Source organism: Numenius arquata, chromosome 8 (genome assembly GCF_964106895.1).
Source record: "Numenius arquata chromosome 8, bNumArq3.hap1.1, whole genome shotgun sequence".
NCBI lineage: Eukaryota > Metazoa > Chordata > Aves > Charadriiformes > Scolopacidae > Numenius > Numenius arquata.
Window position 1 is genome coordinate 18,672,787 of NC_133583.1, and position 60,948 is coordinate 18,733,734.

At 45.9% G+C, this 60,948-nt stretch overlaps 1 protein-coding gene across 1 annotated transcript; it reads right to left on the reverse strand.

Moving 5' to 3' along the window:
* Nucleotides 1-45,967: 45,967 nt before the first annotated feature.
* On the reverse strand, nt 45,968-54,739 carry CISH (cytokine inducible SH2 containing protein). The gene is made up of 3 exons (XM_074152160.1): nt 54,443-54,739; nt 49,605-49,831; nt 45,968-49,102 (listed from the first exon to the last, which is right to left on the reverse strand). Exons 1-3 carry the CDS (start codon nt 54,487-54,489, stop codon nt 48,600-48,602), a joined length of 777 nt encoding a protein of 258 aa, XP_074008261.1. The 5' UTR covers nt 54,490-54,739; the 3' UTR covers nt 45,968-48,599.
* Between the last annotated feature and the right edge of the window lie 6,209 nt (nt 54,740-60,948).

Sequence of the window (60,948 nt, forward strand, 5' to 3'; positions counted from 1 at the left end):
ATTGTAGAGTTCTCTGAAAAGTGAATATATTCCCTTCTCTAGTGTTCCCCCCTCTGTTAAACCAAGCATAGGTGAAGGCATTGATATCCCAAGATAACTATATCAGCACAAGGTCATTTTTGTTTTGTCCCACTGTTCCATGTGTATTAATATGAAACAAATCCAGCCTTACTCCTGTGCCTGAAAGATGAGGCTTAGATATAGTTCTCATTTCTTTCTTCAGAAAGGAGAGTGAGACCAACCCTTACAGCCTTTGAAAACTGCAACGTTTGGGGTTTAATGTATGTAAAAAAGAAAAGGTTTTATGTAGATCTGCACAAGAAATGAAAAAATAACCATAGTACTTAAAAATGCTGGGAGAGAAAGTTGTTTTTCACAGAATTGAAAAGAATTTATTTTATTAAAAAGGCCATTCTTTAAAGAAAAGTTCTGATTTTTTTTTAGTTGGATTGATTCCATATTATTGCTAATTTGTGGTTTGAACAGCACATTATGCATTACACTTAACTGTAAGATGGTTATTGCAGTCTAGATCACTCAGAACTCTGCTTATCTGTATGTAATATCTGTACCTCAGCCCGCTTCAGACTTGCAGCGGGCTTTTATGTTTATTTGATAGCTGAGATCAACTCTTTATTCTTTGTGATCTAATAAGAGATACAGGAGAGAAAGGATACTGTGTAAAATAATAATATGCTCGGTACAGCTTTTTAAATAACAAAACTTGTACAAGGTACACCGTGATCCAGTTTACGGTGGAGCAGGAAAATAGGCTGTGCAGAAAGCTGTGGGAAAGGAAAAGTATCTGTAGAGAAAGTAAACGCTTATTGGGGCTGTGTGACAAAGTTACCAACTTCCCTTCTATAGCAGTGGAATGACAGTAAAAACAGCCATTTCTTTTCTTTGAATGGTGTTGCTGGGTTTTAACAGACGATTGTGTATTGTTTAGAAGGGTAGTCCCAGGTTTCAACTAATATCTCAGACATCTGTGATACGGTGAGGACCTTCTGAGCTGCTGATGTCCTGGCTCGGTTCAGATTCAATACTGTGGCCCCATAAATGTGGGCAGCTCAATCTTGTGCTCTGTAAGTGAGCGGTGCTGGGACTTGGCATCACTCACAAAAATGTATATAGTCCTTGTATGGTTTGGTGGTGTTTGAATTTCGTTACTGAAAAGACGCACTGAGATGTAAAACCAGGAGGAAGTCACATCCAGTTTGTTTCCCAAGAAAGGCTGCTGTGTCTTCAGAGCGGTGTTCGTGCCTGAAGCTCAGCGGTGAAACTCTTCCCCAGCAAGTGATCCGACTGGGGCCTGAGCCCCTCCTGTCTTTCCACTTCTGTATGGACCAGCACCTGCTCGCCATGTTATCTGCTCACCAGAGGCATCTGCAGATAAACTGTGGCTCTGTTTGAGCGTGAGTCGTGTCTGCAGGGTGTGGGTTGAACAGGGGAACAAGGAAATGCAGAGCACCTGAGTGATCCTGCACAGGGAGGCTCACTGGACTCTCATAAAAGCGAGGAAAACTTCTTATCTCTTTTTTGAGGCTGATCAGCCTCCACAACAGTAGACAGCAGAGACCCACTGCTGACTCCCAGAAGCTGTGTCGTGCACAACAAAGGCCTTTGTGGTGGCCATAAATGTGCAGCATTTAGCGATGCCACGGTGCAGAAGGCACTAACTGTACCTGGCAGGGAACCGCTCGGCTTGTCTCAGTGTGCCAGGGAGCGGGACCACAGCTCCGAGCGGCTGCTCTCCATTCTTCTGCTTGGGAAGTTGCCAAGTACAGTTTATCCTCTTAGGGTTTCATCAGGCACAGCAGGGACAGAATGAAGGGAAAGTTGGGGGGATGGTTCCAGAAGTATTGCAACTCCTTCTTCATGGCACATCAGCAGGTTCTCGGCTTTGGGGTGGCAACAGTTCCGGGTTCCCACTGAGTTCCTGAAAGGTCAGGAGATGCTGCTTCACCCAGGAACAAGTGTTTCATTCTTTCTACTTCGAGGAAGAAGCAAGAAAAAAGTGTGCTGGATTTCAAAATGGGGCAGTAGCCGTTGTCCATATCATACAGCAAATTGGCAATCTAAGTCCCTCCTCCTGGTCCGGGGGATTTATGAGCTCTAGAAAATGCAGAAGCAGGCAGTGAACAAGGAGCTGCTGAAAATGGGCTCCGCTGCCATGGAAAAAGGAGCAGAAAGAGGGTCAAAAAGATTTTCTGATTAACAAGCCAGGTAGATCAAACCCTTTGCCTTTCATCCTTGAATGGAGAGCAGAATAAATTTGGTAGTCTCATAATAGAAGCCTACAAACCTAAGAAATGCTGGATCCTCCAGCAGAGCAGACTGGGCACTGACAAATGATTCTAAGTGAGATTCAGGTAGAATGTATCTTTCTGTCACCGTTGACCCTTAAAGAAGCTCCTGTTCTAAGAATTTCAGTTAGATGTCTGCGTTTAGCTGAGTCAATACAGGCAGCAAGGGCCTGTATTAGTCTTGTGCTGAATTAGTTTAAAAAAAAAAAAAAGTCTGATGTGTTGTTTAGTGAATCAGTTTTTCCTGGAAGAAGATATTCCCAAAGAGTGACATGACCTATTTCTTGCTTTCTTTAAACCAGTTTCAATGGTGTGAATGGAGCCAAAGTGGTGACAACTCTGGCCAGAGTCCTCTATCAGCTGTGAGTTTCACTTAAGGTAAGTCACTCCCCTCCTTTGAGATTGTTATCCGATCAGTGTCCTGCTTTGTGCCCTGTGGTGACAGTGTAAAACGGGCAGCGCCGGGGAGGGAGAGTGACTCTTTTATGTCTTTTCTATTCTGATGGGCCCAGCAGGCCTAAGATACTTTGCGGTACTAACCAAATGGAACACAGCGCTTGGGGCAAGCTCTGGCCGGTGGAAGTTGCTGAGACTGTTTCTAATGTGATGTGTGGTGGGTACCCAGCTCCTGCCCTGCATGCTGCCCTCTGCTCTGGGGCTTGCTGGAAGGGGACTCTGAGAACTGCCTTAAAAATGAGGGAATGTCATGAAAGGAAAGAGGGCGGGGATGCCCAAGGCTCTCCCGTCCCCTTGTGCTGTGTGCCAGAGGAGTTGTCTTTGGCTGTTGTCTCTTGCTTTGTTCTGTGTCTGTGTTTTTTATAATGGGTTTAGTGAACATGCTTCCCTCAGAGTTTTTTCCTGTCAATACTACAATGCAATAAAGACATGCAGATAAAACACAGACAATTGTTCCAAAGGACTATTTCTGTGCATGGGAGAATTCAAGGCAGCGGCAAAGCCTCACAAAACCCACAAGATACTGGTGCTGTAATATAATATCAGCTGAACAGCAGTTGTTGGTCATGTTCCGTTGGCCGAGGAGCCAGGAGTGGTAAAAGCCAATCCAACCAAAGGCTAATTGTTGTGTTTTTTTTTTTTTAAAAGTAATAATTAAGAGCACTTACATGTGGTTGGCTGGGGGTTTTTTTTGGCCGAAAAAAACATAGTCAATTTACATTTAATAAATCTGTTTCCTCACAGTTTCTCAAAAAGGTCTTAGTTTTTATCATATTCTATGTGTACATGTATAGGTAAAAAAATGGAAGTGTAATGTTCATTTGAGGATGGAGTTTATATATTTAAGTTGTAATATCCTTGGGTATTTGGTAAACAGTGATGTAAATATCTCATGAGCAAAAGTTCAAGAGGAGAACTTTCAGAAGTAGCTGCAGCTCTCAAGACTGCAGAGCTCCACATGAACAGGATGGATCCATGTGTGACAAGCTGAAGAAATGGGCCTTTTGGCTTTAGCCTGACTCCACAAGATTGGCTAGTGAGTGCTGCTTAAAGAATCTTCTCCCTCTTGGAAGTCAGTCAGCATTTCAAGTTAAAACTTATTTCACTTAACATTGAATAATTGTAAATTAAAAAAAGGACTGTAGAGCAGAATTAAATAGTCACCTACTCTAAAGGCTACGTGCTGTGGCTTGATAAGCTCCCACAAAACCCACCTTTTCTCATAAATGGCTTTTTCTTCCCTGACTTCTCTTTTCTGAAAGCTTGGGTAAGTAGGAGACTATACAGCACCTTTCAAAGTTCGTCAGAGCCAGTCACTCAGAAGAGAACAAGACAGGCTCCAGAAAGGAGGACAAAAGCTCTTTGGTTTCCTCAAAGAGGCTTCCCATTACAGCAGGCATTCTCACACCACCACCTCCTTCTCCGAGTTCCCTCAGCCCAGAAGGGAACTTAACAAAACATTGATATCAGCTGCTTTTCTACTGGATGAAGGCTCAGGGTGTTGATCTAGAAAAACTTATCCACAAAGGCTGCTTTTTACTCTGGGCATCAGCACAGAGTCCCCTGATCACTGTTAGTAGTATTTCATTCCTGGAGACGTCTGTGGTCTGTAACTAAGTTGTGGCAGGTGGTGGGAAAGGAAAGATTCCTTGTGATTTTGTGGTGAATTTGACCAGTGGTGGAAAAGCCCTTCACGGCTTATGTAGTGATGGCACTGCACGTAAGGACGTATCGCAGGTAATGTGCCCACCAGCTAACCTGACCTGAGTGGTGGTTGCTTGCCAAACCCAGGCTGTCATCAGAATCTTAGACATGAGGGGCGTTGGGTTTTTTTAAGGCTTTGGGACAGACTTGTCTCAGATAAGAGAGATTAAGTGAAACCCAAATGACATAAACATTCCTCACGGTGGTGTTGTGTAGGTGAGTGTTTCCAACAGACAAAATAGCCCTGCGTACTATTGTTCATATGTAGCTAGAGGAGCATAGAGCTGTCTTCATAGACACTGGTATCACCACGGTTACCCAGCTCAAAGTCACTCCGCCGCAAAGCATTGAATACGGGACCATACGCTGAAATCAGTTTGAAACTGAAGCCAGCACAAAATAAGAGCTGCTTGTTAAGCAGTGCGTCATGGAGAGAACATGTGGCAACAGTTTCTCAGAACTCATATTGGCTTAAGTGGTATCAAAGAGGAATTCAGCCTGTGGTTGTAACCTGTGCCAGGGGTTCCCAGATTTGTGTTGCTCTAATGCACAGGCAGCAGCCATAGGTATTAGCAACAGCCGTCATTATCAGTCCTGGAGTCAAGGGCAGATCATGAGACAGTGGCCACTGGAAATGTGGTGTTTCGTGCACATAGGAAGGTGTGCCTCTATTTTCCCATTTGCACCCTCCCGTCATACACTTTTTTTAAATCCATATTCCTTCCCAGAGGGATCCATCTTCCCTGTCCTGTACTTGGTAGATCCTTGCTTCCGGAGGTAGTGTAATACTCTTCCTCATTTTCTTTTTTTGTCCTTTTAAGGATGCCTTTGATAATGTAGGCAACCAAGCCAGAGAAAAGCAATCTTCTAATAACTTGTGAGGCTAAATGACATCCCAAAAGAACTTCAAGATTTGAACTGAAGCACTGGTAGGATGCTAATGGATAATGACTACATACTCTAGGAGGTACTTAGCATGTGAGTGACTGCCTACGGCATCCACAGAACACACCAGGGTGAATTATGCATAGAGAATACAGGATGCTTTGTGTTCTGAGGTACTTAATACTGTACTTAGTGCAGGGAATTAAAATCCCAAAGGAAAGTCTTACCCCTTGGCATCCATGGTTTTGATAGTTTAGAGTCAGACTACAGTATCACCAAACGTGGGTTTATTTCTCCACTTAGTTCTTTTGTAAAATCCTATTGCAAACCAGACATATCAGGATGGTAGCAGATTTACTCAGAGTTTAGAACAGTTCTCCATTTGTATAGCATAGGATGGAGCTGAAGAGGTCTTAAAAGAAATGTGATTGTTTTGTATGTTAATCTGAGATAATTCTTTAGTGACTTTGTGCTGTTTCTGTAACTCGAATATATGTAGGATTGAAAAGATAAACTTTCAATTTTATTTAATACTATATTATTGCATGGATTGCCTATGAATGCAGTGTACCATTTGGAAGCCACATAAGGAAGCTAGAAGGTCATCAGGGAGCCCTTGGCTACTCTCCCTGCTGGTAGGCTGCTCTCCACATCCAAGAGCAAACACCAGTTCGGCTTTCAAGAATTGTGGTTAAACAGTTGTCCTCATTCATAGCAATACTTTCACTTTACAAATGGGAAAAGCCCATTTGCAAATGCAGCAGTTTATTCCAGTATTTGGTCTATTCGTATATGTCTCCTCTTTTGCAGCCTAATTGCAGACCCAGTGTGTCAGAATTCATAGGGACAAAGACCTGAGCAATCTGGTCTAACTTGGAGGTTATCCCTGCTGTGAGGTAACTTGGTGGACTAAATGAAACCCAGAGATCCCTTCCAACCTCACTTATGTGTATATATGTATATAGGAACTTGGAAGAATCATTTCATGCTCTGACTTAGGAATAGTAGCAAGAGGGTATAGGCAAGTATCTGTTTGGGTTGGAGCCAAAAGTGTCCCCACAGTGAGATTTAGTGAAAACCCCCGTTTCCTGGGCAGAAGGGTTGATGGGCCTGACTTCAGCCTGCTGGAGGTATCTTGCGCAGTTGGGGCTGGCCACTCAGTGGGGGTTTGGCTTTGGCTTTGCACAGGATGGTTCAGTGAAGGTGCCAGGAGGGAGCAATTTGACCAAATGCTTAATCTGTTGCTGAAAGCAACAATTTCTCGTTGGGTGGCAAGAGAGATCTGTGGTCCCAGAAGTTAAAAGCTTTTCCGTAAAAGTGGTTGTTCATCTGACCCTTTTCCATTCTTATTTTTCTTCTCTGGGTTCCACCTGGGAGGGTTCTGCCCCAAAAGAGATGACCAATGAGATATTTCTACTCCTTTCACTGATGATGTCTCCCCTTGCCTTTCCTTTTGTCCTTGCTGGAGTCTCCCAGGGGCAGTGGGGTCTCAGTCCCCAGCTACCAGCCTGCATCATGATCAGCACAGTGCAGAATTCAGGTCTTACTTCATCCCTCTCTATTATATTCCAGCCATGATATTTTTCTTCCCTTTCTTTCACACCCATTTTGGGTATTTTGGGAGCACTTTTTTAAGGTCTAATTCTCAGCCCAGCACCCAGTCAAAGCAGCGGGAGGATGCTCTGCATGCCAAGGAGAGCAGAAGTGTTCCCACTTGGTGGAGGGGGTGGAGGTGCGTGTTAGTCCCTGCTGCCAAATTGACTCCGTGGCTGTTGTGCAACTGGAGTCCAGGAATCTGCATCCAGAGAAGATAAATGCATGTTGGTTACGCAAATCAACAGGTGCAGCTTCTCAGAGTGGAAAGATTTATGTGCTGTGCGGTCTTCAAGAAATCATTGAATAGTGTTTTAACAGACCCAGCACATCTGGGAGCAAAGGGTTTCAGAGCTGGATTGGAAGTTGGTAGTATCTGCATGACTGTGACCTCATTTAAGATAAATCTAAATAAAAAGACGACTTTCCCAACTAGTAATGTAACTTATAATTTACCCAAGGTTAAAAGACTTTTTGAGTTAATCTTGGGGAGATGGCAAACAATATTAGAATTAGGCATTCTTTAGGTACAGTGCATTATATGGCAAAGAACTGCGATTCTGCCCTCAGGAAAGAGGCATCTTCATAAAAGCTGATCATTGTTCAGCGCTGAAGACAGCATTAGGAACAAAAAAATAAAAGCAATGTGGAAGGGGAGGGAGAGTGGAGCACAGTTAATATAAATTAGAAATGAAGTGCAGAAAACTGGAAATGAAAAGGAAAATGTAAAATTATCCTTGGCTGCTATCTTCAAGGACGATAAAGTATTTAAACATTCTGCTTGAAACAGAAAAAGAATTGTGTAAGGCCTCTTTGAAATGGAAATGGTGCAATTGTTAATGATGATGAAAATAAGTAGAAGCATTTAGGAGGTATTTCTGATCTGTGTTTGGATGACAGCAGAATAATACACTAGAATCACAGGAGGATAATGAATTAATTTCTAAATTATTAGGCCTCAAGAAAAAACTCATTATAAAACACTGACTGGTAATAAGCATTTTCGAATGTACATGTTCAGATAACTTGCAGACAAGAGCCCCAGCAGAGGTGCTAAGAAGATAGGTGGCTTGCAGATGGCAGTTTTTAATACTGGGGGAATCCAAGACACTGGATTTTTGGCTGGCGTTTCAATATGCCAAAAGGGAAACTGGATTAGTGAAGCAAAACAATCCCGTGGGGCGTTTCGAATGAGGGACTTCTTCCCCAGCTCCTTTCTCTGTGGGCTTAGGGACAAGCTCTGGGGGAGATGATCCCTTTGTGTACCTGCTGGATTCAAGGCCTCTTGTGACTCTTACAGAACAGAATGACACTTCAGCTTCGTTAGGAATAGGTTGTTCAGAGCCATTGAATCAAAAGAAAAAGGCTCTGGGTCAAAAAAAGGCCACAAAGTGCTGCTGGTTTGAGAGGGAAGTGAGCTGGCTGATTCAAAGCCATTGTCCCCCAAAGCAATATCAATTTTGGATTAACTGTCAGTGGGAGGTGGTAGTGTGCTGGTTATTCTTGGATAATCTGTCCACCGGTGAGTTAAGCTCCTGCTTACTTACGAATTAATTTCCTTTGGGGATGTTCTGAACAACGATGCAGATGCTAAAACGGTAATTCCTCTTTTGATGGGTTCGGAAGGGAGCGTGGAGTCTGTACAGCTTCGAGCCTCCCTGCTAAAGAAAAAAGGTATGCTCACTGTTGAGCTTTTGTGCTTGCCATGACACTGTCCAGCTGCAGGACTCGGATGCTCTGTAGGGAGCGTGCCAGTGAGCTGAGGAAATTTTCCCACCTTTGCAGCCGCTCAAAAAAAGGATTTATAAGATTAACTATAGGAAGGTCTTTCTATGTCCTGGCTGTGACTCCCCTGGGGCAATAACAGGGGCTTGCCCGCTATGGGCCAAAGGCCTGGATGAGATGCTAAAGCCCAGGCAGCTCCTACCTAACAATTTGGAGCATAAAAGCGTGAGATGCTGCCCAAGGAAACTCTTCAAGGGTACAGGGAAGACATACCCGAGTGCCGTTTACCACCAGTGCCTCTGAGCTCCTCGCCACAAAAGCACGCAGCAGTAAGGAAAAGCCTGTTCAAAGGAACAGCATGCCTTTGGGGAGGAGAAGGTGGCAAGGCTAAGGGTGAAGCATTAAACTAGTTCACATGCTGATTCTGCTTTGAATTTTATGTGAAAAGATATTTATTGTCTATATGTCTTCACAGTCCCCCACCTCCCCTTCAGCTTTGCCTCCCAGCTTCTCATTTACCCTCTGTTCCAGCTCTGCTGGCCTCAGCTGGAATGGGTTCCCCACAACAGCAGAGGTGGTAATTCCACTTCTATTTCCTTAATGTTGCATTGATAGAAAGGTAACTTGGCTTTTCTTAAAAGGCTGGAGTGTGTTTCACTGAATTGCATTTGACTTATGTTTTTCAAATGTACTTATGTCTCCAGTCAGTGTTCCCTAGTTTAAGAGTAAATGATTTCTTCTTGGTTTTCTTCTAGGAAATGCTGGTGTCTGTGAATATCAGCGAGGCTTTTGTGTTGCCAGGTTAATTTGGGGGTTAGAGCAGTCAATCTGCACCCTCACACTTTGCAATTTGCACCTGATATTATTCGTCACCATTCATTATGAATAAGATTCCCAGCCTAATCTTTTGTTCCTACTATCAAGCTGGTATCTTTAATGATGATGTCAAAGCAATATTAATTATTAGATGAATGGAAGGAACTGAACTAGAAATAGAATTGCAAATGGAAATATTCATATTTATGGAAGCTTAATTATGCTGCAATCTTCTGTAGACCTGCACTGAAAAAAGATCTGCACCATACAAGAAACGCTTTGTGTGATGCAGCTTTACATAAGCAATTCTTAGGATCCGGAGCTTTTTAGATTTTTTTAGATTCAGCTTTAGAGCCAGCGCTGCTTTTCCACAGCAGGGTGCCAGCAGGGAGGGGAGCTGGGCCCTGCCTTCTCCGCCGTCTTGCCTAAGGGTGAATCAAAGGCACAATGGCTGATTTAAATTTATGCTACTGTTGTCTGGTGCCCATATCCTATTTCTCCACTTACTTTCTCTCTTTCCCTGCTCTGTCCTCCCCCGGCCCTGCCTCCCGCAGGAGCAGGGGGTGGGAATGCAGTATATGAAACCAGCGCAGGGGAACTCTTCATCTTTCTACCTCATCTCTCTTGATCCAATAGAGATCCCACGTTATGCAGGAAAAAATTTGCCAAGAGAAGTCAGCAGCTTCTGCATGTGGGAAGTAAATTCAATCCTAAAACTTCTTTGGCAAAAGCTGTTTGGAGGACGTTTCTAGGGGCACGCTCCGTGCATGACGGGCTGTTCCATCTGTTTGCAGAACACTTGCAGACAGTGTGAGCGGAAGAGATGGGGAGGAACAACTGACCTCTTCAAGGTCAAGGGTATTGCCAGAGCTAGAAAATACAGCCCCAAAGTGTATTTTTAAAAGACCTTCCCCTGACTTAGCTCTGCATCCATGTCTTTGCATGTCCTAGCTGGCACTGTGAGGCTTGTGGTGCTGATATTGTAGAAATACATAAAAATGAAGCTCTCTTTCATTCGCTGTCAGCTGCAAGCTTTGATAGTTTCTGAAGCATTTCAACACTTCTTAAATGTCTGACTATGCTTCTGCTTACAGAACATTTTCTTTGTCTTATTCTTCTGGCAGTTGCAGAAGAATTAGAATGCAAAGAGATTTTCTTAATAATAAGATGAAAGCTGGTGACAGAAAAAAGGTTTTTTTAAAGGTAGTTCAGCCCCCCAGTAAAAAGAGATTAAGAAAAAAGGGGCAGAAAATGGAGTCTTCTAGTTTATCTTGTAAGACCTATTAATAGTGAATTTGAAGGCGCGCGGTGCCGCGGGCTCCTGCCTTCTTTCCTTGCTTTGTTGATACGTGCTGCAGCGTGATGGCTGCCCGTTTGATGCAGGTTGTACATTGGATTTGTCTTTCAGTCACTCCTTTCTATACCTGTTGCTGTTCACAAAAGTTGCTGACAGAAACAGATTAGCTTAATTGCAAAAGTACCTTGGACTTGTCATTTCCTTCATCCGTTAAGGATAGGGGTCCAAGGACCTTATTATACAGTGAATTGCAGACTGTAAGGGTTGTATCTGCTCAGATACTCCTTGTACGCTGTGCACTCTGAAGTGTTCCGTGCAATCCCCGGCCTGGGTCACTGTGAAGCCACATTTAATTTAAACAAGGGTACATTCAGCTGGCCAGAATGTGTGTTTGGAGTTTAAACTCATGGTGGTTTCCTCCTGCCTCCATGGGGCTGATTACCACACATTCCTTTCTTTTAATTTCAGCCCTCTGCAGTTCTAGGAAAAGGTCGTTGATTAAGTACTGAGAAACCAGTCTATTTGTGGGTCTAATTTTGTTGCTTCAATTACATTACTGTATGCTAAATATAGGAAGGCACCAAGCAAATCCCAGTTCCTGGACTGAACAGGGTGTTCAAGAGCACTGTTCGAATTTAAATGGGTGGCTTGGACCTGTGTTTAATTCTAGCTAATGAACCAATTTCTGACAGAGTGTAAATCAGCACATCTATATTGATTTATAGGCAAGTAGCTGGGTCATTGCAGTTTCGCACAGCTAAAAATGAGCCTATGCCCAACTCTTCGCTTCCTGTTTCTAATGGAAGGTAGCAGAGATAAATGGTGCATCATGCTGGTGTCCCGGAGGTACAGCAGAGTGCTTCAGTCTCTTAGCTGCTGTCTGAGAACCTAGAAATCAGCAAGTGGAAAATGTTCAACAACCTGTAAAATGGTCTTGTAGTTTGCTGCTGACTCTGCCTTGCTTTCTGTGCTATTCCCTGGGTGCATTTTTTTAATAGCCCTGAAATCCATGAAAGATAAGGATGGAGTCTGCTTGTCTTCTAAACGTGCCTTGGCATTGCAGGGAACTTCAGTCCTGTGTAACCATGCAGATTTGGGTTTTCCTTTTGTCCAGCAGGTGGAAAAAAAACACCCAACAAACAGAAAACCACAGCATTTTAAGTGCATGGAACACTTGTAATAGGTGAGAGACTGATTGCTCCGGGGACAGACGTCTTATCTGCTGAACAGCTACTGTATATCTCGGGGACCAGCTTCTCCTGCAACGCCTCCGTGGCAGCACGCCATGGCCCTGTCCTGGGGTGACCAGTTGTTAGTCTCAGCTGCTGCGTGGCCCATTCATTCCCAGGCCCGTTGGCCAAGATGCCCAACAAGAGAGCCAGGTTGCTGGGGGCTCAATTGAGGCCTACCAACACAGGTCACTCCGGCTTGCTTTTATTTTTCCGGAGGACCGGACTTGAGCCTGTATAAAAGATGGTGTGAATTCTCATCCAGCTGCGCTGCTGGCTGCTAGCGTTGCAGCAGGGTTTCTCCCACTACTCATGGCTCCGTGCTGCTGCCTTGTATTTCAAGGGCAGCTTGTGGGGAACCATAAAACAAACTCAGCCCAATTCCTGTTTTCCTTTTTTGTGTGCCTTGAGGCTATCCTCACATTCCTCGCAGCTGATGACTGCTCTGTTTCCCTGAATCTCATTCAGAGAACTGTACCTACAAGCCAGATACTTGTCATCTCTAAAAGATGTTTGTTTCCACAGAAGAATAGCAATGAGGTTAGTGTCTGCTCCCTTCACAGTCAGCCAGGCTGGGAGAAGTCCAAATATCCAATCATGCCTTGGAATTTGTATTGCATGAAGATAAAGCAGCCAAAAATAGTTTCCGTGAGCTGGATGGTTCTGTAGCTTTCTGTGTTTATCTAACAGGAAAATGTTAAGAAGTACAGTAGGTCATGCACTAAACTGAGCAAAATCATGGGGCATGTGGGAGCTCACAGAGATGAGCTTTTCACTTATTTATTTGATTAACTTAACCTCTCTCTGCTTGAGAATTGCCTGCAGTTTTCTTGCATTGCTCTTATGTTTGTTTGATAAAAGGGAAAACCAGCCCAGCTGTACTGCAAGGAATTAGAGATGCTGAAAGAGGCTTTTGGGGAGGGGAGGAGGGAGAGAGGAGAGTTTGCACAGTTCTGCCAGAGCCTTATTTTTTCCTGCCTTCCAAGAACAGGGCTGTGTTCCATCCCCTGCCGCCCCCTCAGCTGGTGCTGGGAAGAGCAGCTGAGTTTAGCTCACTGTTCCTGGAAGTCACCGAGACATCGAGCATCGAGAAACCAGCGTTTTTTGTTGCAGGCTCTGTTTGAATGGAAAAGATGAGCTGATCTTCATCCCCCTTGTTCACTAGCCTGGATTAACCCTCACTGCACCAAGAGAAGCTGCAGAGGCTGCAGAATGTTTTATTTTAGAAAGGGACAAAGGCTTTCTTAATTCATTGGGGCCATGTCTCTGGAAGCCACTCTGAAGTACAATGTCACATCATCAGCCAAATGTGTCCCTGATGTAATTCAGGTTCACTAGACTTATGCTAGGACCACCTTTTATTTTTTTTATCTTGCCTATCAGAATTGAAGCACGAGCAGCTGTTGAGCCAGGCAGACTGCTCCAGGGGTCATGTCCTCCCTGGGCTCTGTGCTTCAGTAAGGAAAGTGCCTTTTGGAGTGTGAAGAACTTCTCAGCCACAGACTCCCCAAAAATTGTCCTGGTTAAGGGATACCTTGAGAGGGTAATTGCAGCATGGTGCTGTCTACTGAGGCACAAAAGGTTTGATAATGTGCTTTTAGAGCCATATAAAGACTATGCGTGCCGTAGGGTAAATTCCAGTCAGTTAAATTAAATTACTTTATATGAGGGTCTCCATTTGTGTTACACATAGGGAGGAGGAGTTTGTAGTTTATAATCTTGTAATCTGGGCTCTGTTTCTTGCTGCATGACTGGGGCCAAGCAGTGGTCTCTGGTGCCTCAGTGTCCCCTGTGATAGAGGATGATACTGTGGTTCAGCTGGGGATCATGAGGGTTTATGCCCATGGGGTCCCCAGGCGGAGACATCTCTGGAAACACAAACTATTACAGGATCACTGGAAATGCACTGGCTCATTTGCTTCTTTCTTCAGGCTGACTCAAAGCTTGTTATTCCACAGCTGTGACTGTCACAGCCATAGCCCCAGTGCCAAATTTATCTGAGTCTGATGGCTGTGATGTATCTGATGAGATCCAGAAAACAGCTTAAGGTGACCAGAACATAGCAAATGTAGGCATTTCTGTTGCTATTTCCATGGATGCAATTAGCTGAAGACGAGTAGTCTGAAGGTTTTTCTCTTTCAGTGTTTTTGGCTTTCTTTATTCAGGGGAGAAAAAAAATCCCTTCCTTTCCCTCTGTGCCTAAAATTGGCTTAGAGTTCTTGCTTGACACAGGTCATCAGGTTGATTTTGGTCAACCTGGAGACTTTGCTTTCTCAGTCGAGCTGTGATGAGGACTGGCCCCTGATTTCTGCTCGTCAGTGCATTAGTCTGGGAAAGAAAACAAACTCACCGTGAGCACCAACATAGGCATCTGTCAAAGTACATGCAAAGAAGGAGAGAATGAGAAGGGGTTGGGGTAACCTGGGATGTCAAAGTCACTCTTTCTAAGCTGGAACTGGTAGCTGCATGTAATGAGATGACTTTTTGAGATGATTTTTATGCCTGTGCAGAGGTCATAGAAATGACTGATTTTTTCCTGGCATGGGGGGATGAAGGAAGAAGGGCTGAAGCACTGGGATCTTACAAGTCTCTGCTTTGCCCCATCCTGTCCCCTAAAGGCATTTATTTGCTGCTGTTCAAGGTTCAGGCTTCATAGTCAGCAACCTGTAGTATTGCAAGGCAGAGGAGAGGCTGTGATGTGTGAATCCTGTCCGTGGGTACAGCCTCTTGGGAGGGAACTGGGTGAACAACCCTATCTCCTGCCTTCCCCCTGCCACCGCCATGGAAGCACTGCGGTTTGGTTAGTTGCCTGGATAAACAGCGGTGGGGAGGTTTTTCTACTGGAGCACGTCTTCTGGGGAAGCGTGACGGTGCTGGAGGCTGCCCGCCGCCTCCCATGACTGCAGGGGTGCCGAAGGTGCAGGCGCTGGCAGTTCCCTGCATGCGTTGCTCAGCTCTTCTCTTGCGTGTGGTCTCATTTCGGTTTGTGCAAATTCTTGCTAGGGCGTGGGAAGTTGCCAGAGCAGTGATGTTCGTGCTGCTGCTGAGCCTGTAAAAGTTTCTTTGTTTGACTGCTGCAGTTCTTGGAATTGGTCTCAGCCAAGCAGCATCTTGAAAAACAGTAACTAGAAAAAGGAACTCTTCTTCCACCTGATGCTTTCCTATTAGAACAGATTCAAAGGGAAAAACAGAGCCGCTGCCAAAGAGCGCAGGCATCCTGTGTGGTGAGGAGGTGTCAGCAGCTGAGTCAGGCTCACAAAACATCATTTCAACAAAGATCCCCGAGTACCTGCTCGGCTGGACACAGCTTTGTCTCTGTACTGCGCCCACAAGGTGGATGAGTGTTTACAGGGGCAGAATAACCAACAGACACTTTCAAAACATAATACTAATAGTTTGGGTCCTTGCACTTGTGGCCTTACAGATACCGCCTACAGGAACAAAATATAGTTGTCCTATGTCTGAGTAACACATGGGTCACAGTGAAATAGGGAATTACCATATAGGGTCCCACTGAACCCATGATAACAATCACAAATTTCCAACAAACTGGTTTTCCAGCAGCCTTGAATTTTCATAGGTGAGGAATAAGAATTTCCTTTCATTTGAGTTTTGTGATAAAAATGTTACATTTTTGTTACCAGAAGTTGTGGGTTTGGTTGCCTGCTCCCCTGCGTGTGGTTCCTATACACAGCTCTTCTTCCCAGGCTCGCTGGCCCTGGGACGTTAGGTCACATGAGCTGTGACATTTGTCCTAGAAATACCAGGCTTGAAACTCAAAGTAGTCGTTATTATTTCCATTACAGAAACATTCAGCATTTTGCAGTCTGGGATGCATTTAATGTTACGGGCATATACTTTCCAGCAGGCAACACCCAAGATGCTTGCATTCGATACCAGTGAGGCAAAAAAAGGGAGAAAAGGGACCCGGAGCTCAAGGACGCACTGTGTTTTGTCTGAGGACAGCTGACAGGTTGGGGCAGAAATGGAAATAGGCTTTAGGTCTTTTGAGTCTCCACCAGCATCTTTGCTGCCCCTCAACTGGGGGTAAAAGTCTCTGAAACGGAGGGTTTGATCACTTCTGGCTCCTGACTCAAATATAAATAGTACAGCAGATTTGCAGTTGAAAGCCTGTATGGTATTTTTTAGTGCCATATTTTCCACAGTTAGGACTCTGGAACAGTGCTTCAAATATGGTTTAAATCTGCTTCGGATGGACAGAGCGTCCGTGCAGCTGCAGCCCCAGAGTGTACCTGCGTGTTGGAGCGTGAAGCTCTCCCGGGAAGCACAGAACAGTCCCTTCTGAAAATGATACTTCTTGAGAGTGAATTTTCTGTATGACCCAGCCTGGATTTCCCTAACTCGTGCTGTGTTTGTGATTGTTCAGTGCATTTTGACCCTGGTGAGTTGGGACAGGAGGGGACCTTTTCTGACCCGGTGACAAGTTTTTGTGAAAGCCGGTGTGTAGCAGCAGCGAGTGCTGCGGTGTCTGCGCTGGGACAGTGAGCGCTTCCCTCTCTCTTCCATCATATGCAGTAGTTTGTTTGCAAAAGCAATTCTCTAGGCATGGTTTTGTCCCTGGGGAGCTGAGGGTTGGAGTTTGGAAGTTCAGCTGGCATCAAGCTCCCCGAGGTGCCTGGGAGCTCTACTTGTACAACAGAAATTTCCAGAAGCCTGCTCATGTCCCGAGACACCAGGTGCTGCACTGACACAGGCAAAGGGCTGAGCTGCTGAGTGCTGACGCTGCTTGTGCTGTGTTCCTGGTGAGGAAACAAGGACAATCCTGTAAGGCTGAAAAAAGGTGATTTTTATATCTTGTTCCACCCCCCCTGCTTTTGGGCTCTGGTTGTTTTTCAGGAATGGCCCTTACACAGATGAACAGAGACCCAGAAATGTGAACTCTGGCTCTGGTGTGTGCTGAGAACTCAAAATGGATGGCGGCCTCTTTCCCTCACTGTAACTTTTCTTTTCTCTCTCAGTCTCAGGGGCATTTTCTTTTGTACTTTCCTCATCAATCCTAAGTGACTGTCCCTACGGTCTTTTCTCCATCCTCTCTGCCCTCCTCGCTTCCCTTGCTCGGCTTACACTCTTGGCTTCTTTCCTCCTGGTATCTCATATACCTCTCTCCCTGCCTGTCCCCTCACCAGTCCTGACCACACAGACTGTCTCTTCCCCTCCTATTGCCACCGCATTTGTCCTCTTCTTTTTTTCTCAAATTCTCTTTTTCCCAAATCTTCCCCCTCTGCTTTATGGCTGGTTCCTCTGTGCCTTTCAAGTACTTCTGTCCCTGCACTCTCTGTCTGTGAAAGAAGAACAAATAGACTAAACAAGAGGTTTGCCAGGTCTTTGCTGTGCTCTTGATAAATTCAGTGCTTCAGTAGCTTCTCGTTCTTCTGACAGCGCAGGCAGGGAGCCCAGCATCCCCCCTCCCACGCGATGAGCTCACAGGGAGCTGTCACAGTTTATTCTAAGAAATCAGCTAATGTACAGTACTCAGCAGAGGCACCCCTCCCCTGGGAGGATCAGCAGAATTAGGATGTGCTGCAAGTTATCTTGGGGATTACACAATCTTATCACCTCCTCCAGGGCGCCCAGAGCACCGTGCGCTCTGAGTCACACTTCCCCCCGCGACTCGGTACAGGTTTCCTGACTCACTTCCTCCCAGGACTTCTGTTTCCTTAGGTCTCGGCACCAAGATCACAACAACAACACCAAAAAAACCCATGACAGAGACAGGGAAGTCAAGGCAGCCATGGCCTCCAAGCCACGGTAGCGCTTGCCCCGTGCTCCTTGTCCTGACTTTGGGTGGGAAGCCAGCGCTGCTCAGTCGGCCGTGCACAATAGAACCACTCATTGCTCCTCTGTGCTGGGGAGGTGGTTAGGGTTGTATTTGGCTTGCTGAGACAGCTAGGACCCAGCTCTACGTTTTCAACTATGTGGCTGCTTTGTATTTTTTAACTCAGAAACACCCCATCGTATATCTACAAATGAAACACATGCGAGTGGTCCCCCGCCTGTGACAGGCAGCTTGTTCCTGTATCATCTGAGCCTGGAATGGAGAGAAGGAGTAGGAGCTGGAGTGGGCAGGGCTGCTGTGGCACAAATCCTGTCCTGGGAGCCAGCTGGTTGCTGAAAGCACATCTTCTAGGCACTGGTGCTGGGCTTGCTTTGCTGCTGGCCCTCTGAGAGCTGGCACCAGCCTAAACTACCTCCAGTATCAGGGGGATGCTCCGGTAGCTGTTAGTTCTCTGCATACTAACTGTTCTTCTTCAAGCCTCTGGCTCTGAATTCAGAATTCTCTCTCATGATGACATAGTCTATGACGCCTATGATTTTCTTTCTTTTTTTTTTTTTTTCCTAAAAAAAAAATAAATGAGATGATTTTCAGCCCTTGTTGTGACAGAGCTTGGAAAATATGACTCTCTAAAGGGTCAACAGCGTGAAGGCCAATCATCAGCCACATGCAACCGTTCCACCCCAACACCTCTACTACCAGCATTTCAGTCTATTGATTTCTTGAGACATGACACCTGGGTTCAGAGCGCTTGGAATAAGCCTCGTGTCTCTCACTCACCTACTTTGGTGGAGTGGGAGGGGAGTGCTGGGTTACTGGAATAGCTGTCTCTTCAATACCTGGAAATAGTCCTTCTCTCTGCATCACAGCCTAGTTTTAGAGTGCTCCGTGTGACATAAATTAAGTTGAAGCTGCTAATCATCCCCAGGGCTCCATTTTTTCAAGCCTTTATATTAGAGAAAGGATCTGTATGAGACCTAAAAGATCCTGCTTATCTCCACAGTGACCTGACTGGCAGTGTGCCTTTCCAGGACACGATGATGGAAAGTCAGAGCCGGGTTTGGTGTAGCACTCCCATACACAGCTCTAGATCAGACTGTAGCAGCTGGCGGACTTCCTGACATCTGCCCCCGATACCACCCATGTGTGCTTTTAGGTCGGTAATATAATTATAATGTTGTCTCGCTGACCAGCTAGCTTGTGTCTCCCTGCTGTTAGAGAACAAGCGAAAATGAACAGGCCTTTTCATTTTGTTTAGTATGACTTCTCTGAAAACACCAGAAGGAGCTCGAAACAGAGTAAATGTGACACCCGGTTGCAGTGTTTATTTGTGTGCTTGTAGTTTGGCTGAAAGACAGGAGAGGGAAGTGTGACTGTAGGAGACTCCACTCAGGACTCCTTCCTCCGACCCAGGATGCACGTTGTTGACTGAAGATTTACTCACATTAGTAGTAAATAAGTTGTCCCAGGGAACTGGACGTGGATTAGTTCTCTGGGAAGTTCGGCTTTATGTCCAGGTCAGTAGGATGGCGTGGGACAACCAGGCTCTGTTAAGATGCAGGCAATTTGCATTCTCCCTTGCAAATTAACACTTTACAAGGAGATGAAACACTTTGGCCTGGGTTGAGCATATAGTTTTCTGTTACTCTGACAGCAGACATGATAGAAAGGTCTTTTTTTCTTCTTTCTTTCTTTTCTTTGGGTTTGGTTTTTTTTTTCCCCTAGCAGGAGCAAACACTTCTCATCTCGTTAGCTACGAATAGCCTCGGAATGCTGCATCCCAGCAGTGATGGCCCTGTGCTGTAGCCAGGAGATAACAGTCATGTTTTTTCACTCGCTTACAGGTGTACAAAGCCAGCAACAGTACTTGTGCAAGAATCACAAAACCAAGTACTAGTTTGTGAGTCTTACAAGAAGGAAAGATACCAAAGGTTCCCCAGCTTTAAGCTTTCAGAAGGGGGAAAAAAAGGAGAGCCTGCAGCACACCTACGTTGGGAGAATGGGAGTAAGAGCGTTGGGCTCTGCTTTGGCTGGAGGGAGATGGTTTGGGAGTCTCAGCGGCAGGGGAATAGGAGGACCCTGTTGTGGAATATCGCAGTGAATGTCAGGTTTATTGCTGTCAATAGAAGGGATTACAAATGTGGTCAGATCTTAACTCTGAGCATGTGAGAAGACTGGCATCTCCTCTTGGAAATTCGTAGCGGCTGATGACCATGCCCATTTTTGTGTGTGCTATGTGACTGCTTTTTTCCATTTGTTTTTGCCCCCTGTTTATTGACCTACAATCTTTGGCCTTTAAACAAAAAAGCCATAGGATATAATAGAGTGTCGAATTTGTATAAGGAATGTCATAAGCTTCCTGTGACTGCTATAACTGTATCTTAAAGGGCCTCTTTAGCAGGAGAAGCCTGGCATAACACTGTGCTCCTGCAGGGTAGCGTGTGTTTTGGGGCAGGCAGTCAGGTGGATGTGAAGGGCAAGGAATGGCTTGTGTGTACCCAGGTCATCGTGACCAGCAGAGGAGAGGCTCCTCTGCTAACTTTGGAAAACAACCAGTTTGGTTGTCCCAAGTTCAGAGAGGTGGAAGGATTTCGTAACAGCCTGGTCTCATTCTTCCTTCCCGCCTCTGATATCCCTGAGTACTCTCCTGGAGCACTGGGAGTTTATCCCCGTGTCTCTGCGAGGATTTTCTCTGAATATGTCTGATAGAGAAGTACTTTTACAGTCTTGTCTTATGTTTATGGAAAGAGCCCTTGCTTGGCAGCTCTTGCAATCTAAATAACGCAAGATAAAACCGCAACAGATAAAACACAGGGCACGAATGGAAGGAAAGGTTAGCGAGAGGACAGTTTAGACGTAAACCAATTTAGACGTACTGAACTAATTTTTTTTTTTTTTTTCCGCTGGAAAGATTGAAATTAGTAGCGTGGGGAGAGGACTTTCCCTGGAGGCTTGCGTTGAGTTTGCAGGTCTGGCCAGAGCAGAGCCCTTTCCCTGGCTGCTTCCACGCCTCGGTCTGCTAAACCTGCACAAGGGGAAAGTCTGCGCAGCAAACAAAAGGCAGCTTTGACGTCAAGCCCTGGGACCGTTGCCCTGACACTGGGAGGTGGAGCGCGGAGAGGAATCCACAGCTAATAGGCTCTGGACTGGAGTGCACTTTGGCAGAGGGACAGCTACTACCCCTTCTTTCCAGGAATAATATTGTTTATTTCTATCTCACTCTCTCTGGCTAAAGTTACCCTTGTCAGGTTTCACTTCACCTGTCTCTACCATAAAGTCATCAGAGCCCAGGAAAAATCTAATCTGCAGGCTCCCCATTCTCCATACCCTCTTCCCCGACGAGCGACTCTGCATGTTTGCTTTGTTTCTTTGCTTTGACGATTTCACGGCTGCAACTTTCTCTTCTTGAAGCTTTTGCCGGTACCGTTTAATAAACACATACACATTTGCGTCTGGCTGCATGCGTTATGTGTAGATGTTCAATAAGTATCATTCCCGCCTGCTAAGGAGGAATGGTCTCTGCCGCCCTGTGTGTGTGCGCGTAGAATTCTCTGCGTTAACAGCAGTGGATAGTTCTGTTTTGCGCAAATGGCTCTGTCCTGTGGATGAAAGCTTCCTTCCGGGAAGTTTCAAAATGTTGCAACGCAATCCGGTTACAACCTGAAGTTTAGTGGATTTGTTACACGGTTTTGATTGGCTCTGGATTTGTTAAAAAAGACACTATTTTTACATCAGTTTCAGGTTGCCAGCCTTTCCTGGGCAGACTTTACAAACTGTTGAGTCATTGGGCCAAACCTGTAGTAGACTGTCCCGTATTTTCTCTTTTATTCGTCTTTCCTAGCTCTTGCAGTTGAGGTCAGTGCCTATTTGCCCCCTGTGCACTTGGGAATGCTCTGCAGCCTTTGAAAGTTTCAGAGCTGGGTGCCAGCCTCTGGACAGGATGGCAAAGGCGCTCTCAGGTGTAACTGTATTTGGCTGTGTACGAGGCAGGAGGAGATGAAGGGGAACTTTATGACCAGTTCTGGAAAGCTTTACTGGGTAAATCAAATGCAAGTTTGTCTCAGAATCCTATGAGCTGTGATCCCCGATCGCTTGTTCTTTAGGCTGGCTGCAGGGAGCAGCCTGTAAATAAGCATTCCCAGCACTGCACAAGGCAATACTGCTACTCAGACTGTTATAGTGATGGACTTTTTCAGCAGCTCTTATTTAACCCATCTGAGATTTAAGCTCGTGAAAGCATTGCCACTCTTTTTACAAATGCATGCACTGTGAATGAGAAATATTGAAAATAGGTCTATGAGATATTAATGGCGTGAGAGTTTATGGCTCTTTTTGATTTTGATATTTTTGAGTTAAATTCACGCCTTTAAAGTACATGACTTCATTTTTTTCCATTTGCGGTCAGTTACTCCAGCTTGTCCCTGGAGAGATCTGAGTTGCTTTCCTATGTTGGCGGCCATTTGCTTCCCCCTCCCACCTCAAATTTGGGTGTTAAAATCATGGAGATTATCTGTGTCCAAAAAAAAAAAAGTTGAAGCTGAGCATTCAGCAGCTCCTCAAATAGGAAGATCTAAAAGGGGTTGTTTTTTTCCTCCTAGTTCCTAGTAATAGCCTGTTGCTCTCATCTTACAGCATGCACTTGAGGGTCTGCAAGTTTTCAAGCTTCGTTCAGAGCTGTCTCCGCTCCTCTCTGTACTTCCCTAATCTGAATTCCTCATGTGTATGTGTTGTAAGAGTTTCTTTGTGTGTCATTCTACGCAGAAGCCAGATCCCAAGAAGGAGTAAAAAGCTTCTTTTTAAAAAATGAGTTTCCTCTTACAATCTCTTGCCCCTGGTCTATGATCGGGTGGTTGGCAGATGAGTGATTCTGCTCTGGTCTTGTCTGATTTCCTAGAAGACCCTGGCTGCTGGCTGAAGTGACCACAGGAAAGAGGATGGGAGGGACTATCTTGCAAAAAAGTGGTGGCAGATGAATGTTAACGGAGAAGAAAGAGTTCTTGGATCTAGTTTAATTGCCTCAGCCTTCCTAAGAAAGGGAGGAGAATGACTGCAGGTCTCCAATGCTGCACTGTTCCAGCTGCCTTCTGCCCTTCCAGATAGGCACTAGCTCAGTGTTTCCATGTTGAGCAACAGAGAAGATGCTCTGATATGGACCTAAAAAAATCTTAAGACTTTAGATTATACCATGTTTTCTTGCTCTGTTTTTCACTGCATTTTAATTAGAACTTATTATGTTGTCACTTAGAGCCTTTGTCATCTCTTTAAACTGCACTGTGAGAGGAGAAGGGGACAACCAGATGTTTCGGCAGTGGAGGAAGACAAGGTGGGGCACTTGGAGACACGGGAGAGGACTTGAAAGATGAGCACACTGGCTGGGTGCTTCTGATAAACTGATTGGCAGTGAAGTAATTAGCACGGGCACACTGCCGTCACTGAGTATTGGTGCAATTTGCTTGGATCGAGCTGTCAAGGTTTTTTGCCCAAGTTTTGGTCCCAGCAACCCCACTGGTGAACTGCAGTTTGTCACAGCAGAGGTGAAACTGGTGTGATAAATTGGGTATGGCTGCCCAGCTATGATAGTTGTAGCTGGGAGATGAAAACAGGCAAGTGGAGAATTTCTGAGTATTGATAAAGGCAAATCCTGGCAATCAAAACCCTGTTTGGAAGCCAGCTCTGTGGGAGGAAATGGCTTTGCATTTCATGCGAACTGGGCAGGAATAGTTGCTGGTGATGTGTATAGAATTAACCCCTGGGAGTTGAGCCTGTGACACGAGTGGTTTGCTGGAAAAATGCAGCAGTTACCTTAGTGGTGGCTGAAGAAGTTAATTGAGAAATGGGCTGTGTCCGTTTGGACAGACTTTCAGTTGGTTTCGTGCTCAAACTCTGAAAATGCAAAAGAAATAGGGAGGGGCGTAGAGAATAGCAAGAAAGGGAAAGATGCTTTTTTGTTGCTTTTTTAAAGTTTTTTTTTTTTAACCATGCAGTGGTATGAGGTCAGGCAAATGACTGACTGCCTTTGCAGTGGCTGTTCCTTTTAATTTGGAATTTGTTTTTGTGTTTATGTTGAAGAAAACAGAGGCAAATAATTGGGGGAAATAAAGGATATTGGAAGTCCCCTGTGGAAAATGGGTAAGATGGGGGGAGGGAATGTATGATAAAAGAATTGGGAAGCTGAGGGAACCTGTGAAGTGTAGAAATCCACTGAGGAGCTACTTTGTTTTAAAAGAGTGGGAGCAATGCAGGGAGTGAAGAGGGTGAAAGAAGAGAGTGAGTGGAATATGGCCTGGATAAAACAGGCGGAAAGAGAGCAGCAGAAGTGTGTGAATTGGCTTGGGTTTTACATTTGGTTCTGTATTTTATTGAATTTCCATGTCACCAACTAATGTCAGACTGCTTCCTCCTTTCTGTGCTTTACATGGTGTGTAAGTAAGCGTGCGGGTGCTTTTTTTGAAAGCTGCCAGGCGTACAGTGCAACCGGGGTCGCTCTGACCTCAGTGAATGCTCGCAGCATCTCGCTGTCCTTGGCAGGGCTACGGAGGGCTGGTCGGGGTGCGAGCAGCTCCATCCTCTGTGCTGGGGGCAAATGCTTCTCTGGCTCATCAGGAATCCCCTGGGTAGTTCCTAAAGCCTATTGCAGGCCTGCTCTCCTCTCCTAGATGCTTCCTTTCTTACACCTCCATCACGTGGGACGTGGTGTAAGAGGCAGGTGCCTGATGCTCTAGCAATAACGAACAAGTTTAATCACCATCTTGAGGATTAGGTATTATTTATAGTTTGTGCAGTTTGGCTGCAGAAACAGTACATCCAGAATGAAGAAGTAAGAAAGGAATGTCTTGTTCGGTTAATCAGCCATTCTCTGAGAAAAGGTGGAAGCTCTGTGGTCCTGTCGTAGGCCAGACAAGCAGCGGCACAATTAAAGTTGCGGAGAAGGAAGTAGGGACAACTATTTCCCAGCCTCGAGTACGGCTGCGTGTGCAAATTGGCAGCCGTGACGGTACAGTCTGTATTAATACGTCAATGCACAAAGGAAAGGATTATGTACTCGGTTTGTGCAGTTTTGCATTGCCTGGAGGGTGGAATCACATCTGGTTTGGCTTTCTTACATTTCGTTGCCAGGATTCAAAACTTCACTGTTTTGGCTAGTGAAAATAGCTGGTTTTCTAAAAAGACAGAAAAAAATGTTTTCTTGGAGCGCTTCCTGCCTCTTTCTTCTCTCGTATCAGTAAAATCAGCAAACTTGCTTTGCCTGAGTGAGAATTAATTTAGCTGTATTGTCTGTAACTTAACAGCCATTTGATTTACAACAACTGTAACTTATTTTCTATGTAGCTATATGCTTATTACAAATATTATGATACAATAATACTTACTAGGTAGGTTCATCATAGTAGAGCTGAGAATGCCCAGCTCCCACCTTCTGTAAAGAATTGTCCTTAAAGCTGTTGCCAGTTCATTTGATGCTGTTCTCCTGTCACTTGAAAAGGGATTTCTACTTACATGATGTTGATGCAGTCAGAGGGGGTTAAGAACGTGGTTAACTTTGTCACGTACCTGCCATCTGGGGAGAGTTTAGGATCTGTTGTATTGTAGTCTCAGTTTTTGAGATGATTACTCAAGGAAGCTGCTTGGAATTTAACAGGAGGAGCTAAATTAGGAAGGCGTGAATATAACTCAGTGCGTAGGTAGGAGGAGGAAGAGCATCACCTGTCAGCCCCCACCCAAGGCATTCAAAGACTCAGAGAAACTGTTTGCAACTCATCGCCTAGGGTACTGCTTGTCAACACTTTCGACATGAGTAACTCAAAACTTTCCATCAGAAAGTCCTCCTGACAGTAAGCTTCCTTTAATTAGTCATCTTTCATGGATGTCAGCAGTAATCCATGGAAAAACCCCAAGTTCTGAGGACCGCAGCTTGAAAACCACCAGTGTAAGACAGCTTGATGATGCCTCTGGTGACATCAGTGTGTATTTTATCATGTCTTTTCTTCTTCTCTTTCTGTGTCAGAAAAGGGCTTGGATCTGAGGGAAGTTGGAATCTGCATTTCCATGTGGTCGCTGTAGTCACTGTGCTGCTGCTGGGTCAAAGATGGTGCAGGTTTGTCCAGAGACGGTGTTGGTGGGACTTCAGCATCAACTCATGTCCTTCCCCACCCGGCATGTTCTGACCTCTGGAGGTGTCTCAGGAGTGTGGAATTTTGCCAGTCGTTCTCCCCTTGGGAAGGGAGGGATGGTTTCCTTTGCAGTTGTTCCTTCTGGAAAAGTGAAACCAAGTTGTGGACCGGTGTCAGGCTCCCAATCCTCTTGACTTCTGGTTGTTTCTGTGGCCTCTACAAACAGAAAAAGGACTGTCACCAAATAGACCATGGAGTCTGGGGATGTGGAGAGTGGGACAAACGGCCTTTTGGGTAGTGTGCATGCTTGATGGCCTGTTTTTACAAACCACGGCACAGGGTGTGTAAGTACATGAAGTTCCAGCATGTTGAGGTTTCCAGATAAAGTAAGCTGATAAGCGATGCCAGCGGTTTTTTGGCTCCAGTGGAGAAGGCAGTGTTGCACATGACTTGCTCACTGCAGCTTCTGCCCACCTATTTAAAGTAGTACATGAGCACAGTGGCCCCAGGTATGTGATCCCTGGTACCAGGATTTGTTGCTAGAATTCTTCTGCACAGATCAGTGTGAATAACCCCCTGGATGTGCCTGGCTTCTCTGTGATCTGCAGCTCGGGAAGATCAGCATTGTGTTCGGGGAGCACTGTAGAGTCTAGATCTTGATATTTTCTTCTTTTTCCTCTTGTGTGTAATAAATAATTTTTTAAACGGCTGTTGAGAAGGATGTGGAATGAGACTGAAAGCCTTCTCTCTTCCAAAAACTCCCTCCTTTCCCCCCCCCCCCCCCCCCCCGTAATATATGTAAACAGCAGTAAATATTTTTCATTGCAGCTGTCACACTTGGTTTAAGATTGGGAAGGTGAAAGTCCATAGTAAACTTTCTGTGTTACCCAAATATGCTTCTTTGACCTTATGAAAACCAAATAAACACACTGTATTGTGGCCTTGGGGACAGGCCAGGAAAAACTCTGTAAATGGAGCAATATCATCACCTTTCATTGCAGTGCGGGTGATTGAAGGAGGAACGTGTGCTGTCAGAGCAGGGAAACCCATTTAGTTTATTTACTCTCTTTCAGCTCCTAATTTTCATCCACCGTGTTCTGGCTTTTTCTGGCTGGTACTTTCCAGCCAGGTGCTCAAAGAGCTTCCTTATGAAAACCCCAGCTCTGCCTCCGGCTAAATGCTGTGCTGGCGAGAAGCCGGACTGTGGGCCAAATTCTTTCTCCATCACCTTGGCACAGTTTTCTTGAAGCAAGAGAAATTGCATGTGATTAGCTAAGACAAGAATTTGGTCCCAGACATGCCTGGCTCACACTATAGACATTTATTCCCTAGAAATAAATTTTATAGCTAGATGTGTGATGGGCCATATGCACAGCTGCTTAGAGTGGAGTTAGGAGCCGGGGTGGCTCCATGTGAATGCTTGAGAAAGCCATGACGTAGAAAAGCTGTGTTATAGAATGAGCGTGCTGTCAGCAGCGTGATGAGACGGCTGCCCTAGCACACAGCCCTTGTACACAGCCACCACACAGGGAGCTGGTGACGGAGATCATTCCCAGCAGAGATTGCCCGTATTGGGCTCAACCCGGATCAAACCTCACTGGTGTGTGGCTAATTCCCTTCTTAGCGCTATCTGGTACCTCTGGTGTTTCCTGGTATAACGTGTGCTGTCGCTTGGACAGGAGTTTCGGAGTGATGCGTAGGCCTGGCTGCCACCTCTTGCAGAGTCGTTTCCAAATCCAGGAGCTGGAATTAGTGAAAGCAAACCCGCAGTACGGTGGGAGCAGGGAGGCAGCACCGGGCGGGAGAGGTGGGAGCTGCCTCTGCCAGCCCAGACAGGCTCCAGCTGGGCTCATCCCTGTGCTTTCTAGCACTTTCAAAATAAGGTAAAAAATTATCTTCCCGGGATTCACATGAAAAAGGAGAGGGGAATGTCTGGAGTGCTGAAGGGTCTGCACAACGTGGCCTCTCTCCTGTCATCCTTCCTCCCTCTCCTCGGCCCCTCTTCTCCCTGTCCCCCCCCCAGCCCCGGGGGGTGAGCGAAGGCCCAGTGGTTCTAAGAAGAGCTCGAGCCGAGTCAGCAGCCGCCAGTTCTGGGAACCGCGTCTGCGGGCCTCACGGGACGCTTCAGGGAATTCTCGCTGCCATTCCAAGGATGGCAAAAGAGCTTCTCCGGTGACCTGGGGCTCCCCAGCGGCAGGGGGCAAAAGTTTGGAGTCACACCATAAGACTGGGAAGATTACCAGAGACTCAAGGGCCTGGAGATTTATGCCCCGCTCGGAACTGTACTACAGTAATTTGTTTGGCTTCTTGGGGGAGAGGGAGAAATAATTTGCTACACAGGAGATACCAATAGTGACCACAGGAATTTAGAAAAGGGATATGGGATTAAAAGGTCAAAATTTCCCGCCATCAGTCATCATCTCCTTGGTGGGAGTCAGAGAGGGTGCCAGAAGCTCAGACAGAGATTTCAAGACCCTGGAACCTCCCACAGCCACATGACCTCGAATAAATAAAACAAGAAGCAGCAAATTGAGGTTGAGCCTGGCATGTGCTGCTCTCCCGCACTTTCTGCTCCCTGTGGCTCCCACCAGCCGTTTGCCTGTTCTGGGTTCAGGGCTGCTGTATGCTCCCTCCTTCCAAAACAGGGAACTTTTCTCCCAAGCCCTGCAGAGCTTCTAAGGAAAATGCTCAGCATGACACTGACAAATTAATGTTATTCTTACTGCTCATTTACAAGATAAAATTATTTCACATGCTGCTGGCAGCCTGGGAGGAGTGGATTTCTCACAGCCGTGGACTTTAAATACATCTTCTACATGTGGTTACTGAGTTGGTCTGGATCGGCTTCAAATTAGCAGAGATTTGAGGAGAGGAAATGTTGAAGTTGGATATTGGCTTCCAAGATATTTTTCTAAGTCACTGCAGCAACGCTGCAGGCTGCAGATAGTGCCTGCTTTTTCTGGTTTTGTGTAGGGTGCACATGGAAGGGTCGCTTTCCTGGAAGAGGTGATCTAACCCTGTTTGAATTGTTCAAAGAGAGGAGGCAAGGAGTCACATTTTCTGGCCTTCCTCTAGGCCAGACCAGATGGGTCCCTTAGGCCTTAACACCACCAGTGCCATGAATTTTACTGGGATATTCTCATTCTGCACAATATTTCGAGTCTAGCCCTGCTAATTGAAAAGTCCTGTGAACTCAGTTCCAACTCTGACCCTGAGTTTTGCTGCTCTTTTTTGACTGGAGCTGATAACCACAGCTCTGGCACATTGTGCTCCAGCCAGCAAGTGTGTTGTCTTCTGGGGTTGTTCATTTAATGCTGTCAGCTTTCCCGTAGACTTCGTAGCAGATTGGTTCTTTGCTTTTATGTTTAATGCCTCTCTAAGGTATCAGTCAGCCCCCAGACCTCTTTCTTCCCATGTATTTATTGTGATCCTGCTTCTAGTGTTTGATTGGACTTTCTGGTGCTGCTTTTGAGCCTTTCCTCTTCTCCATTTTTTGGTTTTGTTTTTTTTTTTTTTCCTGTGTATTTTTCCACTGTGGAGAAACTTTCATAAAATGAGAGCTAGCAAAGTCTTTTTCGCTTGCATATGCCCTTGGTTTGGGAAGAAGGATATGCTCATGTTTGGGCAGGGGGGAAAAGGCAGCTGTTCTTGCTCTTCATGTAAAAGACCTTAATGGATTCACAGGATTATGCTGCTGGAGAAGCTGTTCCATCAAAGCCATAGCAACTTCCTTGTTGCTTTTCATTTTCTTAGACTGTTAGACGTATTTGGTTTCTATGAACAACTAATTAAAATGCAGAAGAGTAGCTCTTTATTAAGGTTTTATTAGCATTTAATTTGCTTTTTAGTTTTTGGTAGGAGATCAAAAGGCTTCGCTATTTCCTAGAAAGATAACAAAAGAGTTGCAATGCTGCACTAGGATAATCTCCCTCTAATGACTTCATGTGCTCTGTGAAGTTGGGGGCAGAGACCCCTGCCATTGGGGGTACGAAGGGAAGGCGTGGTGGGGATGTGCACCTGGTAGCCAAACCAGAACCTGGGAATCTCCCAATGCCACGGGCAGGAGTAGCTCTGCTGGCCGCACAGAGAGTGTCCTTCCTGCCCCTGGCATGGAGGGGGTCCTGCGCCCATCTTGCTCACTTGGAAGCATCTGAAATCCTTAATTCAGGCCCTCCAGAGTTCACCCTCCCTCAACGCATCTCCTGTACGTGCTGCTTCCTCCCTGTTGTACTTTTATATCCCAAGGTTAAGTGCTCAGTAGAGGGTGACTCCCTGTCACAGCTTCTTCACGGGCTCCTGAGATTTTGCTGGTGTGTAGTTGGTGCAGGCTCTGACGAATGACAGTGCACACACTTAGCAGCTGTCTTTCAAAGATTGCCTTCAGCTGGAATCTTTCTTTTTCTCCTACCAGGTTCAGTTTCTTTTTAGTTACCTTTCTATGCTAAATCTTTGGGGGACTGGGAGAGCAATGTATTTGGGTTGTTTGTAGATTGTAGGTTGTCTGCCCTGCTGTAACTGAGTTGTTCCCAGGCCACTTAGGGTGCTGTCACTGTGCCTGAATGTAGTTGGAACAGCATAAGTAGCTTTTTCTTTCGTGTCTCCATTTTTCTCTCCTTCACCAAATATTCTCCTTTTGGATGCAGGCACATGTTTAAAATATACAGGACGACTCCTTGGTTTTGTGGCCTGTTGCTTTGCTGCAGCCAAGAGGCAGGATGGATCTGAGGGAAGCCAAGAAATTCTATACCAAATTTAAAAAAAAAAAAAAAAGAAATCTTTATTGCTTTTCTCTCTTTCTGTTGCTACCACTGGCATAAATAGGTGCAGGTGCCTCAGGTCAGTATTTGCTCAGTTATATGCGATGTCAGGAGCTGCTGCTTATGTGGATAGAACCTGCATTTCAGATGTTACTGACAGTACAGAGGGGTTTTTTGATGACAGAAACTTCATGCTGCCATTGCAGATGAGCAGTAGAGTAGTAGAGCAATTATCATTTTTGTTTGTGAAGTCTTGAGTGGTTTTTGATCCATCCATTGTTGTGGTTCCTATCTGTTTTCCTTCTAGGAAAGGTTTGGTTTGAAGTTTGCACATAACTTGTTTTATGTGCGTCTCCAAAAGGTGAAACAAGTCTCAGCTTTTCCATCTGTTAGCTTTCAAACAAGTTGTGCAAAGATTCCTCAAAGTAGCTGTTAATTAGTTAACTTTTTATGAATTTGTTACCTAATCTGAAGGATAAGGAAGATGATCAGCTTGCTTTTCCTATGGGAAACTGGTATCCTAAAGCAAGCAGATCCTACCCCTCCCTAAACAGACAGATATACTGCTTTAATACTTCCTTTGTCCTGTCAAAAAAATCCCCTCTCTTCCAGGCAGTAACGCATAGTTATGTGCTGCCTGGGCAGGTTTCCTTGCAAGTGATGAGCAATGCCTGGGGTTGAGAGTCTGAGCATGGCTGCGTCCTCGGCAACTTGGGCTGGCTCTCCGTGGCACTTCGGCTAGCTGAATTGTGCCACATGCTATTTTGGATCCTAGATTGCCCTCTTGGGTGTCGTCTGTGCCACGTTGTCATGCCAAGAGTTGCAGTGGAAAATCCTGCTTGCTGGACTCCATGGAACCCGCAGGCTGACAGCAGGGGCTGGCACAGCAGGGAGTTTGGAGCAGCTGGAAAAGGAGTGGGAATAGTTGCAGCTTAATGTTTAAAAACTGCCCCTGTCTTTTTATGGTGACCTAAGAAAGGTACTGAAGGCACGAGACTCCCTTTTTCATTAACCATAGGAGACATCTGTCCAATCTGAAATGAGCACTATCACTGGAAGAGGCTTTTCCCTGCAAACTGGCTCTCGGGTGGCATTTGGGGAAAACGTGTGCAGATTTCTTGCTCAGCAGTGGATGGGAAGCTTCCAAAGGTATTCACAGCACCGTATGGTTGCAATGTGATCTACTGCCAATGTATTAATTCACTCCTGACACTGCATATCTCTCCCTATTTGTTTACCTTCTTGTTTGTTAGTTCATTCTCCTGTTGCATGAGACTGTCTGGGAGAAGGTTGGAAGGAACAGAGGCAGTCGAAAGGTTTAGGAACATCACAATATCCTGGAGTAATGCATTAGCAGTTGTCTCTATTGGTGCTTCTCAGTCCAAAGGGGATGTTTAAGCAGCTCGAAGGCTGTGAGACCATCTGTGACAACACTAAATCACAATGCAGAGGCCAAACTCTAATTGGTACAAGCCTCACTGACTCCACAGCTGGAAATGTGGAGCTTCTAAAACTGCCTGGATGCAAATGGGGTGCATTTGCATGATTTGCACCCCACCAGCAATGACTCACTTTGGCAAGAGGACCTACTGCTGCTCAAGCGACAGCTGTGCTGCAGACCAGAGCAGGAGAGCCTACAGAGTGCAGTGTGGTCTGGTGCCTCTGCAGCTGGATAATCTGCTACAGTGAGAACATCTGCACTGAGCTCTCCTTCCCTGCTCCTAGGTCTTCCTGAGGAGAGCAGCCACATCTGCAGTGACTTTGTGGTGTTTCCTGCTCAGAAATATTAGGAATTTGATAACACTGTTTTATAGCTGTAACTGCTCAAGAAATTTAAATAGAATTCATGAATCTGGCAGCTACACAAGCCTTTGTGTGAATTTACTCCCATAAACAGAAGGTATCAGGGAGACAATGAAGAAGATGTCTCAACCCCATTCATCCGTTGGCTTGATGATTTTCTGCCTTTCAGACGTGCCTGAGACCTTCACCTTGCACAGGATTGGAGATCCTCTGTTGAGGTGGGAGAGATGTGCACTTACAGTCAAAGAGCCCAAGACAATATAATATAAAGAAGGGAGCAATAATGCTTGCATCCTGTCCAGCCAACATTTATGGACAGTGTATTTTCACCTAAGTTCCTTGTGAACCCTTCCTGACTACCAGTTCCTAATGTAGTTTGGAGGTGCTGCCTGGTAATGAATTGCTGTCTTTGATTTGTGGGATAGAGATGTATGGAGTAATTCCTATATATATTCTTTAGTGACTTGGGCATCAATATGTGGATTAAGCAGAAGTCTAGCCATGATAAAATTAAACCTGTGCTGAATTGGGCACATAAAGCCTTTAGAAAACCTCAGATGAAAAATCTGTAGAAAACCAATTGCTATAAATAACTATGGTATGTTGCTGTTGCTATATTTCTATTTATCTTGCCATTGCAGTGAGAGCTATGGTGTCTATGAGGTTTCAAAGCTTGCTTCCTATCTGCCCCATCTTTACGTCCATACCTGTGACGTACAGCAGTGAGCCACCTATTCTCTTTTTAAAGTCCAGAGAAATGTTCACACACTGGAACAAGTCGTGTTGCAGAGATGCTCAAACCAGAGCTATTCTGAGCTTCTTTCAGTACATGGCCATGGTGATACCAGCTTGGGTCCCGAGAGCAGCAGGACCTTGTTGTCCCCAAGCTCGTAAGACCGTGGCTGATGCCTGATGAGTGCCTTCCTAATCACCCCCATGTGTGCTCTGGTCCCTTCTGAGACAGCCTTCCACTTGTGGGTGGGATTGTAAAGAGTACAGCTGGGATTGAGTGGGGTCATCATGTGTATCCCAGTGGTATATCCCCTCGTGCTTTTTAGGTAATCAAAGTATGACTCTCCCAACCTTGCAGTGCTCTGTGTCCTTGTAATGTAGGGATTAATTTCTGAACCTCGGTGCAGCAGGAAGATAGGTTGCTTTATGAGTTAACACAGTACAGAGAGGGCAGCTGGAGCTCTACAAATAAAGAGGGTGTGCTCGGTGTCCTTGGCCTTGCTTCCACCACCTTGGTGTGCTAATAATCACTGCTAATGGGTTTGCATAGTGAATAGCAATTCCTGTCACATGGTGAATTCTGAGTCATTTTTTGCCCCACAGCTCACACTGAAAAGTGTGCATAAAACTGCCGCCTTACCCCTCTTCCAGACATTGATCCCCAACCCAAGACACCCCTTTGACAAGGTGTGAGGTGGAGGCCGGGTATGGGTCTTGATGGCCTTTCCATACCCCAGGGAAAGTTCATCAGCAGCTTTGTCTGGTTCCCTAAACAATATTCCCAGCTGATCCTGTGCCTAGCATCTTGCCCTCTGGGGTTTCTGTGTTTCATAGAATTTGCCCGTAGAGCAAAGTGGTGGGTGTTAGTTGTTTGGTTTTTTTTTTTTTTTCTTTTTAATAAACCGTGTTCAATTAGCTTCCTTAGAAAAACCTCCCTCGGTGCTCTGATTGGGTGTTTGGCAGAGGAGGGACTGCTGTCAGCATGTCTGAGTTCCTGGAAGAGCTGAAGTGCAATGAAAATGACCCCAGGGAGCAATGGGCTTTCCACAGAAACCCGACAGTCTGGGGGAGGGCTGACTGCGTGGTTTTAAGAGCTCATTTAGTTTCCTTTCTGCAGCCTGATAGCGAAATGGAGGGAGTGACTGCTGCACGCAGCTTCCATCGTGGCCTTCATCAGTAGGGTCTTAATGCTTCCTGCAGCATCATGCATGCTAAAGGCACGGGGCCATCCTTCCGTGGTTTTTCTGTGTACCTTGCAGGTACTGACGGCATCATTTTTATTTCTGGAGCCCCAAAAGCTCAGCAGATAACTTATCCATTCCTTATTTACACTATAGATCTTTAATTCTAGGTAGCATTTCCATTTGCATGATGTTTTCCTTCCCCTTTCACTATTTTACTTGTCCTGTATTTGCCTCTCAATTTCTAAAGAAACAAACAGGAATTGCAAATTTCATAGCTGTGATTTGGTCTTTTCCCTGGCTCGTACTTCTGGGCTGATCTGGTGATATGGCCTGTTCTCATCTTTTTGGCTCAGGGTCACCCCACAGATGATGGTCTGGTATTTACAGAGTCACTTCAAGCTTGTATCTTCTTTTGTCTGGACCAAATGCCTTTTCCCTGGTGTTTGAGGGCATTCAGGGAAGAAGGAAAAAATACCACGTTACAGCAGAGGCCTAAGGGAATTAAAATTAAATGAAAAATCTGCCTGTGCTACGATCTGGAAGTAAGACAGCAGTGGAAAGGAAAGATGTGGAGGTTGCTTTCCCCTCCAGCTTGCTTGCCTTTGAGCGCAGAGAGCAGGGTGCTCCGGGTGCAGCCCGAGATGTGAGCAAGCAGGGTGCTGCTGGGCTGAAACTGCTGTGTAGGGAAATGCAGGCACCTGCTTTGCATGAGAGCAGTCTGGGTTGCGTTGTGTGCCCAGCAGGACGACGGCAAACCTTTGGAGCCATTGGCTTCAGCTGCCTTGAGTTCAGCAACTTGTCTTTATCAAGAAGTCAGAGTGCACTAAGGCAGTGCATGGATTTATAGTGTGCTCCCTGCTCTCTCTGTCCTTGGAGTGCCTTCCAAGAGGTTGATTTTATGTTATTTACTAACTCGCTGAAGTAATTTAATTACCTTGTGTCTGAAACTGAGACCGGAACCGTGGGGGACTTGGGGTGACGGTGAGGGGTTATGCCATCCTCTGCAAGGCTCTGGGCGTGACAAACTATTGCCCTGAAAAGTAACTCACTCAGGACTGATTCCCACTCCTGTAGCTTGGGGCGAGCATCGTCTCAGACTGCAGGCTCCGTCACCACTAAGATCTAAATTGTTTTCCTGGCTGCATAGGTGGTTCTTCAAAGTTTAAGTAGAAGAAAGAGACATGCTGCTATTGATGTTATGCTTGATCTGTGGATGGGTCCTGCTCAACCAGCAGCAAATAAAACTCGGCTTCTCGGCTAGTTGAAAAGTCAGAAACGGCTCTGCTTTCGTTTCCCACCCTAGGATGCACGAGCAGCCCAGTAACATGAATTTCGCCCACTGGCTCCTCCGTTCCCACATCAAAGCCTTTTCTTAGGCTGTCTGCAGTCACTGCTGCACGTAGTGGGTGTGACACCCCTTTCACACACACTTCCATTGCTTGGGTGACGTAACTGGGAGATGCACCTCCCAATATGGGAGGAAAATCAAGTCCGAAGTATCGTGCATAGGTTACAAAATACTAATGCACCATACGGAAAAGGCAAAAAGTACTTTCCCAAGTAGGGGAGGTTGAGTACAACTGGAAAATAATCTTTCCAAGCTCCTGTGGTCTGCTTTGGAGACTCAAAAAAATAAGCGTACACATAACAAAAGTACCTGACATTTAACAGCACAGGGAAATGAAACTAATCAGATATAGTGCATGAAGATAGCAAGAGGGAAATGCTCTTTTGTAGTTGGTTTCTTTCCAAGCAAATCATCTTAGTCATCTTCTGTCAAGCAAACACAGGGTGGAATAGGTGTTTGTCATAAGAAGGGTGTAGCTAGATGTAATTAGTAACAGAATCCAATTTTCCACGAAAATTAGCTGACGTGGGTAGTCAGACCTGTTCAGGTACTCCAACATTACCCTGCTCCTGCTAAATCAGAGCCAGTTTCCAAAGAGCAGCTGTGATTCATCCCCGTCAGCAGTGAGCTCCCCGCCGCCGCTGTGGGAGAGGGTGGCTGTCGTTAGCACCCCGGCAGGCAAAGCGCTTGTGTTCGTGGAAAACCAGTAAAAATACAGGGTGAGAGCCCTCAGAGGAGAGGTCAAGTTGGAGGGCTTTCCATTTGAGAGGGAAGACCTTATGTGGTCAGGAGCCCAAGAGACAGCTTTACTTTACTTACAAAACCAGGCTTAGAAATGTGGGTTTTTTCCTCTGCACGGGGAGATGTGGTTGATTGCCCTGGGGACAAGAGGAAAGATTTAGTAAAGTGATTTAGTAAAGTCACTTGTGCTTTCCTTTATCGTCCTACCAATCTGATGGACTCGTCCCTTCTCAGGCACCGCTGGGGAGAAGGGAGGTTGAGCCACTTAAAAATAGTTCTTGCTCAGATTTGAGGCAGCGTTGCAGAGGGCAAGAAAAAGTCACCTTTGTACAGAATGGCTTTGGGCCTGACTTTCTTTTTGTTAAGGTTACTTGTATCGGTTTGGCCTCAGTAGAGGCGGCAGCGCCGAGAACCAACCCCTTCATGCACTGGCCGTAATCGTTTCTCCAGAATTGTTTTTGAGGTTGTTTTTAAATTGCACTGTGGGAGACTCTTCGGGCTTGGGTAGAGCCGCATTAATTTTGGTGACAGGCGTTTTGCCCATTGCTTGTAAAGGGCATTCCCGTTGCGGCGGTTCCCAGCCGGTCCCGTGGCCCGGGGCTCTGGGCGAGGATTCGAGCTGAGGTTTTAGGTCAGAGAAGGAAGGTCCGGGGGACAGGAGCTGGGCTCGGTCCCCCACACCCCCTCGCCCAGGGGAGCTCCACGGGCAGCCCTTGTCTCTGCGCCACCAGCCAAGCCTCCGGTGGTGATGTGTCATCCCTGGGATGCAGGCATGATTTGAGCACATCCTCTGCTCTTGGGTTGTTCAAAGGGTTTTCAATAAGGCGCAAAGGATTACTTGTAGCTTAAGATAGCAAAAGGAGCTGCCTGATAACTAGAATAACTGGTTTAAGTGAACGCAGCTATGGTCCGTCTGTTTTGAATTTGACGTTGAAGGAATGACCTACTTTCTGCAGGGAGAGCTGTCATTTTAAAACAGACAGTAAATTGTTACTTGGTAACTGTGTAGGGTTTGAAGTACCTTTAATAGTCCCACTTTGTCCTCAGCTGCTGAATTTTGTAGCTGCCTTTGTGTGTCTCAAGGTCAGGCTGGTCACCACTGATGGTTTTGTATCGCTCGGGTATTTTCTGATGGTGTGGAAGCAGATCACCAGTACAGGGAACAGAAAGGAGGAATGACATGAAAACTCCACTCATCCAGGCACTTCTGTCAAGTACCACGTAGGAGATGTCCATTCAGTCCTTGTGTCCTCAGCCTGTCATCTCCTGCCTCCCCACTGGAGGCCACAGAGGTGACACACAAAGCCCCAACATCTCTCTGCCTCCAAGGAACAAAAGAGGAAATTTCCTTTATCTGCCAATTTTCCTTATGTTTCCTGAATGTGCACATTGTTCAACTGGGAAAGGAGGAGAAAAAGAAAGGGGGGGGGGGGGGGGGGGGGGAAGCTGCTGAGGTTCGTAGATTTAAATAATCAAATTTAAAAAGCCAAATATCTGTGCAGATTGTTGATGTCTTTGCCATTTCACTATACTGACTCCCTTGCTTTAGCTACTTACAGGCTTGCTAGTATCCATGTACCACCATCCTTTTCCTTGTTGCTGTTAGAAAGTATCACAGCTATGATTCTTTAAGGGTAAGGGGGCAAGTGAAGAGGTTTGTGTCCGTGGAGTAAGATTTCAGCCCACTTTCTCTATTGATTTTTAACAGAATCATCTCAGCGTACATACTGATCCCCAGGTTTAGAAACGGGGGCTGGAAGCTGAAGCTGAAGAGAGTCTGTGTGAACAATATTTGGTCACTAGCATTCTTCACACAAACACGTGTATGATTTTTTTTTTCCACAGTAATGAGCTGGACTCTTCCTTTGGCAGTGGTTCCAGCTGGCACAAATGACAGAGATGGTAAAGGGCCTGGTTTTTCCCCTTTTCCTTGGGTTGATACCGTAACATAACATTTGACTTCATCTCCCTTTCCATCAAAAAGCCATCTCTACAAGGCAAAAGATACATGAAAAATCAGTGTTCCCTGATATAATTTGAAGTGCTTCCTTTTGTAGGCTTTAGTCATCAGTTGCCTCCAAAACAGCCATGCTGTAATGGTTCTATCAGCCATAGGAAGGCTTGAGGGCAAGGGTAAAAAAAATAATTCCTTTTTGCTTGTTTCCTGTGATACTGTCTTTTGAAGTACCCGTCTTAGAAAGCAAACATACTGGAACAGTGAGGCATAGGGAATATTTATATCTCGGTAGCTGGTCAAGGTGAACCTATGAGGAGTGTTGACCTCAGCCAGCTACGTCATCTGGTATTTGTTGGGTCATTACCTGAGAAATCTGGCTACCTAGAATCCACCGGTGTCCGTAACACGTTCCCTTCTCATAAAGTCATTTGTTTTGTCGATAACTGCAGAGAGAATTTTGAGAGCTTTACGTTTCTGCTCCAGTAAGAATTAATGATGCTACGTATAGGGATCACTATAGGATATACAGCATTCGCTGTAAGCCTTTGGAGTTTTAATTCCAGCTAAGCAAAAGGCTGAAGAGAGATGCTGGCTGCCGCTGCTGGGGGAATGGGAAGAGACAATTAAGACACAGCTCCTTTGACAGTTACCTATTTCCTTTAACCCAAGCGTAAGAAGAGAATGTTTCTTTTGGCTCACAGGAAAAGGATCGTCCTTTATTTAAGAAGCTCTTTGACAGTAGTATTGCTCTTCCATCAGCTAATTCCTCTAAGAAGAGCTGAGACAAAGGAGGTGATTATTAGAGTGATAATAGGCCAAAAGGAAAATACAAAATAAACTGCAAAATTAACATCCCAAATCCTGCTTGTTGCCTCCTGCAAATGGGGTAAGAAGCACAAGTAAGATAATATATTTATTTTTATTGTTTATTAGTCATGTAGGTCTGGATTAATAACGTGTAGCAGGAGTTATCTGATTGGTTATGGAGTGGACCATCTTGTTCTGAACTCACCTCTCTTCACATCCAAGACTGTGGATGAGTGGAGTCTTTCCCCTTCCAGTAGCTGTGACCGACCCTCCCTTTGAAACCATAATTTATATAAAGAAGTAATACCAACATGATGTTCAATGCATATTTTCTGTCAAAATCAGCTAGTACAATTCTATGTGAGGAAACAACAGAAGCCAGCATGTGACATTTTCACTTAACTACACGAGTCTGTGTCATACCGTGACATGGCACTAAGGTGAGTTATTCTGGTTTTGGCTGCGTGCCTGATTTGTACTGGTTTGTGTAATAAAGGCTCATCTTTTCAGGTAAGGCAGGCTGTGTTACACAGCCAGGCAGCAGAGACCTAAGGGATGTAAAAAAGTCATAGCCTTCAGGTATCTTCTTCACACAGCACACGCGAGCAAGAGGGACCCACGTACCAGGACCATGTGGATCTGGCCTCCTCCCTGCCTGACGCGCGGATTGGCAAGGCAGGGTGAGGTCCTTCCTGAACTCAGAGCCAAGCTAGAAGGTTGTGTGCAGCCTGGGGGTGCACGAGTATGTCAGGCGGAAAATGGTGTGGATGAAGAGAGATGGACTGAATGGAGTAACAGGCAGCTGCAGAAGCGGCATGCCGGTCCTGTTTGTCTCATCTGACTGGTCTGCACTGAAAGTGGAAAGTGCAGCTATTCGCTTTGTAACAGAATCAAGGACCTCTCAGCAGAGTGTTTCCCCACTACCTTAATGACTAAACTCTTCCTCCCAGCTAGTTTTCAGTACCCCGAGGCACCGAGGTTATTACGACATGTGCGCACTCTTGCTGTTTGTGAATAGCCCTGAGTCAGCAGCCTGGCAGGTCACACTAACCCTGCTCCTCGCTCCTAAGGATCTGGTCAGCAAGAAAAGGTTTTGCCTGCACAGGGAAGCCTTCGGTCTGCTATATTCTTGGAAAGAGAAGAGTAATAATGGAGTCCCCATCAGCCCCCAGCTGATCCGGCATGTTCCAGCAGTCTCACAGTGCTATTTTGTGTGTGTTCTTTCCAAAACGTTGCCCAGCGCCTCTCAGCCAAGATGACTCTCATAGCACAGGACTGGAGGGGAGAGAATAAAAGAGGGGTGAATTGCAAAGAGTCTTAAAAGAATGTAAGGAGCATTCCAAACCCAAGAGCTTAGAAGAGAGGGAGGTATTTTCAAAAAGGGTTTGCAGAGATTTTCCCAAAAGTTCCCTGGAAATAATATTAGGTCGATTTTTAGGCTTTTTCAGATTTACGTTTTAATCATAACGCCACCTTTTATTACCCCTTCACACTTTCAGACATGTGCAAACACATAGCATGTGCACTGTGCAACATGTTTCTTCACCATATTTAGAGGCTCGGAGGTAGTGTTTTGAACTCTGCCTCGGCAGTGTTTGGCAATGGCTGCGATGACACTTGCATGATGGGAAGAATCATTGCCAAGTTGGGTAACTTCTGACAAGTATAAACACAGCTCTGCCTTCTGCAAACTAGATTTCAAACCATATTGCTGTTCTAGGGAAGAGACAGTCCTGACATTAAAGACTATGCAGTCTCTCTGATCAGCTTTTAAGTCGCTCTCCTGGTTTGCATTGAGTGAGACTCTAAAGAACAAGCAGCCAGGGCCAGCTGGATGGGATGGGCATCCCAGGAGCTTAGCACTGAGTCTTGCTTTCTCTTTGTCACAAATATAACGCAGATCTGTTGTTTTTAGGGCTTGTCGTCACTGAAAGCTCTATCTTAGCCAGTGTGAAATGAGTTTGCTGAGAACAATCCACGTTTGTCCACTCAGTTTTCCATGGACTAATGCGTACATCCCAGAGCGGCATTGCAGATGTTCTGACTGGCGTATTTGTAGGTGAATTCAAGGGAAGCCAGAACTTAACTGTAAAATGCATGATCAGCTTTCCTTTTGCTTTTAAAAAAGAAGTGTCCGGGCTGGGCTTTCTGCATGCTGGTGGGGCAGTGTGTGAAGGAGAGGTTTTCTGATATTAAGTAAGCTGCACTTCTCTGTTACAGTTTCCTTTAGTGACAAATTCATGTCAGAATAACACCAGGGATAAAATCCTTGTCTGAAAACTAGGAACATTAAGTGGACCAAATTCAGCCCTGAAGTAAATGAGTTCCCATCACTCAACGGGCAACGAAGCTGGATTTAGCCCGAGTTGTTTTACAGGTTTCAATTCGAGCAGCACTTCTCTGACAGCCGCAATTGGAAAAGTCGCAGCGTATCTTCTAGATGGAGGCAATCACATGATGGAGTTATGCAGGCTGCCAGGCTGGCTGGAGGCCAAGAAACTCGAGTCCTGGCTGAGCTCTGCCACTGATTTTTGGTTGACCGGCTTTTCCTTTGTCCTTCCATCTGGCATATTTATATCCTAGGTTTTTGAGAAATACCAAGTCTCTGATTATATGTTTGGGCAATCTAATGCTGCGGTAGTCAGTATTATTCCAAGTTTTTATTGTCACTGTAGTTGCATGGGGGTACATTAGAGCAAATGCCTTTCCTGTGTATATAGAGCAGTCTCTTAAAATAGCTATTTTTACAAAAACTGACATTGTATTCATTTTTGCAACTCAAATCTGAGCTGATGCAAAGTGCAGTTACACTGCATTTAGGAAGTAATGGCATTCAGGAGAAGACCCTCGCCGGTAAGGTCTGAGAAAGAGGAGCAAAAGGGTGAGAGTAGTTCCTGCTCACAAAAGGAAACCCTTTTCTGCAAATGTAGGTTGGTATTTAAGTACCAGTCGGTACTGGGAGCAGTTCTGACTGGATCATTTCCTCTGCTGGGGCAAGCTGTTGTCTCTGGGGTCTGGTCTTTTCTATATTTAAATTATACAGATGGTGATTTTGCAAGAGTGCAAGACTAGCTCTGTGTGGAGCTGGCCTGGGGGCCACCTAGCCCAACAACACATCTCCAGCTGTGGACCCTACCACAGCTGATTAAAAGGAAATTGCAAGGACTAAGCCACCAATGACTTGCAGTAAAATTTCCTTTTCTGTTGAATCTCATCTTCAATGAGCATCAGCTAAAGTTCTGAAGCTTTGTTGTATTCCCTCCCCTTTCCCAATCCAAAAGCCCTCTAAATTATTATGTTAAGGCATAACATAACATTGGGCTATTATATAAAACCCGAATAGTATTTGCTTACAGGAATCCTTTTCATAGTTTCCTTTTGAAGTTTATTGCCCAGGCTAACAGTGAAGCCGTTAGAATGATTTTTTTCTTCTGTCTGGTCTACATTTTGCCTACTAGTAGCCTTTCCCTTTGAACAATATGACTTCTTTTCAAGTAAAAAAAAGAAACAATTCTTGCTGAAATTTGGAAGAGGAGGTTTGTGTACGCTCATCCGTCTACATGATGTGAATACTGAAAACCTGTAATCTCATTTTATTCCTAGGCCCGCTTTGTCATTTGTCTTTAAACTCGTTTTTTGATGTATAGCGGAGGTGATGATGGGTGTGTGACTGTGATGCAGCGTTGTGCCTGCTCCCGAAGGCCACTTGGCCTTACTTGTTTGCGCAGTGTGTAGCAGAAGCCACACAAGATCGTTGTGTTTCTCAGGAGGCGTAAGTGGCAGATCAAAGTGGCGTTCACATGAGGCAGCATTAACCTCCAGATAAAACCACGCCGCCACGCGTTCCTGTTCCCTGACACTCTGGCACCCGTGATTATAAAAAGAAATAAATAGGCAGGACTGGGTGTGGGCAGAAAATAGGCATGTCTCAAAAGAAATTAGTCTGAGTCTGAACGTGTTATCAACGCACTTAGCAACTGCGTAGCCCTCTTTTTGCTATCGTGCCATTAGGCAATACTGCCAGGACTGGGTTCCCTTGTCCTCCCTCTTGAAAATTTAATGTTAGGTTGCTATGAACAGAAAAGGGGAAAAGGATGAATGTTTCTGCCCAGGGACAGGGCAGATCTCTTTAAATAATATCTTTACCTTTGGCTGGTTTGTTTCATAAGGAGGTGCCTCATCTGGTGGCTTTTTCTTTAATTTTCTCCTGTGAATGATAGGTGGGGTTCACTGAAAATGGGACATGGATGTTGTGACAATGCTGCTAGGAACCGAGTTGGAAGATGTTATTTGGCATCCAAAGCTGCTCTGGCACATCTTTACTGGATATTGCTTTACCCTGTGCTCCAGACCTTTGGACTGCTGATGAGTTCAGGGGTGGGGAAGAGGATGGTGCATTTCCGTGAGGATTGCAAGAGTTTCGGCAGTCATTAGGGAGAGACAGGAATGGACTGTGATAACTGACTTCTGATAGATTTGAACATGAGGACTTGAACTGACAGATCAGAAGAGCCATACATGCAGTGTCCAGTTAATTTCAATTTTAATTTTCTTAATTTCAAAGATTGCAGTGGGGAGGCAATGGAATTTGGACTAGAAATGCCATGTAGGTCAATTGCTTGAAACACCTGACCATGTATGTTGTAAGAGAATTAAATACACTCTGCTGATTCACTTCTTTTCTTGCTGGTTCATCTGGCTTGGGCTGAGGGAAGTTGTGCACCGGAGAGCATCTGGGAAAAGGAATAACATTTCAGGAGGTTTGAGAGGATAGGAACATGTGCACATAAACGGGTTATTTTTCCCTTGCATGCGTTGCTGTTTCAGCAGGCTGATTATTTAAGACAGAAAATAATACCATATGTGCCTGACAAACTGCAGGGTATTTCTGCTGTGGCAGTGAGCCATGGTAGCATGGTTTCCGTCATGGACTGGGATTTCTATTCCCTATCCTATCAATCTGCTTTTTAGACTCTCAGTGAGGGCTCCACGTTCAGGTGTCTATCTGCAGTCAGAATCTGCAAAGCAAGAGAGAATCCAACCAAACTGTCCTGCATTGGCTCAGCAAACCGTGCAGGTGTTACCTGGAGAGGTGTTGCAGCCGTACTTCAGTGATTATAAAGGTCAGTCTGCATTTCCACGAATGCTCCCGTTTCCAGCGATGTGGAACTCAATTGTAAAAATCAGTTCAGTCCGGACGGAGGTTTGGCGCAGGAGTTCTCAGAACTTGAACCTGTTTGCTTTAACAAAATGTGCTGAAGATGCAGGAGTGGGAGTAGTTAAGATAACAGCCCATGCAGTAAAACCCTGTGTGACTGCAGTTATGTGTTGGCTTGACTCATGCCAATCCTTTCTGCCTCCAATCTGCGGAAAGTGAGCCACAGGGTTTCATATATGGAACTAGAAGAAGAGTTTAGCCCAGCTAAGAAATTAAGAAATTACTTAATAATGTGTTAGAAATGCTGCATCTTTCTTTTCAGTATTTTCCAGGGTTTTCAAATTTCCCTTTTAAAGATGGATGCACCTTTTCCTTCCTTTTGTTTTCATTTTTCCACTTACTTTGATTGTGTTTTGTTTCTACCCTAACTCGCTTTCCACATTTCAAGTAAGACCAAGAGTGATGTGATTGCTTTTGTTTAACAAGTTAAACTTGAGCAGATTATTCCGTTGCCAGTGTTTCCTGGTTGGTGTGCCATGGAAATCTACCCACTGTTGATGAGGTGGTGGAAACAATGTTTGGTAGTGAATGCCAACCCCGTGACTGGCACGGGAGGGACGGCACGTGCTTCGGGAATACTTTAAGCAGTAGTTTGAACTTTGAAGCCAGTGGATTCCGAAAGGGAGAATAATGGAGAGGAACTAGTTGAGCTTCTGGGTTTTTTTTCTGAGCGTATTTTATTGTTTCCAGTGGTTGAGAGCACGCTGTGCCTTGCTTCGGGCAGGACGGGGGGACTGTGGCATGAGCATCACTCCTGGGGAGCGAGTGCAAAGCGACCACAGTGGAGTGGTGTGCCAGTAGTGGGGTTGCCTCAGGGTGTTCCCTGCAGAGGCAGGACAGATGAGGTGGCCTCTGTCTCCCTCTGACACCACGGGGCAGATCCAGCTCCCCGGTGGTTTCCCTGCCTGCTGTCTGGCACGTGAGGTCATGAGAAGGGGAAAGGGTGCTGGGCCAGGCTGCAAAGACAGGGAGACTGAGGACCGGCAGCAACAGAACGTGGGGAAAAGCTGTTGCTGGGAGTCTCCCATCCCGAGCATGGTCTGCCTCTCATGAACTCATCTTTCAACACTACCATGAGCAGAGTTTTTCTTTGGGGCACACTTGAAGCCTGCTGTAAACAAGTTGCCAAACTTCCAGTTACTTTCCATCTCCTTTCCCCCAGATTGTAATGGTTTTCTATGGCACACAGAAGCAATACAAATTCCTCATTCCTCTGTTTTTCTACATCACTGAGGAACGTTACTTCAGCCCTTAGTAACTTGGGACTTGGGGTCTGCCACTGCTCGTCTGTGTGCAGTAGAAACCAGGCCCACACTAGTGATGATTTTAGTGTTAACTCTCCCAGTATCCAAAGGGCTTTTCTTTGTGTTAAAAGTTTTTGTGTCTTGTCTGAAAAAAAAAAATGGTGAAGAGTTTGTCTGATCTTCTTGTGGAGGATTTCTGTGAATAGAAAATGAATGAATCCCTTTGGATTTTACCAAAGACTTGTACATCGAGTGGCTTTAAAATATATTTAAAATGTTTATTTAAAATCCAAGTCAAATGATTTTTAACAAACTGTCTCAAGATAGAAGAAACTGACTTTTTGGAGTAACTGTATTGTTTATTCTTTGTATTGCAGTAGCACCTAGAGAACCCTATTGTGCTAGATGCGGAACAGACACATAACAGAGATGGTCCCTGCCCACACGAGCTCACAGCCTTCAGCTTGGCCTCTGCACCGTCCTGCTGGGCGATGAACCAGGCATTCATTCTCGTTACACGCTTCTGCCATTTTAGCTGGGCTCTCTTGGGGCAACGAGGTCAAACCTGCAGGCTTGATTTCCTCGTTACCCCCAACAGAGAGAAGTTCAAGTAGAAGGCAAGTCTCAGAGAGCTGAACAACTCGCCCTTTCCTGCTCTACATTTCTCAAATTCATTTTCAAACACTGTAGGTACCGAGCCTGTGGCCGAGCCATGTGGGCTTCCTGAGATCACTGCTGCTCCTTGAAGAGCCGTGCTTTCCTTGTTCCCAGTGTCCTCAGGCAGATCGAGGTGTTTGGATAAAAGGAAGCCTTTTCAGTGGTTTATGGTTTATATTATTTAAAAAAAAAAAAAAAAAGTTTTTCGTTTTGTTTTGCCTTCTAAGTTTTCATTCTGATTCAGAACCTTCCCACGGTTGCTGCCATATGGGGCAAGGGGGAAGGATATAATAAAAAGCAAACCTGACATCACACATGCACGCTGTCAATCATCAAAGTATCAAAAACAAAGCTTCAAGAGCACAAACTTGTATAAATGTGGAGAAAAAAAAAAAGGACACTGACTAAGCACATCAGGCCATCTTGTCCCTTTGGGCAGCTTTAAGTTAGGGTGGAAGAAACTCCACTTATTTTTTGAGCTTGTCTCCTGGGTCACCATCCTATCCTTTTCCACATCCTCTCTCAACCCTCAGGTATTGCTGGGATTTGTCATCTAATTCAAAGAGCCTTAGGGAGACAGTCCCAGGGAGGGATGAATGAGGATTCCTTGACATTGGTTCATGTTTGATGAAGTTCGAGGACTTTAGGGGCAAAAGAAGCCAAAAGATAATTTCTCTAGATCTGTTTGTTCCCTTCTCTGCTCTCACTCACGGGCTCCTACAGGCTGGGAAGGTGATAGGATCATGTGAATGAAGAGGAAGGGGCAACTTCCTTGTCTATGCTTGGGTTTGGGCAGATCCCATCTGCTGTTTATCCCTTCTATCCACAAAGGAGCAAGGGAGAACCATTGTGTTTCATTTGCAGGGGTGTGAAAGGGATGGGGTGCGAGAAGTATCCCAGAGCAAAAAATCTAATTAAGGATAACAAACATGCCAGTCAGAGAAAGGGAAAGGAGAGGTCTGGACCTTGACAAACAGCGAAATTGAATTGTGGTTTCCAGTGTGTGCTAGAGCCTAGCTCTGATTGAAGCCACGTGGTTTGTGAATAATGCTGGCAGAAGCAGAGCAACTGGCAGTTTGGCGTTGTGTTAGCAGAGAGGAACAGCAGCTCTTTCTACTGAGGTGCTTCTAATCTGTTACCCCTCAGAAATAAATAAATAAATATCCTGAAGCTGTGTGTGTCACTGGTGCAGCTCAGCAGAGCTGTCTCCGAACCCCTAGTCCAGGAGACCCCGTTCTCGCCCCACGTCTCACAAGACAAGGGCAATGTCAGGGAACGGCACTTTTGAAACACAAGCCAAATGCAGAGTGCTCTGAAACCAAATCCCTCTGCCTGCAAATAAGAAAGTTGGTTTTCCGATCTCTCTGTTTCTAAATGTTTTGTCACAAACTTCCTTTGGGGGTGGAGAAGATGGAAAAAAATGGGATGAGTGCTCCCTGGCCCAAGCTCAATATCCAGAATCTCTGCTTAGAGCTATCAAGGAAGAAGGACTTCCTAGAAGAAGTCTGTCCACAACCTACAACGCCGCATGCATCTCTGGGAGATGCACAAGCTGCTACCAATGTGCTTTGAGGTTACCATATCCAGCCCCCCGTAGATAAGTAAGGAAAAAAAAAATCCTTTACCTCTGTAGAGGTGGGTCTAGATACAGTCATCTGAGTCCTACATACCCCAGAAGCCTGAGGGAGCTTGGATGTGGACTCCTGTGACCTGTTACAGGGACAGGCTCAAACAGGTACTACTTGGATGTGAATCCAAATCCAAATTCCCACAGACTTTTGGCTGCCAGTTGGCTGAGAGCCTTTATCCTATCTCTAACTTCACAAAAGAAAAAGAAACAAAAAAACAATAAAGTAAAAGGTGCTTTTAAAATACCATGAGGAGAGAAACTGCCATGGAAATAAATAGCAAAAATAACAATGTTAACATTCCCGGTCTCACAGCAACTCTGAAATTCAAGTAGTGTGCACATGCCTACAGCACTTTCTCACAGCCACTGTCAGCGCGGCCTGAGGTTCAGAGCTCAGACTGTGTCCCGTTGTTCACTGAAACAACCAACTCCTCCCTGGCGCTGGAATGGATTTAGAAAGAAAGGGAGAGGAAAGATGGATGCAGTCTCTGCTGATAACCAGGACTCTACTGTGCCCACCGGATGCCGCGCTTTAGCGGGACAAAGACACAAAGTTTTCTTATTTCTGTCCCCATCTGTCATGCCTGAGATGTAACGGCCATGCTTCAGAGCTGGAAAGGGTATTGCTTCAGATAGTCCCCCATCCGCCTGGGTAGAGGGAGCTGGTCCACGTCGGCTGTAGACTTGTTAATCCGTAGCCGGCACAGGTGCTGTAGGCTGGGGATGTTGTCTTTGCGGCTGAGCGGCCGGATGAGTTTCAAGTGTACTGCAGCTGCTGCCATCTCTTTTTGCATGGGAGGTAGAGGAGAGGGAGGCGGGTAAGGAGCCTCAGTCTTGCTTTCCGTTGTGCAGGACAAGACATAATGCTGGATAAGACTGACCACGTCTGGAAAGGCCAGGATGCGAGGTTTGGACAAGTAGTTTGAGTCCAGGCGGAACTTGCTGTCAGTGTATTCGATGCGCACGTTGGTGGGACCTCGATTTGTCTTGACAGAGAGTGTGAACAGGTAGCTGGGGTGGGTGCTGTCCCGTACCAGGAAGGTGCCCTCAGGCATCTTTTGGAGGTGCTGCTTGGCCTCACTGGCAGTGATAGATCCCCAGTACCAACCTGGAAGAGCATCCAAGAAGGAACTTGTTAGGGAAAAAATGTATTAAAGGACTGGCAGTGTATTTAGGGAAACCACAGAGCCTACTGAGTTCAGGGCCCGGGAAGTAACCAAGCCCAGGCTTGGTAAGACCTTCAGAAATTAAAACCATGTCAAGTTCTAAGGGTTTCCTACCTATGCCTGTCATTGCTATGCTGGGGCTTGGGATGGGGATGAGGATGACTACTTCTGCAGTTTACAGAGGAAGAGGGGCCTATTTGCATTTCTTTCTTCTGATTCAGTTATGAAAGACGAAGCTTTTGCCTACACTAGTAATAAATTACTTCATGACACAAGTTTGTAGAGACTGAAAATACACTTGCTGCATCCACAAGGGTCAGCCATGGCTATGACAGAACCAGGTTCCTATCTGAAGTGGGATCAGGAGATTCCTCCTGGAGCTCAGGTTGCAGAGCTGGCTCCCTGGAGCCTTCTGACCCCATGACTTTGTGAGTTGAGCCTTACCAGATTCTCGCAGATAGGAGAAGGTTTTTGCAATGCAGAGAAGGTCTTCTTCAGGGTCTCGTGTCTGAGGTGGGTTGCTGTCTGGAACTGGAGCTGCGAAGGCAGGCGCGGACTCCTCCTGGAAGGCCATAACTGGGAGAGGCTGCATGATCGGCTCTGGCAAATCCACTGCAATGCCCCTGAGTGACAGTCTCCTGATCTTCTCCTCCGCCAGCAAAGGATGAGGTCTGAAAGGAAGGGCAAACTCTGCTATTTTTCCTTGCCTTCAAGTAGGTTGCAGTGTCTGTTCAGCACACGATACATTGTACTACAACATGTTACGTTTTTTCAAACAGACTGTCAATATGATTATCTTTCAAAGAGAGAGAGTCAAGAGGGAAAAAAATTACACAGCTAAAGATGAGCCCTTAAAAACAGGGAGAGTTCACCTCTTTCACCTTGTAAAAGGTGGCCTATCTTGCAATTACGGTTGATTTGAAACCTGGTATTTTTAGATGTTGCCTTTTAATATGTATTTTGAGAAGCAGTAAGGTTCAGAGCAGCATTAGAGCTTCACTTACATCATTACAATGTTGCAGCATTTCTTTTTCTGCGAGTTGGTTTGTTAGTCGTTTACTGTAATATAATTAGAAGCAGAATTGGGACTAGCTTGGGATTTGTCCTACCTGCTTTCTGCTCAAGCTTGACCTGATCCTAAATGTGTCTGTTAGAACGCAGGGTGAGCTGATCTTGTAGTAGAATAATGGGAATTCTTATTTTAGCCAAGGCTCTGCGCTACACAAACCCTAGCATTCAACGGTACGAGGGAGATCTCGGTGTGACTGTAATCCCTGCAGGATTATAGCAGCAGGAGGTTCCGCCATGACTGGGCTGCTATGAACATTAATCCCTCTGTGGCCTAAAGAGAGCGTTAGTGTAGCCATTCAGCATCTAAGGGCAGTTTCAGGAAGCCTGGAGCTCTCATGGGCCATGGGTGCTCCTTCTCCGCAGCATGGAGATTCCTAAAGGAAGGCAAAGCTCCAAGGGAAGGATGGATGTTGGGGGCCAGGGAAGTCTTCATTCCCAGGCAATCTCCTGAGCAAAACCATTAGTTCCTGTCTTCTAGGCTCTTTGCCTTTGTGTGCCCTGTACTGCTGCATGTCCTGTGTTAAATCCCCCATGGGCGCTCACTTGCTTGAGATGTTCTTTCAGACACTTCGCATAAAAGATGGCTGAGTTTCCAGAGAAATACAACCCAGTCCTCAACATGAGATCATCACAGCACCATTGGAGCTGATGGTGGTTGCAAAGGCAGCAACCACCTCCTCCCACATCACTGGAGAGAGAAGTGGAAGGAGACTCTGAAGTCATAAGCACTTCCCTTCCGACCTTCCTCCTTCTCTGTGCTGTGTGTGAACACTTACACTTTAGGTACATACAGAAATGTGTCGTAAACCTGATCATGGCTGCATGGTCATGGCTCGACCTTCTCAAACTGCCAAGTCTGAGGTATGGGATGGGGAGCAGGAAGAAGAGCTTTGGGGGAAAAGTAGAACAGAGGTAACCTGATCAGTTCCATGACTCTGCATTTCTAATAAAACCACGTAGGTTTGGAGTAAGGTTTTTGGTAAAAGCACTGGTAAAATTAAATCTACAGAGACGCTTCTTGTCCATGGAATACATGGCAAAACCCCACTATTCTGTTGGTATCTAGGAAAAAACATTCTTCCTTTTTCCATATGTCAAGTCAGAACATATGAAGAAGGGTATCTACCTAGCTTTTATGGTATTTGATCCTCATTTCTTAATTTCTATTCATGGGTAGGAAGCCAAAGCTAATAAAAGTGATTGCTGGCCCTTATCTTCACCAGGTGCCCTTGATCGGAGAGACTGTGTTTTCTGTGACTTTCACAGAACAATGGATCTGAATGTAGTTTAATACCTGGAGGTCGCTGTTGGGAAACCTGAGTTCTCTTTAAGTCCTACCTGAGCTACATTTGTAGGTGTTGAGGGCAGCATTTTTAAAGACATTTGGATATCTTCCACTTTATGTCACGGTCTTCACAAACGTCTAGCTACCTGCCTTCCCGGGGAAAGGAGATTCCTGACTCTCCATTTCCACCCTTTTTTTAAGCCAGGAGGGCTATAAGCCAGACCCTTCACTGTACTGAACCTAATATAATAGTTTGCACTGTGCAAAGGGGGTGTTACACAGGGCTGTTGGCAGAGCGTTCTCTCTCAGGTGCGGTCTTATACCAACCAACAACTGTTCACTGAGCTGTAAACAACTGTGGCCAATGTTAAGTAAAATCAGTCCTGCACCGCTCACTGCCCGCTCGCTCCCCACAGCTTGAATACTGCAGTCCAAATTCCAAATCTCTCTGAACTTATTTTCTCCGGGAAAGTATTTCTGGCCTACCCTTTGGGAGAGGTTTGGAACACAAAGAAAACTTTTCTTGTTCCTAGGATTGAACTACGTTTTTTTTTTTTCTTTTTATATACCTACTTTGGAGAGGAAATTAGGAATTGGCTAAGGGGCCGGAAAGGAAGGGAGAGATAGCAAAGCTACGTGGGGAAATGTACTCCTGTTTCATTGCAGAAGGCTTTTAATTTCAAGGGCTGTACCAGTTCACGGTTTGGTCCTCCAAAGGAAACATCAACTGTGTGAATTTGTCGTTAGGTTTCTTTTATAGACCCACTGTGGTGGGTCTCTTTGAAGTGGAGCCCGTGTTCTTGAGGTTTCCCACTGTGCTCGCTCTCTGCTGCCTTACATTTTCTGCCACCTGAAGCTGAAGGAGCCCTGCAGTCACTGTGGAGATTCTTCCACTGCAGCCAGAGAAGGGCCATGCTGATAGTCCTCCTCTTTCCCTTCTATATACCCGCCTTATGCCCCTCTCCCCTCTACAGAAAGTCCTAGTAGTCTCAAAGGAGCACGGTGGGATTAGAAATCCTCATAGACTGGGAGGTGCTGGTGTCCGAAACAACTTTGTACGTAGGTTGAAGAAAAAAGAGCTGCTGCTGTGACCAGAGCGGCTCCAAGCAGAGGGATGGGAGAGCAGAGGGATGGGAGAGCAGAGGGATCCGCGAGCAACGGCAGACTGCAGCTTTTAATGCAAGTACGTTGGCAAGAAGGGCAAGGAGAGTTTGCTGGGGTAAAGGCATGTTGAAAAAGGTATGCCGATATGAAAAAGTCAGCCCTTTAATGGGGCAAAGTAAGTATTTGAAAATAATTAAGTGTTTGTAAGAAAGGAAGTAGAGGAGAGGCATGTGGAGGACCAGGACCGAACAGAGTAAAGTGTTAGTACAAACAGCTGCAACGAGGAGGAAAACAAATATATAAAGTTTGACATGTCTAGCTGGTAGTCTGTGTGGAGTCTCGAGAGAAATGGCAAATGAACTTCCCTGTGCTTTGGCAGTTAGTGTTTCAAAAAGCCTTGGAAAGCCAAGAAAGTTCAAGAGAATCAGCTGTGTCAGATAGCATTTAGTGTTAGCTTTGCAGTTACTTTGCTGATAAGCTAAAACTTTGTAACACAGTACAAATAGTACAAGAAAAAGTGCGTGGAGCTGCTCTCCTTTCCATCAGCCACGTTCCAAGACTCCCATGGGAGCTTGGTCTGAATAAGGAGGCAGAGTACGGAGTCCAGGATATGTGAAATCCTAGAGGATAATGAAAACTGAGCAATAGATGGTCATAAAAAAGATATATAGAGACAACCGTCTACACATCTGGCTACATAACAAGTTCCTAGTGGGTGAAGGGAAGCAGTAGCTCTGGTATGTTAACCCTGGAGAAAAGCTTCAGATAAGGGTTTCACAAAGCCTAAGTGGAAAAATGAATTCCCTTTGCTGTGGCTATAGGAACCGCAGCAGTAGACTGAAAATGAGAGCGAAAACAAACCCACTTACTGAGTAGTAGGAATTTATTTGTAAGCGTGATCTCTGCTTGTCTGTGGAACAGATTTGGAGGGGGAAATGGCAGAAAAATCCCCGTGCTTTAGTCATTTAGAGAAGAGAAGGCACATGCATTGCCTCTGAGGAAAATCCACCGAGGGCAGGCGGGATGGGTGATGCCGACATTGCGGCTCAGGCTGAAACCAATGCTGACACTTTCCAAACATGCAGCATTGTGTAAAAACACTGGCTGATTCCTGCAGACCAGGTATTTACACGCGCTGACAACCTGAGCTGGTCACACAGACACTGATGTGCCAACACACCAGTACTAGACACCGGTACTGGAGAAGGGACTTGGATGTTCCCTGTTTTAGTGAAGAGGGATGGTGTATCTATAGATGTGCCCCCTATGGCTTTCATGGCCAGAATGCTGTGTATGACTAAGTCTGTATATATGTACATACATTTAATCTTACCCCTAAAAGCAATAGAAAACCAGTATTATGTGGTTAGCATAAACACTTACATAGAAATAGACAAAAAACATGTGAAGTCTGAGGAGGTTTTTCCCCTGTAAGCAGTTTGTTTCCACCGGGATATTAGAGAACACCCACGACCTCGGGCTTGTGTCCCCGCTGGTGCTACACACGCACCACTGAACAACACACTCCAGCTTTTACTAATTTTTACTCCCCCGAAGACTTCAAATTCCGTGTCGCTTTCCAGCGATAGAGAGCAGGGAAATCAGGAGTACTTTACGGTCCCATGATTTTGGGGCATGGAATCTAAACAGCAGACAGATAGGACACACACGCGCAGCTCAGCACTCGGCCAGCGTTAAGTCATTCCCGTTCCATTGCAATCACACATGCCAACTCACACCAGCCGAAAAACCGTCCCAGAGAGTCTTACCAATTACAATTATCGAACCATAGCTTTTAAAAGAAGGCTGCGAAGTATCTTACCCCTGAACACAGAGGATCATGTCACTCCTGGACCAAGGGAAAAGCATTAAGTCTTCGAGAAGGTGGGAAACGCTTTCTCCTCTTCTCTTTTCCTCTTCTCGTCGCCGCCTTCTTTGCTTCCCAGAAGGAGCAAGCTACTTCCAGCCTAAAGTTAGGGGCTGACGGTGAGAGAAGGCTGGAGGGTCCCAGCAAAGCCCTTCCGCAGTAGGTTGTGTTTTGGACACAGAAAAAGCCGAGCAGGAGGAGGATCGGGCTGTCCGAGAAAGACTTTGCGGCTTGTTTGGCAACTTTGGCCAGGAAAATGTGTGCACGCTCAGTGCTTTAGAAAATAATGTATTCTTGTTCTGCTTTTTAAAAAATACAACAACAACAAAAAAGTTTTAAAAATAACCAGAGAAAAGGGAAATTACATATATTTCAAAAGGAACTACTCTTCTTTCAGAGCAGTCTTTTTAAAAAAAAAAAAAAAAATTCAGAGGATTCTGAAATAATAATAAATAGATAGCAATAAATAATATCCCCCCGAATGCTTGGGGGCAGAGAGCCGGCAGCGCGGCGACCTGCCTTTTCCCTGCCTCTGGGAGTAATGAAGCTCCGAGGGAAAAAAAAAAAAAAAAAAACCACCCAACCTACTAAGTAATCTTTTGTTTGCCCCCTTTTAATCTGTTCCAGGAAGTGAGGGATTCCTGGAATCGCATTGTGTTCGCATCACTCCGCCGGTATCAGCCACGCGGAGGGGGAAAAAAAAAAAAAAGTATAAATAGATGTGCCCATAACGGCCGCCTTGATGTCAGCGCCGCTGGCCGGGGGAGGGGAGGGGAGCCGAGCCCTCCCGGGGAGGCGGGGAGGGCTGCGGGGCGCTGCCGGCCGTGCGGAGCCGCCGCCGCCGCCGCGGGTGTTCGCGGAAACGCCTTTGATCCATTTCCAAGAACTTTCCAGGAACGCGGGGCCGCCGCGGCGGGCGCTGCCAATGGGCGACGCCGCCGCCGCCCGCCCGCCAATGGGCGACGCCGCCCGCCCGCCCGCCCGCCAATGGGCGACGCCCCCTCCCCGCCGCGGGCGGAGCGCGGGGGAGCGCGGTGAGAGCGCGGAGGGGCGGGAGCTGCCCCCGCGCTGCCCGCCGGCCCGGCCGGGGTGTTGGCTGGCCGCGGCGGGGACCGGGTGACCGTCCCCGGGAGGAACGGGGGGGAGGGGGGGGTGCTGTCGTGTCTCGCCGGCCGGGCAGCGGAAATGAGGTTGTCACCCTGGCCCCGTGTCTTGGTCACCTGGGAATCCCCTGGGAATCGGGATTTCAGCTCGGCGGAGTCTCCTGGAAAAGGTTGCGCCGCCACCATTTTGTCCTGCGTTTATAGATCGCTGCCAAGTTAAAATTGGGCGACCCAGGAGGAAATATTTCAGTTCCTTTTAGGGTTATTGAACCTTTGATGTTTAAGCACTCTATAACAAAAGACTGATTGTTCTTTTCCTGCCGGGAGTTGCCACCTCTTCACGGATCAGAGGTTCGGTGAGAGTGGGCTGCCTGTCACCTCCATGGAACTACGCTGAATATTTAAAAATATTAGTAACCGTTGTGCTGTTCAGAACCAAACTGGATGGGGCCATGAGGGGAGGGGAAAATGGAGATAAGGTGGAATAAGGTGGGAAGGATGTTCTCATGGGCAGGACACGAGCCTGAGAGCAGGAAGCCTATGTTCAGCTCCTGGCTCAGCCTTCAACTCCCCGCTCTTTGGCTTAGCAGCCGGTGAGCCTTCTCACGCATCCATTCCTTGTCTTTACTGCATCAGGGACAGCGCGGTAACGAGTGCTGCTAATAATACTGAGCTATTCAGAGAGAGAGGTGCTCAGGGCCATCTGTGTCCCCAGAGGGATGGGAGTGTCATCATCCATGCACCCCTCCACCTATTTGCTTCCGATCCTAAGATGGACTTAGCTGACGCTTCATCTGAATACGTTAAATTCCCAGCAGGAGCAAGGGGAGAGCAGGGGAGAGAGGATACCCAGTCCTCACCCTTCCCGTGCACAGCGAGCACGAGAGTCAGAAGGTATTCTAAGGCTGTAGCTTTCAGTTCTGGCACAGGGTTGCAGGGGGATGCCTACAGGCATGTGCTCCTTCAGATCTAAATTCGGCGTTATTTAAAACCTCTTATCACGTTGGTGGTGCCGCAGCACCACGGGTTTGAGCAGAGCTGGGCTAGAGGGTAGGAAGTGGCTGCTGTCTGCTGCAAACTGTAGTTAACCTATACATTCAGAAGGTGTTTCATCTTCAGCCCTGGAGAGGACACTGAGATCATAGCTGTAGTGTGGTGAGGCCGGAGTGCTGCAGCCCGGCACAGACACTGAGCAGCTGTCTCTACATGGGGTTTTTTTCACTTAGAATTGGGCTCCACCTAGTGATCTTCTTTTGGAAAAGCCTTTGTGTGCAGGCTGCGTGCTGTCTGAGTAGCCATTTGTATCTCGGGAGCAGGACGGCCGTGCTTAGAACTGTAGGGTGGAAACATCCCGTGCGGAAATGGGTCTCGGTTGGCAGCGCTGAACTTCTGCTCTGTGGGAGCAGCGGAGGTGTCCTTCATTGCTCTACCTGCCCGTTTTGCCCCTCACTGGCATTCCTCATGCACATGGTGATGCCCTCAGTAGGAAACACAACAGTGTGCCCCATTTGCCAGCGCCCCAGGCCTTGTGCAGTCGGTTACCTGCGCACAGTCAATATAAATTGCTGCCGTTCCAACAAATTAGTGGCTTAAAGCCAGTTTATACTGATAGAAAAGGCTCTCCAGGGTTCAGTGTTGGAAGAATGAGGACATTGTAGAGGCCGTTACAAGAAATATTGTTGAGCGGTATCGTTGAGTGATAGGCTTTAGTTATCAACGGTATCAAAAGAAAGCTCACAATAAAGGCAGGGAAGTAAGAAAATCCAGAAATCGTGAGCAATTTAGTCCCTTAGGAAAGTTCACCAACACAACAGCACCATCTACTGATAACCGTGTGTTTGAGAAGACAGGCGGCCAGAGCCCCCTTTCTACTGAGGGTAAGTTACGCTGCTTCAGCTGTACGGTTTGACATTCCCGTAATCTTATAGAGCTGGTGTAGATGTAAAATTACATCCAAAATCATAACTCTGGAGAGAGGTCTGTGTGTCTGGAGGCTATATGGACCTTTACTATAAGCTTGTATATGAAAGACCAAAAGAAAGTTCCCCCCCTGGCTGCTGCATGGCCATAAGGCCATCTCTGACCCGAGCCCTGTGTTGTAATGTAAGGAATAACGTGCGACCAAACAAACACTAGCAATAATAAGCATCTATTCCTTGTTTAGATGGGCCATCTCCTTATTTGAGTAGGGCACACCAACGTCTGTAATTAACAACACGCATGAGGGTGGAACTTACTGTTGTGGTTTTGATTTCCCAACCTGGTGTAAGCACTGGAGGAGTCTCCAGGGTGTGGGTGGGCTGTGCTGTGGATGCAGGGACATCCGAGCTGGCTCCATGCAGAAGTAGGATGTGCAGGACAGCAACGGGCTTCATTTTGGGCTCCAAAAAAATACCTTGGTGTTCCTGTAAGGAACTCAGAATATTCGTTGTCCCTGGGCTTGCTGGCATGTGGTGACCTAGAAGATGATTGCAGCGTGGCATCTGTTAGGAACTTTTCTGCTTGTATCAAATGCTGTGTTTCTGCAAGAACTGTGTTCCCGAGTGGCCTGCAATGGAAGGCCACCGCAGGACTGTCAGACAATGTTGCCATAGCCATTAGTTGTGGGATCTCTTTCAGTGAAAGAGAGAGATTAATTTCTTGTGCTCCCCTGCAGCATAAAATGAAGCACCGTCTTCTGAAGACGGACTGGAAGATTTGTGATGCTTTTGATTTATGACACTTGTCTGAAAAAACCTGTCGTTTTTTTTTTCTCTCTGCTGGAATGGAAAAGTCCAACCGGTATCTCTCTGATTCCCTCTGTAAAGGAGCTGAGTCCCATAGCTCCTTCTGCTGTAAGATCCCCTGACAGCAACCCTGCGCGGAGGAGCAGGAATGGAGCCTCCCAAAACCTTCTCAATGACCAAAACGAGATATCTGTAATAAGATATCTGAGTCCAGGATTACAAAAGCAACTCTCCCACCTTTTTCTGTATTTCTGTAGAAAAATACCTACTGAGTATGTGCTAGCAGGGAGGGAGTAAACTTGAGGAACTGTCAGGTATTAGGACACGGTCTCCAGATTGTGAGACTGGCACTCTTGAGACTTCCCTTTCCTTCACTAGCGGCTGGTCCAGAGCTAGAATTTGTAATTCCCCCTAGAAACCATGTTTTAATCCCAGGTCAGGGCAGAGGCAGTTGAGAATAAAAGAGAAGTTGTTCTAGTTTGGTGATCACAAAGCATCAGGTAAACATCATTGCCTACAAAAGAGCTCTATAAACCTATTTTTACCTCATCAATGGAGAGAAAAAAGCTGGGATGTTTGATGATGAGCTTTCCTAGTTGTATGGGTAATAGAAACTATTTCAGTTTCTGGCTTGCTTTGCGCTTTTTTTTGTTGGTCCCCCCCCCCCCTCTTTTTTTCCCCCCTTTTTGATAACTCTGAGATAGACACCTCCAGAGCAGAACTGAAAGGTGAAAACACATGTATATAATCTGTTTCAGACCACTGTGCACATGACAGACTGAACTAAAGATCCTGCATGAAACTTCTTTTCTTCTCCGTCATATGACAAAATTGTTCTGTAGAGCTGCCCTTTCTTTCTTTTAATATCGCAGGTGCAGTTTCTGAAGAACTTCCTGAGAGATTTAATAAGGTTGTCGCAACCGCCCAATCAGACAAAGCTGTGTCCTCACTTCAACCTGACAATACAGAGGATTTTCTCTTTGGTGACATCTATATAATGCATCCCAGAGAGTGGATTTCTCATAACACCAGAAAAAAAAAAAATATATATAGCTGTTACTCAGAGGAAGTACTCTTACAGAAAAACAAGCCACTATATTTTCAGCTGATGGTGATATTTTATTTATTGTAGCTGATATTGATTTCCACAATACATTGCTATCAAAGAACTAACCTCTGTGCAAATCACTTTTGTCTATAAGTAAACTCAGGTAACGGTACCGTTCAGGTAAGTATCACTCCTCCAAAATATGCCATCCCTCAAAGAACATTTGATGACATCAGCTTTCCTAGCTCTCCAGATGAGAGCAAACTCAGGTATTTCATTTCATTTTTGCTAAGAAAAGAGGTATTTGAAAGTTTGAAATGTCTTTGATCCCAGATATTACTGTTACTGAATTGCAACAGCACGGCAGAAAGGCAGCGAAAATACCCAGTAGGACAGCCAAAATTAACCTTCTGTACTTAAACAGTAGTGCTCTCTGCTCGCAGGTGATATCTGTGATATCCCAGACAGGATAAAATCAGGAACAGCGTGTGCTGGCTAAAATACGAGCTTCACAGCGTTAACACACAAGCTCAGAGAAACGGGGCTGCTGCCCCAAAGCTTATTGCAAGATTAGGGCCTTATTGTTTCCTTATTTTCTCCTATAAGCTACTCTTCTAGTTCGGGGCAAGGCAGGCACAGCTGAGCTACTAAATTCTCTCTTGAAATGAGTTGTTTTGTGTTGTTGCTGTTGGGAATTTTTGGTAAAAACAGGATTAATATTTAATTTTCAGTTTTAGGGATTTTTGTGAGGATGAAAGAACTTTTGCCGTAGTGGGCTCTTATCCTGTAATAGTACTGGGTTTTTTTAAACTTCAAAAAGCAAACATCAATAAATAAATAAAAATGTCTTTTTCAATGAAAAACGTCCCCCGGCACAATAAGCTGCAGCGGGCCTGTCAGCGTGTCCTCCAACAGTATCTCCAAAGGATGCTAACGCGGCTTGACCTGCCACGAGCACAAGGAGAAGCTGCAGGCTCGGCAGTGTAAGGTTTTGATCATCTGAGATGTAATTCCCAGGACGATCTAAAACTGGCATTTGAAAGCAGGCAGAAACGCTCCCAGAGCCAGACGGGGGGACAGCTACAGCCGAGGTGACAGGCACTGCGCTTGCTTGCGTTTAGGATGTCAGAGGTGTTGGGGCTGAGTGGTTCACCCAGTTGTTAACTCTAGGAGGTGTGTGCCTGGACCCAGTACGCTCCTCCCTCCCCCAGAGCTTCTCAAAGAAATTATAAAACCTTAAGCGGCTTAAGAGAAGGATATTGCACAAGTGAATGTTCTCAGCTCGGTACAAACTGCGTGTGGATTGTAAAGGCTGGGATTTACAGCTGCGGGAACTTCAAAGTGGGTACCCAACATGGGTTGGCAGTCACCCAAGACACCACAGCAGGTCACCAGAGCAGAGTCATTCCACTAGTCCAGCACCCAAACCAGACTGCTCTGGGGGTGCCCAGCACGCTCAGAATAACACTGAATAAAAAGCATCAGCTAAGGAAAATCAGGAGAGATGTTCAGTGGGAGAAATTTAGAATTGTAGTAGAAAAGCACAGGATACTTTTGGCTGTTACTTACAGTATCAGATTGCCA

Coding starts and splice junctions, on each gene's coding strand:
- CISH (XM_074152160.1), bottom strand. CDS start 54,489: ATGCTTTTCCCTTGGTCCAGGAGTGACATGATCCTCTGTGTTCAGGG. Junction 49,832..54,442: donor ATGATCCTCTGTGTTCAGGG/GTAAGATACTTC, acceptor CCTTCCTTTCAG/ACCTCATCCTTTGCTGGCGG. Junction 49,103..49,604: donor CTCCTATCTGCGAGAATCTG/GTAAGGCTCAAC, acceptor ATGCTCTTCCAG/GTTGGTACTGGGGATCTATC.